Here is a 64,192-nt window from a genome sequence, read left to right on the forward strand (position 1 = left end):
CAAGGACAAGGAGATTGTGAAACTGCATACGCGTCAAGAAGATAAGGAAGTTGGACTGAAAAATGATGAGCTAAGATGTGAAAGCAGGATGTCTACGTGACAAGAGAGCAGCGCGTGGACACTACACCAGGACCAATCATAGATGACTAGAGTACTTGTGGACAAGTAGTTTTAGCCTATCACCTTTGAATAACAACATATGCATGGCACATGTATCTTTTGTTAAGGGTAAAAATTTGCTGTAAGTCTGTTAATAAATTGGCACTAACTTGATCACATTGATCGTACAAGTTGTGTCCGAATGCCTTCTGTGTCAGCAGGGCCCAAGAAACCGAAGTCCTTGATTTAGTATAAACATCACCCAGCAACTACCAAAACCATCAGTGTGCTGTCAACCTTGTTCTCATACCAAATCCAAAACACGGCGCTGCACCAGCTACTAAGAAGAAAATTAACTCTATGCCACCTGAAACCAGGACAACTTGCCAGGTCAAATTTTCCAATACAAACTTGTGTCTTTGTAGAAGCACACCTGGGGCCTCAAGCACAAGGGCCATTTTCATTCCCCAGTATAATAATTGGGTGCTCAGACCCCTCTTACCCACTTCAGTGCAGCCTGAGGTGTTTGAACATCCCATTTCCTGCAGTTATATTTGGGGTCAATAAAGTCAAATGTCCTAGAGGGACACATTGTTGGACTACCAATGGTATATCATAAACCCACTGTTTCATGTACATGCAGGTGCAAGTACATCTTCCCATCTGAACATGCCCAGGAAGTAACCAGAAGGGTTAGATATTCAACAGTGGATCATGCAAATGGGTCATGCCTGGTTTCCCTTTCCCACACAAAATTCAACTTTGTTTTGTGGGTGAGTGTAACTCCACACTTTAACGCAGTTTCTCGATTGGTAATTTTTCAATATCACATGGGATCTCCAGGTTTAAACCCCAACAAGTACACATATACAAATAAATGTTTGCAGCTTTGGGATATACCATGTTTCTGTCGGGTCCCATGATAACAATTCACAACTAATGGTTCACAAACAATTCATTAAGGGAATATTCTCATGGGGTAGGGGATCACCTGTGCATCAACTATCCTATCTGGATTGGACAAAAACTGGTTAAGGACCAAGCACATTTATCATGAGAATGATTATGGTGCGTATAGTCACCCCATTTGTTAGGTATTTGCATACATCAAGCAGGGGAGAATGGGAAGTTCTATTTGAGGTGCAGGGGTTCACCATGAGGTGGGGGGGTCCCACCAATGTACCAGGTTACAGAGGGTCTTTGTGGGTACACCATGCCATGTTCAGTACATGTTGAAAGGCAGTCCACACTTTCTGGGGACACTGTGTCCGATTCTTTCATGTGGCAAGGATCTTACTTGTAGTTCCCAAACAGAGGTGTTGCTTCCAACAGGTAGCATTCCACATGTCTCGCCAGGTCATGTTAGCTGGAAATGAGAAGACCACTGGAGAAGGTACATAACAATTTGTCCCACTATACTCTTGGGATGGGAGTAAGTCAACTCCCCCCCAGCATTTTCCCTTTCTGTGTGTATTATGAATGCAGTTTTGGTTTAGCATTTCTAGCTTCAGATTTAAAATTCATGAGAAATATAACCAAATGATGGCAAACCTAAAGCCCACTGATGTGGACATGGGGAGGTCCACACAAAGATCTTGGTCTGTTTGATTCCAGATTTGGCTAAAAACAATGAACGGTTCCCATGCCAAGCTAGGCTTGTTGTCCAAATTCCCAGTTGACTGAAACAAGATTATACACCCACAAAGTAAAAACATAAACTTCTCCCACACCATGTTTCCCTAGTAAAGTAACAAAACAGGCTTAATAAAATCAGAAAAACAATGCAAATAATGACTCAACAACCAAAAACCTAAGTCCCATGGTGGGCTTTTGACAACCTACAAAATATACACACAATAATGAACAATGATTAGAAGGATGGGACAATCCATCGGGTATGAATTCAGTGATCCTTCCCATATGTGTCAGTGGCCACCCAAGTATAAAGACTGAGCATTTTTTTAAAGTTAGAGGTACTGCTTCCACTGTTGGTGGATCCACCAAAGTAAGTTGTCCCAGAAAATGGATCAGGTTTGCAGGGTCCTTAGCCTCCTTTTTCCTGGGGAGTATGGACAGAAGCTTGGACACAATGTAGTAAGTCATGGGCACCCATTAATTCCCCAGCAGCTATTGACTTTATGACCTGCCTGACACCCTTGTTGGTTTGTGAAGCCCACCCAGGTTTGTGAAGTTTCAGAATGTGCTTCAAGAGCCCATTGGCACGGTCAACAATGCCATTTGCCTGGGGGTGGTATGGGGTGTGAAAGATCCATTGGATTTCTTCACCCTGTGCCCACTCTTGAACCGTCCTGGCAGTAAAGGTGCTTCCATTATCTGATTGGATTGACTGGGGTTTGGGTAAACAGCTAAACCACAGCTTCACAGACCTCACAGTACTGTGTCCTATCACTCATCATACTGCTTCCACTTGGGTTAACCCCAGCACTGCTTCAGCTCCTAGTAGTACAAATTATTTTCCATTAGAGATCCAAAATAGACCAATGTAGTCCACTGCCAATTATCCCACAACCCTTTATTATCTCGTAAGTGCAAAGGTTGGTCCTTAAGAGCGTTGAGTTCTCCTAATTGAGTGCAGCATAGGCCGTGTGCAGAAATAATGGTTTTACACAACTCTGGTTACAGACCATGCTCTGCTAACTGCCTCCCCAACCAGATCTTTAATTCCCGAATGGCCCTGTTTTAAGTGCAACCTTTCCACAAATGTTCCCATTTTCCCCTCCTTACCTTTCATGGCCATTCCTGCTAAGCAGGTCAAAGAATCCACCCGATTATTCAAAAGGTGAACTTGGTGTGTTGCCTAAAACTCCCAAATTTTTGAACTCTGATTTAGTGCTTAACTACACGTGCACAGAGTTTTGGTCAAGCTGACCCTCTAGAGTTGTCAAGAATGACAAATGAAGGGACTTCTAACCAAGGCAGTCAGCTTTGGGAGAGACAAAACAAAGAACATGCTGTCTTCATGATGTAAGTCATGCACACTTAGATTACCTTGTTTATGTTAAACTCTGATTAGTCAGCTCTTATGGTCTTTAGCCTTGCCCTAGAAGTGAACTATCCTCACTATAATACTAAAAATCACACCCCCTAAGGGAAAGACCCAGGCCCACTAAAAGACCCTTCCTCAGAGAGCATGTGTAGCAGTAAGGCAAGTTAGATAATGGATATGCAAATATGTAGCAAATCTCTATATGGACCTGCCCTCTGGGCAGGGAAAATGTGATAAGATTTTGTATATAATGTTTGTAGATTTGTACTGCAGTATGTTAGCTTTGTTTGATAGCATCCAGACTTGCACAACTCTTTAACACGGCAGTATCTCATCTCAGTGTGTAAGATTGGCTTGTTGCACACCAGGAATGGACTTGCATTTTAGAGACAACTGGTGATCCCCTGCCAGGTGTGCAGCAACCCATTCTACTAGAAAGGACTTCTGTTTAGCGACATTTAAGATTTCTTCCAATTTTCTTCATTGCCACACTGTTACCCAATTGACCTTCCATTGGTTTTGTTCCCAAAATGGGAGCCATTCAGTACATCCCTTGAACACAGGGAAAGAATCTGTGTAAATAAACACTGGTTCTTTAGTTTCAGCCTCTCTAATAACCCACCTGAGCATTTCCCTCTCCTCTGTCATGATTGACGCCCCCTGAATCAACATGTAGAGCTACCACTTGGTATTTCCATACCGTTCCCTCTCTTCTAAATGACACATCAGTGAACAGTATGTTTTTTAGGTGTGGTTCAAACAGAGGGCCAGTTTTTATACACGAGGGAGGAAGTCTCTGGTCCAGTTGATTGCTGGGCAGTTCTTCTATTTGGGGTATTTCAGGTGTTCCCTCCTCTATTTGGCTCATGTGGCAGTAATGACCTAATTGCACATACCACTTTCTTACTGTTTCTCGCTGCACAGTCCCCAGAGGGGCTGGGGTTCCAGACAGTACCAGCTTCAGGACCTTAAAAGGTCCTTGTAGAATGGTTGGTTGTTGCCATACAGTTTTTTCACCTTCCTGTAGAGCTAGACTAAACACAAAGAGGCTCTTCTCCTAAACTGAATAATGTTTTTCTGCATCTTTGAAGTTGTGCGAATAAAACCTGATAGGGCAAGTCAGTCAGGTGTGTGTTGCCACATAAGTATGGATAATCCATGCATTGCAAAGCCCCATTGAATACAAAGTGGGTCTGTTGGGTGTATAGGCCCTAAGGCCCAATATACCCCAGCTTCGAAGATTAACAACTTTAAGGCTTCTTCATGGGTAGGGGTCCAGTCCCAGGTGGTCCTTTTTTGTGTTAAATTGTAAAGGGGGCAGGGTATGATGGAGAAATCTGGAATGCCTTTTCTCCAAAATACCAGAAGGCCTAGGGTATGTTGTAGCTCCTTCTTATTTCCAGGCATTCTTGCTTGTTCAAAGGTAGTCATACTGTCAGGGTCAGCAATTAATAGCATCGAGGAAGGTTGTTGAGGGGTTAAAGGCCTATCATGCTTTAATTGAAGATAAGCAAATCTACAGTCAAGGTTTTATAGTTGGGGTCTCGATACATAGTGGGTCCCCTGTTTCCAAAGGGTCCAGACCCTCCGCTCAATAGTCAGCTCACTGAGTTAATGACCACAGCTCTCTTGGGTCACCAGTAGTTAGGAAAAACCCTGATTCCCAGTTCCCCTGGGGCTCGCCTTCCGACAGCAGAACTCAATTGCCACTCGTCAGTGATACCCTCCATACATACTCTGCCTCAGTTTCTTGAGCTAACCTGGCGTATTTTTCCTGGATTTTCAACATTTCAGCCACTGGGTACAGCACTGTCTGGATAGTAACTTGTGGGGCTCCCCTGCCTTGGCCATTATCAGTGGTCTCTGTCTTAATCACTGGCTTCATCACCACCATCTCATATTTCTCAGTCAATTTCTAATGCCTTAGTCAGGTACAAGGGTCTTAGGCTTGGCTTCTTGGCCAGTTGTGCCAAGCTTGTAAATCCTGGCACACTATCCAGAACAGAATTAGTATCTGTCCGATCAAGAGATTCTTGTCCCTTTCCCTCTAATTTGGACTGTTAATTTTTTGGTCCAGCACATCTGACAGAGCCATGTGGAGTCACTGAGAGGTATTACATTCAGAAATTAGTCAAGTCTGCAGGGTTTTTATTTGTTCTTGCAAGGATTTAACCATTTTATTATCAGTTTGTTTAATCAAGTGCCTCTACTTCTGGGCCATTACTAGTGCTGCTCCCAACACAGCACACACTGTGGCTTTTTCTCTACTTGGTCATGCTTCTTGTTCCTTTGTAAGTGTAATTCTAGCTGCTACAACTTTTGGACCGAGCCAACTAATATGGGCCCATGCCATTCCCAGTGGGGAAGGGCACGCCTTATATTCCTTCAGCTTTTCAGTAACAGGAGCCATCAAGCACCAGGTTTCCTGGGCAGCCATGGATTGCCACTGCTCAGATCTCTCCTGCCTTATCACTGACAGGTCACCTCCTGGGTCTCCCCACCCACACTCACCAGGTGGAGCGTTGGTGTCCCTTAGGACCTTCCAACACTGAGGGAATCCTGCCTGTGATGCCGATTTATATGTCACGTCCCACCTACGGGAAGGGGAAAGTGACTCAGATTTGCAGATCCCCTTGGTGTGGATTAAGGTGAGGTAACACTGTGAAGGTCTGTACATAAACATCAGCTTTAATGGAATGAACATTCAGTAAACATTGACCCTTTCACAATTACATTCAACCAAGCTGTGTGGCTTTGTGAGAAGTTGAGGTAGGCCCTGCATTACTTAATAACTTTAAAGAAAAAGAGGAGGGGAGGGGAGAAAGAGGGAGGAGGGAGCTCAACAGTGCTGGATCCAGCCCCAGACCTGCCAACAGGCATGTTCAGTGTGGAGAGCACCCCAGAAACCTGTGCATGCCCCTATTTATTGGCCTGAGTTCCAGGACTTCTGGAACCTTCTCTTGCCCCAGTTCCAGGAGTGGCTGGGACACCAGTCAGTCACAGGAAGCAACACCAGGCCCTGCCTCGTGACTGCCTGTGCTACCTCTGGAACTTTCTCTCGGGGCATTGCCTGGGCTCACAGTACAGTCACTTGGGCCCTGTCCCTTACACCACACGAGCCACCCACTGGGCCGGTGGTATAGACCCACAACAGCGAGGTGACCCTCTTGTTATCAAAACCTCAGGACTCTCTGATTTGGCTGCATCTGTGCAGAAGACAGCCTGCATACAAGCAATGTATGAGAGAAACGTGTTACTGAAATCCCCAGTGCTGGCTCCTATAGGTCCGGCAAGACTAAGTCTTTTTATTCATGGCCTCCCACACAGCTCGAAAGCTTATAGCCAGTGCCCAGGACTATAATCTCACCACCAGTGTTAAGACTGCTGCTGCAGCTGCTGCACAGCCCTCATGGGAGCAAATCCATGTAACCACCTGGAGCGAGTTTGTGCAAGACATAGTGAATTATGCGTGCTGAATGGGCTGGGCTGGCCCAACCACCAGGAAACCACCAGAACCCCCACATGCAACGGGACCTCCAGGTCCACACTACTAAGCCTAAGCCAGAGAACTGATTCAGCAGGGGGAGGTCACCTGGCAGGAAATAAATCAATTCCTGATACACCTGTGCCCTCAGCCCCGCAGCAGAATTTAATTGATTTAATAGATTTTGCAATGCTAAAACCAGTGATTAGAGGAGCCCTGACAATTCTTAAACCCAATCCAATTGCAAAATAGGATGACATTAAAAGAAATACTGAATAAAATAAAATCCAGGGCAATAATGCTCCTAAGCAACTCCCTACATGTGCAGAGTTAATGCATGGCATTGTTACCTGCAGTTGCGAAATGGGCTGGGATGATGCACAGCTGAAAAAAAACCCTGAAGTCCCAGGGAGGAGAACACAAAGACAGACCCTTGAAACAGGGGACAGAAACTAGATCAAAGGTAAACAAATTTAAAAACCCGTGATCAGAATCTCAAGAGCAGAGGAATGAATTACAGAGGGATGTGTTGTCCTAGGCATTCCCAGAGCTGTGATTCAAGGTCTGCCTACTGGCACTACTTTGAGTCTGATTGAAACGTTCCAGAAACAAGATAATAGTGAAAGGAAGGAGCACATTTCAACTTCTTCAGCACCAGTCCCCAGAAAGGAAGACAACCCCTTCCTCCCCCTTAGGGAGGAATAGCAGGACACAAAGTGAAAAAAATGAGTAACATCCAGAAGGCAATTGGGCTTGCCTGTCCAGAAAAGGGGAAGCTTTTCAGTGGGTAAGTGATGATGGCTCGTAATTCCAGTTGATCCTCAGAGACAACCGATGAAGTTTTTAACAGACAGAGGAGCACAAATTTCAACTCCAACAGAAGATACTGAGGAGCTGGGCATGCAATCTGGACAGGACAGAGTTAAGATCAGTGGTGTGCACAGAGCGAGTGTTCTGTATCGAACAATATGGCTCCCAGGCGAGAAGCACATGTTCACTACTCACTTTGCAATTAAATTAATCATGAAAATATTTTAGGGTTTGATGTTTTAAGTGAATGAACCTGGGGCTTGCCTCACGGCAGCATGTAATCCTTCAGCTCAAACATCGATCCCAACCCTGGCAGAAATTTGGAGGCTGCAGTGCATGTGTTGCACACAGCCCCTGCACTCCCTGACCCAGAAATCACTAATGTACCACAATATCTGATTCCTGCTGCGGCATGAAATGCAATTTCTGAAGTCACAGGTGATCTAGAGAAATTCTAAGTATCTCTAAGACCTGCTCCCCATATAACTCACCAACCTGGAGGGTTTGGAAACCAGATGGGAGGTGGTGTTTAACAATTGATTATCGGTGCCTGAATGCTGATACAGCCCCGCTAACAGCTGCGGTACCAAACACTGCAAACTCAACAGCTACTTTGCCAGCTGCTGTACATTCAGGCATTGACAGGGTGGTAACAGACATAGAAAAAGGAGGTATCATCACTCAGGTGCACTCCCCCTATAATTCTCCTGTCTGTCCTAGTTAAAATGCCTCATATTGGAACAGTGGCAATGGTCCTAATAACCCAAAAGTACCTTTACACATGAGAAGTAAAAGATAGTTCTGGAAAACTGCATCAGATCAGTACTAGATGGACAGTACCCACCTTTTACCCTAATGTCTGCTGGTCAAATGATGACTGAGCACCTTTTTTCCTTTTTGTGTCCACAAGTGCTCCAAATGTCATGCAATTGCACCTGAAACCAAGGACTGCTGTTTTTTATTTGTTGGGTATTTCTGTTTCTAACCCTCGTACTTATCTGGAAACCAAAATTTTAGTATGCACATGGCTAACAAACCTGTGATATTGTTTGAGATAGTAAGTTGTAATAACTTGTGTGTATATTTAGGTATTGATTTGATTGCTTCAGAACTTTGGTTGCCATTTAACAATCAGTAGTCCTATTATTATGTGTGAGTAGTTTTAGGAAGATTTGTGTAAGTTTAGTATGTATATGTGTGGTGTGTTTGGTAATTGTATATAAAACAACTGGGTTTGGGTAGGATAACTTCGGATTGTAAACAAAGGTGTAGGCTGTGAGGTGAAGGATGTGATTAGGGTTGGTGAACATGACATTTGTAAGTGGTGCTGGGAAGATAGGCTTTGGGTTAATAAGCTTATGAATAATACTCCACTGGAATAAAAAAGATACCCAGAGTGAAAATAGGCGAATTTTATCTGTCCAGGTCACCCATGGTTTGGATGATGCCTTAGTCCTAAGATAGAGAGATATAGATATAGATATATGTGTGTGTATATATATGTCTGTTGCTTTAATAATTCATCTATTTTTCTATTTTTTCAGCTTTACAAAACTGTTTCAGTGAAAGTCCTTAAACCAGGCTCTGACAGGTAAATGTTGGTTCTCAGTGAAAGTTCTTAAACTGGACTCTGGCAGGCAAATGTTGATTCTTATGAGTGGCTGTACATATAATGATTTAGACTCAAAACCATTGACCATATCTGAGACTAGGATTGAATTCAGCCACACCTACACTCCTTCCTCTCTGAAAAGAAATGTATAAAGCAAGGGGATCCCTTCTGAACTTCGTGACTCAATGGGCTATCTCTGCTACCTCACCCCCCAGACCCTGGCCATTTGTCAGACTTTTAATGCGACACACAGTAATAGTTTTTTTCTTAAGGAACACCAATATTATCTCACTTGAACAGACATTAAAGTAGATAACATCTAGACAGACACATATTTTAGATAAAAGCCTCTGGCAAATTTTGCCACAACAGTGCTTTTTCACATATAACTTATCATACAAACACATACAAACCTCTTGAAAATTAGCTGATGGCCAGTTAAGTATTAAAAGTGTGGGGATAATCTGAGTAATACAATTGGAAATGTTACATTTGAGAATATGGACAATTTTATTATTGAAATCTAGACTTGCCTATATTGTTCCTGTCAAGTGTTGCTCTCTGCCTTTTGTATTTATACCACCTTGAGGGCTAGCAAAATTCACACTTTGCTCACTAGTAAAGAGTAATTTTCCTGGTAGTAAACTGATTTGCTAAAGCTTTTCTTTTGCTGTTATCTTAAGTTTCCAATTTAACGTCTTTGCTTATGCTCTGAATTGAAGACCATTCCTTATATTACCCAATAGATCTTTTTAATGCTTGAGACAGGACTAAACATCTTCCTTTCCAGATGAAACCTAGCCTGAAGATCAAGCAGCTGGCTGCAGCAACAGGACGAGATGCTCTGCTTTGTTAGCTTTAACGCGTCAACCAGGCTGTGTTTCAGGTATTAAGTCACACAGATCTGCATGTGGGCTTTGCATGGCCTTAAATAGTACCTTGAAAAAACCAGAAAATCCTTCTTATCTCAAGGCCTATCAATAAATACTGTCAGATTTCTGCTTCCTTTAAAACAGGTGAGAGAAAAGTGCACAATTCCCGTGTTTTTTCCATGAGTCGTTACTGATAAATGAATACTAACTCACTTGGGATCTCATACTTATAACTTTCAATTCTGCACTTTGATACTGCATCTTCTTTCTGTTTCTCATCCTTCTGTTTCTGTGAATCTCAGCTGGGCCCTTCCCAGAAGGCTTTTATCTGCATTCTGTTCTCTCACACCTCTCCCACAAAACGTTAAATTACTGAGGACAAACAAGGGACTTCCAACAAAAGTGTATTTTGTTTTCTTTCAGAAACAGGGAAAACAGTTTTGTTAAATGCTCCAATCCATGTTGTCCTTTTATTTTTTTTCTCCAAGTCAAGCTCACAATCTGTCTTTGTTAAATCAGGTTAAAATTAAACCCAGGGTCAATCCGATTTCAACTAATGCTTTCACCACTGTCAGTCATATGTGCTATGTTTGCTCCTGCTAATAAGTGGTGGCTTACAGAAAGAACAGGCTGCTTAATAAAACAACACCCTTCACCTTCCACCGGTGATGGAAAATAATTAGCCACACTTCACAACAGCGGATGCATAGTGAGTTGAACATGGAGGTCAGACAGCTGTTGGTACAGGATAAGAGAATAGAGCTTGTTTTCACTCTAGGTGAAACAAAAATATTTTAAAGGAAACTTATCCAGTTGCTATGCCCAAAGTCTTTCTAAAAACAACTGTCCTTTCTTGGGGAGGCTAAATGTAGTTACTGAGTAAATAAACATATTTATTAAAAAGAAGAGAGAAATTGCAGTGGCTGCCAGCTACTGAGAAGTTGTTAAATAGCAGAAAGTGACCTGTGTGTCCTGTGTGCCCTGCCACCCAGATAACAAAATGATCTCTCTGACTGTGTCTGTTCTGCATGTCTTCCTGTACAGGATTTGTTATTCTCCTGCTGAAGCATCCTGATGGCAGTGTGTCCAGGTCAGACTTAAAGAAACCTGAAATGGGGACAACTAGTCCCATCAACAGAACTAGTCCCATCAACACACATCAAGATATTCAGGGAGCTAACGAGTACTCTCATGTGTTGCCTGTTATTGGTAACCTGTTCCATAATTTTTCATCAGCAACCACTGAGACTGTCTCTTCTCAATTAGGGACCTAATTAGAGACCTTTCAGTGTGAGTGATGATGCATGGAGAGAAGTACATTAGAGATTCCTAGAGGACAAGCAAGCAGAGGGGTGTGATCAGTGATGCTGGCTGCTAAGGTCTCTGAATGTTCTTGGCTTCATGATTTCTGTTGCAACTATGTATGGCTGGCTTGTTCTGAGATAGGGAGGCAGGAAGAAAAGCAGAATGAAGGTTGAAGCTACCTCCTTCTTGTACACACTAAGCAAAAGTAGTTTAAGGGAACTGATCAGTTACACACGCAAGCCTTCTTCCTGGAGCTCTTTACTGTTTCCAGGGAATAGAGTGAGGTGGAAGGTGAATGCTTTTCAGACCAGCCCAAAAAAAGATCTCCTTGGTGACAAACAGCAAACAACCCAGCTTGTTGTCTCTTAAATATTGAAAGGCAGTCCCAGAGTAAGGTACTGTGTATGTAACAAAAGCCTAAGTACAATGATAAAGCTGGTGTTATATATGGAGAACAGTGCTCTCTGCTTGATGGCTGACCCACAGGCTGTGAAGCCACAAGGCTGCCAAGTGAGAAATGTGAGCTGAACAGGCCTGTGCCCACAGCACCTGCTGGAGATGGGAAAAGGCAATCAGCAGAAGAAATGTAAAAATGTAATTTTATCCTTTCTGTGGCACTTTAATTTCTCCCTCCTTCCCTACATTATCACTTACGTACAGCATAAAGTGACCTGTATAATCCTGGAGGGTGTCAACAATTCACTGTGTGGTCATTTTGGTTTTGGTGCAGAGGGACATAATGGGCCTTTTGAAGATGTTGATTTACAAATTCAGTTGTGAAACTGGTCAGATCTACATTTTGTGATCCTTCCTCTCTGCCAACCAAACTGCTTTAGGGGCAGTAGCAGGAAAGCAATGGTTGCTTTGTCAGCTGTGAGAGACAGAGAGCAAGCTCTGGCGGGAGAGTGCAGTGTGAGCTGCAGCATTAAGGTGAAAAAACTTGGATAGATTTCATAGAAACATAGAATCATTTAGGTTATAAAAGAACTTCAAGATCATCAGGTCCAGCCATTGACCCAGGAATGCCAAGTCCATCACTAAATCATGTCGTTAAGCACCACATCTATGCATTTTATAAAATACTTCCAGGGATGGTGATTCTACCACCTCCGTGGGCAGCCTGTTCCAATGCTTGATCACCCTTTCAGTAAAGAATTCTTTCCTAATATCCACTCTAAACACACCCTTGTGCACCTTGAGGGTGTTTGCTCTTGTCGGGTCACTTGTTGTCTGGGAGAAGAGACAGACCCCCACCTGCCTACACCCTTCTTTCAGGCAGTTGTAGAGAGCAATAAGGTCTCCCCTGAGCCCCCTTTTTTTTCTCTGGACTAAACAGCCCCAGTTCCCTCAGCTGCTCCTCACAGGACTTGTGCTCCAGACCCTTCACCAGCTTCATTGCCCTTCACTGGACACACTGCAGCACCTTGACGTCTGTCTTGTAGTGAGGGGCCCACAACTAAACACAGGATTTGTGGTGCAGCTTCACCAGTGCTAGGGGACAATCACTTCCCTTGGAAGTTTCTTGTTTAGAGGAGAGGGACCAGTGATCTGTGTCTCAGGAAATTCCCCTGCTTCCATGTAAAGTTATCACACTATGGGCACTATCGTATCCTGGAGCTCTGGCAATTTCTTGGGAGCGTAACTGAAGTCAGGAATGATCAGCAAAGTACTGAAATAAATAACAGCTAAGTGCATGCATTATATTCATAAGTATTTGAAAGCCTCCATTTAGATCTTAGTTTGTAGTGTTAAAGACAACTTTACTAGTATGTTCAATCTATAAATATTGATTACAATAACATTGACCTACTTTTAAAAGATCATGTTTGGACATAGAGTTAAGCAAGAGTAATATTTTGTATTAATACTTAAATTTCAATTTTTGATTTTAAGGATTAATTTTGGTCATCACTGAAGTTGCCATTAAATTTGCAGACCTTATCAATTATCAGGTTGTAAAGATCTGTTTTGTAACACACTTTATTCTAGCTAAGGCAACAATGATTATCTTCTTGAATCAGTCCCTTCAGACAGACCACTGTGACTTTCAGATGAGCTCTAGATGCAGAATTAAATGGTGAACTGAAATTTTTAACTACTGTGTTCTACACCTGCCTCATTTTAAAATCTGTGCAGTACCCCAGAAACCTAAAATGCCCTTGGAAAAATCTAAAATCTACAAGCATAAGCAAAGTTCAACTTTTTCTGATAATCTTAACAAAAGCTTTTTAGATGTTTCCATATCTGCCCTGTGGAAAAAATGGCTGGGTTTTTTTCTTACTGGTCCAATCTTATACCAGTTTGGATAGCTGAATTCTGCCTATCTAAATTCTGCCCTACAATTCCAGCCAGATAGGAGGTTAAATACTTCTTGTCCTAAACCTGCTGTTCACAATGGCCTAATCCTCCAGCAGCAACAGGAGGATTTCGGGCATCCCACTGTGTATAGGTTCCCATTACAACAGAAATACAACATCAGAGCAGTCTGTTCCTCATTTATTATAGCACATAAGGGTAGTTGTAAGAGGAGAAATTTTCCCTGTGACTAATGAGCGGAACCTTATTTGCAGTGGAACTAGGACAACATTTCAATTGCAGCATAAATGATTGAGGTAAAATGAGGATATTCTCCTCAGGTCATCCTGGGCCTTTTGGAATGATCAGATATGTGGATGCCAGTACTTCATAACAACCGTGGGGTTCTTAGTGCGGTTCAATCTATGACAATTCTTTCTGATTTCAAATACAGCCTAACAAGCATATACAGATGCAAAATTTCTAGTAATTTTTTTACCCTTTCTGGAATTGCTAGAGCTTCCCAGACATACAAGTGATGAGGAATTATTTTCCCCATTAAAAATCCCGTATTTGGGATTCTTGTTCTGAATTGGAATGAGAAGCCAAAGTCTCTCCTAATCAAAGCAGTCTGAGACTGACGTAAGATTTTATTATTATAAGGAAATTTTTTTGTTGTTGTTGTTGCAATGGGATGAAAACAATGTTCTTATGATGTCAAAGCCTTGCAATGGAGAGGGGACATCTGGAAGTCCAACAGAGGTGAAGACATCACAGCTCCACACTCCCAGGTCCAATCAGGAGCAAGGCTGAGTATGTAGTCCCAATAGGCACACACACAGACACACATATAAAATACAGATATACATACACACATAGCTGGCCACATTGATGAACACAGGCTCACACAAACACAAGCTGCACCAATGGCCTTGTGCAGTTCCCTTCTCTGGTTCGTCAGGGTTCAGGTGAGCTGGTGGGAAACATACCTATATGTTTAAACAAAATATGGATTGCTCTGGCAGCTGACTGAGACTCTCACTAACTGATCCTGGATCCTCAGTTTCCACAGTTGCTAGCACTTGTGCACACAAGCCTGCAGTGCCTGCAGCCCCACTCAGATATAAGCACAGTATGCATCCCCCAGTAAGCGTCACCTGGATCCTCTTGTCTGCAGTTGCCTCATAGGGATGGACACATGCACATGCATATAGATGCAAACGGAATCTCTCAGCCCCCACGGTCGAGCTTGGACCCCTGTTCCCTCCAGTGGCCAGAACCTTCTGTGGGCTCATTCAGTGCCACATGCACGCCCAGCTCCCATGCCACCCTTCCCTGCCACATAGTCCAGCATGATCTTTGCTAGAACAAGAACACATACTTGTTCACACACAGGCACTCATGACAGTTGCTGGCACCATGGATGGATTGAACCCTGTAGCGTGTGGTCCCATCTCCAGCTGCTGACACTCAGACACCCATACCCGCATGTGAGTGTGGAATAGAGAGTTCCTCACTCAGGAAACTGCTTAGAAACAGATTTTAGTGAGAAGGTAGGACAGACTGTGGTGACCAGGTGCATGACATGGCCATACAAGCATGCTGAGCAGCAATGTGTTTATGTGTCACCACCCTTTTTATCCCCTTATTGTTCTATTTCCCACGCTTGTTCCTCCCCTAAACCACCTTTATCCCTTGCTTTTCCTACCCTTGGTTTCTCCCCTAAACAACCTTCAAGTTGAAGACAACCTAACAACCTTCTCTCCTAAACAACCAACTCCCTTAAACAATCTTCAAGAACCTAAGTGTCAAACAACCTTCAAATGTTCTTTCCAGTGTCCCTGTCACGGTTTAACCCCAGCTGGCACACAGCCACTCACTCACTGCCTTCCCCACCAGTGAGATGGGGGAGAGAATTGGAGAAAAAAGTGAGAAAACTCTTGGGTTGAGATAAAGACAGTTAATAGGTATAACAAAAGCCATACACACAAGCAAAGCAAAACAAGGAATGCATTCACTCCTTCCCATTGGCAGGCAGGTGTTCAGCCGTCTCCAGGAAAGCCGGGCTCCATCACATGTAATGGTTAATTAGGAAGACAAAATTGCTCTGAGTGTCCCCTGCTTTCTCCTTCTTCCCCCAGCTTTATATGCTGAGCATGACATCATACGTTATGGCACATCCCTTTGGCCACTTGGGGTCAGCTGTCCCAGCTGTGCCCCCTCCCAACTCCTTGTGCACCCCCAGCCCACTTGCTGGTGGGGTGAGAAGCAGAAAAGGCCTTGGCTCTGTGTCAGCCCTACTCACCAGTAATGAAGAGATCCCTATGTTACTGACACTATTTTCATCATAAATCCAAAACACAGCTCCATACCAGCTACTAAGAAGAAATTTAGCAACATTTCCTTCTTGCTTTGGATTCTGTTTGGAAGTTATCTGGGTCATACCGTTCACTGAAGTATTTTGCCTGTTTTGTAATGGCTAGTATGAATGAAAAACAAATTGAGAAATATGCAAAAAATAGCATTTCTCAGCAAAAATCACATCTTGCTGAAGAACCACTGCTTTTCTATCTGGATAATATAACTGTTATTTGTACAAAGAGTGTAACATAAAGAATTAAAACAAATATAGCTCCTGGTCCTGCAGGAAGACACAGAGCTACTTAATTACTTAATATTGTCCACTCTGAACAAGTATAATACTGAACACAGGTAGTAAATCTGTACTTGCTACTAGTAATCAAGAAAGAGGTTAATTTTGTTCAGCTTGCTGTGAATATTGACTACAGAACAACTATCCATAAAGATTATCCTTGTTTTAAGGAAGAAAAACTTTAATTCCTTTGTCTGTAGACAAACTGACTTTTAGGGTTCTCGATCACAAATGTTCCAAAGCAGAACAGTTTCTTCCAGATTACTGCTCTCAGCATAAAAATACTCCTTGGCAGGTGGTGAGATCTGCTTTTTCCCAGGTGAGAAGGTTCTGTTCAAAGTTTCCTTAAGAGTTTGTCCTTAAAAAATGAAGACCAAATTAAAGTTATGGGTAGTATAGCATTTTAAGGTATTATAGCATTTGAAGGCAAGGCATGTTCAGAGTCACTTACTCAGCAGTTTGATTTCATTCTATATTTACATTTGCTCATCCTCTTGAACATTTGATTTTGCAAGGTAAAAATCTCAGGCTGCTATTTGGAAATGTCAAAGGGTGTATGTAATTTAAGGATAATGGAACATGAGGATCCATTTGAGACTGAAATTGAAGTTGTCACCTTCAAGCCTGGATCACTGAGCCCACAGCCCCTGCCTGCCTGTGAAGATACTACTGCTTCTCAGCAAACCCCACAGAGCATCCCAGGCTGCAGTATCTCTCCATCTTTGTGCTTGAGACCCACTAAGCTGACTTAGCAAAAGGCTTGCAAGTAACGTGGCTTGTATGTAATATGGTGCCAAAAGCAGTTTCTCTGCAGTATGGGAGAAAGCTCTTAAAAATGGGTGATTCTTGCAAGGCTAAGATGTAGTAGCAACAAAATCATGAGTGGACCTCAGAAAAAGCAAACATCAGCAAACTTATAAAATGGCAAAGAGGAGCTGTTTGGGAGCAATAGTAAGAGGAACAGGCACCGCATATGGAAAGGAGAAATCAAATTGCACACCTAGAACATAGGAACTAATAGGGTAAGCAGCAGTCCTTAGTAAAGGACCTGAGTATTACAGTACATTGCAAACTGAATAAGGGTCAGCAATGGTATTACTGACAGAGAAGCAATTCTGTTTGCAGGACCATAAGGTAATTGAGGTTGGACCTCAGGAGGCCTCTAGTCCAACTTCCTGCTTGGAGCAAGGTGTCCTAGGAGGTCAGACCAGGCTGGTGGGGGCCTTACCCAGTCTCATTGTGGAAACCTCCATGCATGGAGACTGCACAGCCTCTCCAGTCAACCTGTTCCAAAGTTTGACTGTCTTCATCATTTAAAAAGTCTTTCCTCATATCCTGTCAGAATTTCTCATTTCAATTTTCCAGGATGCATTAACAGAAATAATTATGGTAATTCTTTTGGTCTGTTTGTGCTGGTGGAGTCTCAGCTTTAGTCTGTCAGTTTAATATTTTTTCCAGTTTGGTGTACTGTACTTTAAATTATACTGACAAGTTGCAGTGTTGAGAGAACCATAAAGGGTGAAAAGAGGACTGGAAACATAATCCTTGAGGCAAACACAAAAGGATGGGGTGGTTAGTGAAGAAATGAAAAAACAGTGTACAGCACTGCACATAAAAATGTTCTTCTAGGCTGTAAGGGGACTGTGATCAATCATGCTCATGGACACAATGACAAGGGACAAAAAATAATGGACTTATATCAATGTGAAGTTTGGTCAGACATCATCAAAGATTTTTAAAAACTACTAGTCAAATTCTGTGGATTCTTCTTAACTAGAAGTTAAAAGAGCAAGTTTAGACAAGTATCTGCCAGAGTTGTGTCCAGGCTCATTCACCCCTTAGCACAAAGGGATGGACTCAGGGTCCTTCTCATCCTATGTTTCTGAGAGAGGGCCTGCTGCTATTAGATGTAGAAGAAAAAAAAGATGTAAAAAAAATACTACTAGGTTGTCAGGCAGCCTCTCTGTTCCTCTTACACCCCCACAAAAGTCTTAAATGCTTATCTCTGTGACCTTGACACTCCTTGTCCGTTATTAGAGATGCAGTGGATTTCTTCTTGCCCATTGGTGATTTTCTGTCCTTTATGGGGACTTTCCCTTCTGTAGAATGTTGTCACCTAAGTGCTTCCTCTTCAGAGTGCTCCTCGGGGAGATTCCCCACCTTTCCAGACACAACTCCAGAAGCTCTTCCTACCATCACCCAAACAAGTCCCCCTTCTTCCTCACAGAGAACGCTATTTGATAGTGACTGCAGCAAATGAAGACTTGGGATTGGTATTCATTTACCTCAGAAACAAACTGCAGCAGCTGTTCTGCTCACATGGACACTTCCTCTGGAGCAGGAGAACATAGGTGCGGTCACACAGCAGTAAGTGTCAATGCCACCACTGTCCTGTACATCAGTACAGACACCCCCCCCCCCCAGCCACAGAGGAACCAGTCTATGGAAACAACTGGAACATAGGGAGAACTAAAAGAGAATTTTAAAAGCATTTTTTGCTGTGAATTTTGGGTGTAAAAAAGCAGAAAATAGTTTATTTCTGAAAACGTGACTGTCCAATAGGCGAGGTCACTGCTTTTCAAGTGAAAAAAAACCCTGAACAAATAAAGTGCTAACAACCAATTAGACCAATTACCAAATTAATGTTTTGTAGTAATAAACACACAGATATCTGAGGATGAAAGACAGAGTTTGTTGGGTTTTAACTCTTTGACATTAAAAATGTGTTCAAGTAGAGCAATTGTTTTCACTCTTTCCCACGTTGCAGACTTCTGCTTTGTGATGTTCACTTCTATATAGTGAAATTAAGTCTAAAGACTTTAAAAAAGTAAACTTGGGGTTTTTTTTTTATCTTTCAGAAGTCCTTTAAAAGTTCTCACAAACCCACTGGCATCCATATCCAGATTAAAAATCCCGTATTAGACCGGTGAAAAGAAAATTTTTACCTGCAAAAGCATAGTCCAGGCAACATTCCTGTCACACGCACAACAGCCTATCGTTCTTTTGGGTGTGTTGAAGCTAGGAGATGAAATCTTGCCTTCAGGATTACCATTTGCCTGTGGTGATTGACGTGTGGGTTTTTTGGGCCAAAGGCTGTCCTTCTGTTTTCTCCTCTGCCGTAAAATGTTAATCCTGCCATAGACAGGGAATGGTGTTATCTATGACCAGAAGATGGTTCCTGCTCAGACGGTTCACACTCTCGTGGTAAGAAAGAAAACATGAGGTTTTATGGGCTGACAGAAGCAGCACAATGTAACAGGGACACAACAGTGACCAGCCTGATAAGGAGCGGTTCAAGTCCATCAGTGGTCTGCATATCAAGTGTTTACAGTTATCACAGACAAAAGGCATATTAAGAAAGGATTTGAAGGGAGCCACGGAAAGCTGCTTTGGTATTTATTGGAAAAATCTCTAAAATGCAAGGGAAGTGTGTGTATTTCTGCCAGAAGTTAGGGTAAAAGCACAGCAGAAATTAGTTTTGTTTTAAAAAATTGAAAGGGGTAACCCCCATGCAATTACCTTATACTCATCATTGGGTAACAGTACTCTCATGGGTTACTAGATTAGTTAAATGCACACCAAGAATTGCTTCACAGTAACTTATTCTTGTCCCTACACATTGAGATAAGATAAATTGAGCTTGCTTAACTTAACTCTTTCTGCTCTTCACCATGTAAGTAGTATCTTATGAATCTGATTTAAGTTTTTCAGTGCAAATTTAACTGCAATTTTTTTCCATCTGTGTCTTTTCCCTCTTTCTTCCCATATGTGCCCTGCACAGGGCCTCTCTGTCTCCCAAAGACTGCTACTAGTGAATGCCTCGTTGACTGTTGCTGCACAGAGCAGATGGGACTGCTGTGGTATTTCACTTCACACTAGGAAAGCTGTGAGGGGCCATAAGCCTAGGACCAGAAGCAGCAGTAAGTCATAGGGCCAGTAAGAGGACAGGGGCCACGTGGCCAGGTTTCAAATTAACTGCATAATAAGAGCATTGTGCAGGGAAATAGGGGGATAGGAGATATGCATTCTGCAGAGGCCAGACTACTGACCGCAGGCAGTCCTAATAGTGGAAGATGTGAAGGGTGATACAATAATGAAGCAAGCAAATCTGGGCAGTCTTAGAATAGCAAAGCTTTCATGAAGTGTTTTCTCTGGGTTTGCTCTGTGATGGTAGAGCTGTCCTAGAGAACTTCCTATATATGCAATTCCAAGTTGCATCTTCTTCTAACACATTTACAGGTCTCTGCATTACTAATGCCCTTTTGCTGATATAGCAAAATAGCAGAGCTGATGTGGTTAAAGGTCTGCACACTGTTTGCACATTAATATGTCTGCCTGTGTGGCAATCACGCATCTGACTGCAATATCAACATGGTACAAGAGCAGGTCTATGTTGATGGTTTACACTGCAGTTCCACTTGTGTGAGGTCAGAAGATCTCCGTATATATGACATGACTCCTCAAATCAATGTAATCCAGATGTTATTCTCACCTTCCCATTTTTTAACAAGAGAAAGCTTTCTGTCTGGCTCATGTAAAGCGCCTTTGGTTTATTTATAAATGCCCATTCTGTAGTTGGGGAGTAAGAAGGTTTTGTCAAAAAATGGAAAGTGTAAATGAAAGAAGCTTACAAAATACTCCCAAAATGATCCAAAAATCTTCATGTCCTGGTAAAACTTACTATAGCCACACAAAAATGTTCTCATACCAGATGACAGAACATGGAATCCTTGAGAGAGTAGGGGCTAGGCAAAATAAATTCAGAGTGGGAACACAAAAACTTATATGGTACTTGGAGAGAAAAGGGAGATTTCAGGTTATGAAATTGGAAATTGAAAAAGTGGTGCTAATGACGGAACTCTTATTTCTGTTACATGCTGCTGGATAATGAAACTTCTGATGACAGAAAAGTCCTTTCACATGTGGAATAAAATGACAGGAAAGGGAGGTGTTTCTAGCTTTACTACAGAAACGTAAGAGCGAAACCTTGTTATGCAAGTGTGGATGTATCAGGTTTGCATGGCAGGGTTTTGGTAGCAGTGGGGCTGTAGAGGTAGCTTCTGAGAGAAGATGCCAGAAGCTTTTCCCATGTACAACAGGGCCATTTCTACCTTGCTCCAAGACAGACCCACCAATGGCAAAGGCTGAGCTAAACAGCGACAGTAGTAGTGCCTCTGTGAAAACATATTGAAGAAAGGGTAGAAACTGCTGCACAACAGCATGCTGGGAAAGAGGAGTGAGAAGATGTGAGAGGCTATGCAGACACAAAGGTCAGTGAAGAAGGAGGGGGGGGAGGTGCTCCAGGTGCTGGAGCAGAGATTCCCCTGCAGTCCCTGGTGAAGACCTGAGGGTTGCTCTACTGCAGCCCATGGATGTCCATGGAGTGGATATCTATCTACCTGCAGCCCAGGGAGGACCCTCTGCCAAAGCATGCTGGACCATTTTGTGAAGAACTGTAGCCTGTGGGAAGGACCCATGCTGGAGAAGTTCATGGAGGACTGTGTGGTGTGGGTGGAACGCCATGCTGGAGCAGGGTAAGAATGTGAGGAGGAAATAGCAGCAGAGATGATGCATGATGGACTGACTAACTGCATCCCCTGTTCCCCATCCCCCTAAGGAGGAGGAGGTAGACAAGTCAGGAGTGAAGTTGAGCCTTGGGAGGGGTGGGGGGAAGGTGTTTTAAGTTTTGTTCTTATTTCTCATTATCCTACTCTGATTTGTAATTTTTTTAATTTATTATTATTAATTAAGTAATAAATTAAATTAACATCCCTGAGCCAAGTCTGTTTTGCCCATGACTGCAATTGGTGAATGACTCCCTGTCCTTATCTCGACTTGCAAGCCTTTTGTCATATGTTCTCTCCCCTGCCCAGCTGAGGAGGGGAAGTAATAAGAGTGCCTTGGTGTGCTCCAGGCAGTAGTCAAGGTCAGCCCACTACAGCGGAACACACAGACTTTTGCTGGTAAGTCACACGGATGGACCAAATATCTCATCAATAGAGATGACAAGGTAACATCACTTTTACTGGAGTGAACATGGCTCTGCAAAGGATGCTAAATGCTGTGAAAGGGTGGTGGGAGGGGTTAAAGAAAAGAAAGCTGGAGTACCTGGATGTACCTGACACAGCTGCTTCGTGTGGTTTAAAAAAAACCTGTTATTAAAAGGAACTGCAATATGCATGTTTCTTTCTTTACACCTGATTTAATAACACCCCGAAGATTGTCCCTTTCTAGAAGTGAAAGGAAAGAAATACAGTGGGATCATCAGTGGCTGTGATTTTGGATGTTTTATATGCTTGGTTTGTTATGCTTTGGTCTGTTATATAAATCTTGAAAAGAGCAGGTTGTCCTTCTTTCTGGATGGATTAGCCACTCCCCAGTCATTAACAATAAACAACTAATTCCTTCTTGGACATCAAATCTTGCTGGCCCTACCTGTGCACTTCAACAGGTGTGTAGCCACCAGTGCTACCCCAGCAATATGTGCTACCTGGTTCTTTGTCTGTCAAACCCGTGTCTCCCACTGGTAAACCCCAGTATTTTGCCTGTTGAATTAGTGGTAAGCCCCATGATCACTAGCTGTAATGTCTGCTAATGAGTATATTTTGTAACATTTTTCATAATGTGTGTGGTGAAACACTGGGACAGGTAGGCTGCCCAGAGAAGTTGTGGATGCCTGATGTTTGAATGTGTTCAAGGTCAAGCTGGACAGGGCTTTTAGCAACCAGATCTACTGAGAGATGTCCCTGCTCCTGGCAAGAGGCTTGAACGAGATTATCTTCAAAGGTCCCTTCCAACCCAAGCCAATCTATGATTCTGTTTCTAAGTATATTATACATCACTGGAACATATGTTTGAAGTACAAGCTACAGAAGCTGTGCGAATGCGTGGTCAGATGTATACCTTGCAGCTACACAGCATGCTAGTATTTGACATGCCACATAGTGTGCTTGTCATTTAGCATATAATATTCACAATCATGACACTATGAGAACTTGCTACTTGTCCTTTTAGTCTTTCATTATGGGAAAAACCCTTAACACAGAAGTCCACCTAGGCAGGCTGTGGCTATCTCCCTCATTGGAGATTTAAGAAAAATCAGGTTAGACAAACATCTCCCAGCCACAGTCTTGCCTCACACCACAATGGGTGAGGTTCCTTCCAATGTCACATTTCTTGGAAACTACCAGTTGCTCTAAGAGACCACACAGATGATGTGAAAAAAAGGTAAGATGCTAGAACTTCCACTTCTACATTCTCTCTTTAATGCAAAGGTTTTACAGAAGTATTGACTTGTGGGAGGCATCTCCTTTTCCTGTACGCTACCACAGCTATGATAGCATATGGTCTTTGCTGTAAAAATTACCACTGCAATCCAAAATGCTGATGGAGAGCTAAAGGCCCCCTTCTTGTAGTGTGTGGCGGGGGGGGGGTGGGGGGGTGGGGGTAGCAGGGCGGGGAAGTGTGAGTGTGTAAGCGTGTGTGTGTGATCTCTGCATATGTGTTCAGGGGAACATCCCAGTTCTTTGTAATGTAATCTGTAAGATCCTCCACTACATATATTTAATTTTATTGGTGTGAGTAGTCTTATTAGTAAGTTTGCACATACTTTAAAATATTTGCAATGTAAGCACAATATAGGACAGAAGGAATGGATACACAAACTTACAGTGAGATTAATATGATTACTAGAAAAAGAACTACTTATGACCAAGCACCTTTTGTCAAGATTCCTGCAAGACTCACAACCTAAGCTAAAAAGACAGCAGGAAGTGTGTATTTATTTGTGGGTTTTGCATGGAGGTTCTTCCAGACATAAAAGATAATATGAAAGAAGTAGCAACAGTAAAGAAAAAAAAAGAAGAAAATTAAATGCAAATCTATTTCCAAATACTATTGGAGATGACCTATGAAGGTCAAGATTTTATTAGCACATCCATATCCTAAGCAACTAAGAAGGGAAATATTTTTATTAAATTGCATTATGTAAGTTCAAGTCTCCTTATCTCCTTTAAAATAACTAGCAAAAACTGTAACACAAAATGGGATGAAAAATCTTTCACCAAAAAAGGCCCAAAGGTTCTTGGTCCTTCCATGGAACTGTCAGAAAAAAATAAAGGCAGAAACCCACAACCAGCTTCTAGGTTCTTTACTTCATCTGGAAAGCAAAAAATACAGGAGGCAGAGCTACTAATTTTAAGAATTTTCTGGCAGGGTTAAATTCTAATCTTACTCCATTAACATGCTTCGTTAGCGGAACAATTTTCATTAATGCTGTGTAAAAAATATTTGTCTTTCTTTGAAATGCAAGTGCAAAATATAATCAGTATTACTCTAATTAGGAGAAAAAATGTCAAGGTAGCAGAAACCTTGGTTATACCACATAGAGCTCTATAAGTTGATCTTTGAGATCATAAGGCTTCTTCATGGACTAAGTGTTTTAGTATGACCTAAAGTATTGATATTCCCATCTCCATTCCTTTTCCATAGGCAGCAGACATTTGTCAAAGCTTGATCATAAAAGGATTTTTAAGGTAATCACTGAATTTAAAGTTCTGTTTGTGCTGTCTCAACCCCCCTTGTAATCTGATAGTTTCAGCAAAGTTACATCATTTTAGACACACACATAATCATTATTAATACACCGAATCCCTCTTCCTAAGGCCCCTGGAACGACAAACCTATCTTTGGCAGATAGCACTGCGAAGTCCCTGGAATGACTGCTGTCCCCCAAATTGGGCAGTGACCCTATTTCATGCCCAGCCTCCTCTACCCCACCAATGTCACCATAGCTGTGCACCTTGTACTTCCCAAGGAACACATGCTATGGAGCACTGGTATGTTGTGCAGCACGAGTCAAGGGCAAGTGCTGTCCTCTCACAAGAGCCTTGCTTTGATTTTGTTGTTCTTCAGCTCCCTGGCACAAGGTCTTCTCGGGAGCGGCCGCTCGGGTGCCGTGGCCAATGGCGGGCAGGGCTGGCCCTTTTCCTTCGGGAAACACGCTCCTGCCCGTAATTCAGTTCCGTTGGCCCCTCCGTTTGGTGAACAGGAGCGGTGGTAAGGCCTCGGGCTGGCCCTCAGTGCGGGCTGGCTGTTGGAGAGGGGGATGCAGCCCATGCTGGCGTGGGCCATGAGGCCACCTCTGGCAGAGGGGGCGCCTCACTCCGAGACTCATGGCGAGCCGCCCAGCACCGGGAGACTACGCGTGGCCTTGCGCCTTCCTCCGCGGGTACCACCGATCTCCGGGGCGCAGCCCCGGGCTCCCTCTGCGTGCCAGGGCCACAGCGCAGGTGCCACCACCCCCACGCCTGAGCGGTACCCACAGGTACCGCACCGGCTGCCGCGGTGGGGGGCGATGGCGCAGGTTCCCCCGCACCCGCCGCCACGGCAGGAGGCAATGGCGCGGGTACGCCGCTACCCGCATGCCGGGCACGACAGCGAGGGGCGCTGACAGCCGCCATGGCGGGCGGGCTGCGCGGGGCAAGCAGCGGCGACCGCGGGCGTAGCAGCGGGAGTGCGTCAGCGGCAAGGGGCGGGGAGGCCGCCGGGGAGGAGGATATAAAGCGCCGGGCAGCGGCACTGTGCTAAGCGGAGGTGAGTCGGTGGCGCCGCCCACTCGGTCTCCATTCATTGCTGCGCCGCGGGGGCTCCCGGCCGACTGAGGTGAGGCGCGGCGGGTGCGAGGGGCAGCTTGCGGGGGCGTCCCGCAGGTGGGAGGGCCGGGCGGCTGCCGGCAGAGGCCGGGGGAAGGCAGGCCGGCGGGCGCGGGGCGTGCAGCCCGAGTGGGGATGGGCCGGAGCGGCCGCGGCCCCTCGCCCGCCGCAGGCCCCGGCAGTGCCCCCGCCACCCGCGCCCCCACCCTGTGGCAGCGCCCGGCCCCTCCGCGGCCATGGCAGCGCCGGGCAGGCGCCCGCCCATCCCGCCGTGCGGGCCGCCGGGGGCTGGGGGCAGCCCCACCGGGCGAGAGTCGCGCAGGCTCTCCCGCGGCGGGGGGCGGCCCGGCCCGGCCCCTCCGGCCTCGCCTGGCCCCCACGGCGTGCGGGCCGTGGCTAGCGCGGTGCTAAGTTTGGTGCGAGTTTCGGCCCAGGCCACTCCGTGTCGGCTAGGGCCAGCCATCTTCTGTGGGTGCGTCTGTTGTAGCTGTGCAATTCTGCGTATTATAGGCACACTCGTGTGTAACGTCTAATATACGTGCATCTACCTTTCTGCATATATATGAAAATAATTGCAGTGCTACCATAGGTGCCTCCCACAAAAGATGGCTCTGTGTGTGTGTGTATGTGCAGATGCGTGTGGACATGCACAGTGACACACACACATGCTCTTCTGTGTCCCTATGTGTGATGTGTGGGGTTCGGGAATTTAATTTTGAGATGGGGTTGATTCCCTCCCTTAAAACAAGGGGAAGCATCTTGCCTAAGATATCTGTTGATGTAGCGTTGCTATCCTGCTTACGGAGTGTTAAATCCAGCCTGAGAAAGTGGGTTATTCCGTGAGCTGGAGCAGGAGGTTTTATTAGCATTAATGAAAAACCAGATCCACTGATTCACTGATTTTTATTTACGTAATAATGTCCTGTTTAGAGGAAACCGTTGAAGAGTGATCTTCAGGCTGTTCTGGGCTGTGGAGTTTTCAGTGTTAATGATGAGAAATTTGGAAAGCTAGCCTGTGGTGAGGAGGAACTTCCCAGCTGATACTTGAGCTTTTGTGTGTGTGCAGGAGGGAGGTGGGAAGTTGGAGCAGCAGGAGTGCAAGAATTGAGCTGCACCGTTGGTCATAGTCTGGTATATAACCCAGCAGCTTTTAAGGGGAAAAGTATTGTGGCAGGGTGATCAGTGTAAGAAAAGAAGTGCTGCCTTATTGGAGGATCTATAAAAAATTGCTGCAGATCAGAGTGAGCATGGTCTCGCCTTCAAACTCTTCCCCTAGGAACTGAGTGAATCTTCTGTGTCCTTAACCACACCTGCATCTTTCTTGTTTGATTCAGTAGCTTAATTTAGCTACTGAAGAACTTGTCAATTCTTGTCTTAATGGTCACTAGTAAAATATTTTAGTATGTATTTCATAGAGGGGGGGAAAAAACATTAGGGCAGCGTGGTTTTATACTATAAATTCAGGTATTAAAATTCATTGCAATGATCACTGAAGTAATGAATGAAAAGCTGCTGAGGACTGTGATACAGCAGACAGGTGTTAAAGTTGCTCACCCGTTCCCCTTCCCCCAGTCTGATCTTTCTTAGCATCTGCTCTATATGGAAGAAAGTGCCTTTCGTTACTGTTGTCGAGGATGAGTAATTAAAATGGGATTCTGCTGTACTCTTCCAGTATAATCTCTCCAGCAATGTGTGATCAAGACACACAGTACCAAGTTTCTTTGGAGTGTTTCATAACTAGCTCCTTTACAAAGAAACATTACTCTGAGAAATTACTTGAAAAGTACTCTTAATTTCTTCTGCACACATACTAAGGCAGATAATATCTCTACATTTTTAATTATTAAAACCAGGTCTTGTGTGTGTGTGTTTTTTACGTCTGTTAGTATTGTAAAGGTAACTTGTGTTGGGTCTCACTGAGCCCTTGTAGTGCTGTGCTTTGTATTGGTAGCTAGAAAGGTGGTGGTAACACACCAGGGTGTTGCCTACTGAGTGGTGCTCACACAGCATCAAGGCTGTCTTCAACCTTCCCTCCCTCACCAGGACGCTGGGGAAGATCTTGGGAGAGAAGCAGGAGCAGCTGACCCAAACTGACCAAAGGAGTATTCCGTACCATATGAAGTCTGCTCAGATATAGAAGCTAAGGGAAAGGGGGAGGGGAGGAAAAGGCGGGGCATTTGTTATATAAGTTTGTCTTCCAGAGCAGCCGCTACACATAGTGAAGCCCTGCTTCCTGGGAAGTTGCTGAACAGTGCCTGATGATGGGAAGTAGAGAACAACATCTTCTGTTTTCCTTTGCTTCACCCTGTTCGACCTCACTATTGCTTTCATTAGACTGCCTTTGTATTGACCCACAGGTTTTTTTATCTTTCTCCCCTGTCCTGTCCTGCTGAGGAGAGGAGTAATAGAGAGGTTTGGTGGGCACCTGGTGTCCAGCCAAAGTTCAACCCACCGCACTCTCCTTACTTACCCAAACATCCTGGCTGTGCAGGTTGGTTTAAATAGTTGTGATTGTGTATGTATTACTGTGCAGAATCTTCACTGGAGAAAGACTGAGGAAGTTCACTTCAGTGTTAAGTGGATGGTTATTAATGCTTTTGTTTTCATTTTTAAATGTGAAAAATTGAAATCTTTGCTACAAAATCACTAAAAGAAGAACATGGAATTTACTGGTATTAGAGAAATTAATCAGATTAGAAGAGGCCTTTGCTTACGTTCTTATAAGATATTGATACCAAGCTTATTATACATCTTGTACCAATCAATGAATATCAAGTGGTAGTAGTAATCATTGAAAGGTATTACCAATTATGTTTCTAAACTTCAAATACAAGTAGTAATATTAGAGCTGGAGCAATGTGTACTATGCTTATTTTAACATTGCTATTCCTTAGATACTTCTCTAGTCAAGTTACTAGTTTCTCACTTCCTCACAGGTTAAATGGCTTCCTCCAGACTCACGGGGTTGTAACCTAGCCATCAAATTGTATCAGCTATACATTGCAGAAAGCCATAGCTATCCTTTGATCTGTGAAATGGAGTTTGTGGCAGCTATGGTAGAGATGCATACTTTTCTTTGTAACTGCTTTCGTCGGTGAATGTCTCTTGGGTAATCATTTCGTAAACTGTTTAAGAACAAAACCCTTTTTCATACAATAGAAATGGATTTTTTTAAAAAATCAAGCAAGCAAAATTCAATACTCTCAAACTTTTGCTTCCAGCTGTTAGAGTATAAATTAAACAATCCTGAGAGGAAAAGCCTGGCTTGATATGTTTCCTCTACTGCATTGTTTTAAATGACTGAAATGGCATATGCAGTCTTGATAGCTTTTCTCTGATGTTTTTTCCAGTATTGCCTGCTGATTTTTTTTAACAATGGGATGTGACAACATATATTTAATTGTTATAAAGTTAGTTGGTGTTCTCCAGTGAGGCTGAGACTTCAAAGAAGCTTTTAAACATTTCCCTAAAATACGTAAAAGTATCCTGCCCAAGGGGAATGATGAGCTTTCAGATCTTCCCTAAAAATGTCACTAAAATTAGTGAAAACTGTCAGGGCTAACATATCTTTGCCTGTTTTAAAATTTAATTGGAAAACCTGCTGGTGTTTAAAATGATGCATCTGTATGTACTAAATGATTCCTTGATTTGGAAGTCTAGGAAGTTGCATTAGTCTAAATTGTGATCAGAACTGTGTGGTGTACAGCTATTCAAAATAGCATTTTTAGGGTTTTGATTTGCTTTCAAATCTAAGTTGTTCCTCTCTTGGTCCTGTACTTGGTTTTGTAGTAAAATAACATCTTACGATTTTACCATTGCTGTAGTGCGGGGACCTGTGGATTCACAGTACCAGCATCTCTCCCTTCTACTTATGGTTAGAAATTGTTTGGGGGCCATATGAGTTGAATTCACTGCTACTCTTTGTTCTAGGCTTCATCAAAACATGTAAAGTAAGGGTGGTCAAATAGTTTTCCTTAATTCTGTGGATCACTGAAGAGGAGGAATAGTTGGTAAAGGTGTGGCCTCTGTCAATCAGTAGCCCCTGAGGCAGTGCTGGAAGAATACACCCTGTTCAGGAGTTTGAGCATAGCAGTGGTGGGTCTGCTGCTGCACCAGCCTTTCCCAGGCACCGAGTATTGATGAACTTTGAATGGTGTGGAATGTTGTATTAGTCCTAAGTGACTTTATACTTTTAATACAACGGGTGTAATGTGAAGTTTATTTAGGTTGGCAAATATGTTGGTAGAAGACCAATCTTTTATCTAGCTCAGGGGTCCTCAAACTGTTTAACCAGGGGGCCGGCACGTGGATGCAGTGGCAGGCAGTCATCTGCAGCTGCTTGGCTTCCCCTCCCAACCCCCGGCGGGGGGGGTTCTGTAAATACTGGGGGCTGGATTGAGGACCCCAGGGGGCTGTATCCAGCTTGCGGGCCATAGTTTGAGGACCCCTGATCTAGCTCTTCTGCAAATAGAAAGGCTTGAATAGCACTTCTCACAGCTGTTGTAGAATTAGCCAGCAATAATTGGAGAAATTTAATTTGTGAGTTAATAAAATATTTGGGATGTTAACAATAACAATGTAAATGTTATTACAGTGCAGCGCAGACAACAGGGTTTTAAAGTGTTGAAGTATTTCTTTTGCTACTGCAGCATTGAGAGTTTGTTGTCAACCTTTACGCTGAAGCTGCAGAAGGGAGTTTTCTGAAGAAGCAGGAGGTAACTACCTGATTCCTGCCACTGAGGCTTAAAGCAGAACACTGTTTCAGGGTTAATATCATGAACTGGCAGTGGTAGTACTGTTCCAGTTCTTTATGTAGTATGGTGTGGTGATAGGTTCAGAGGTATGATTAACTTGCTTATCTTTGTTCTAACCACCCTCCACCCAAACAAGCAAGTCATGTCTGTATTTCTAGTGAAGATCAGTTATTGTAGTGAAGACATTTTTTTCAAAAATTGGATAGCCTAGGTACTAGGAGTTTAGCTTAGAAGTTTGATTCTTACAAATGTACGTAACAGTGAGAAGCAGAGGAAACAGTGTTACGTTCAAGAAGTGTGTATGTTCTTGGAAGGATGTCAGGAACAGTTGGTGGAGGTAAGGACAGGATGATACCAGGGAGGAGGTTATATACAAGCTCCTTTCCACTGTTTACAGACATTCTTGCTAAAATTGAGAACGTCAGTCCTGCAGTAACATGTTTACCTAGTGAATGCATGCTAACAAATGTTTTATATATAATGCAGCTGTGATAAGCTGAAATAAAACAGCAGTGGCTATACTCAGACAGTTGTGGGGAAAAAAATGAACTATCTGCAAGTATGAGACTACTGAAAGCAAAGGCATACAGAGCCATCAGGAATATTCTCTGTCTGCTAAGGAGTTTGTTAAATATTGGTTCTGATGGCAATAGGTATGGACATGATGGCATAGGTATGAGTAGAAGTGATTCATTTTGGGAAATATAGTGTGCCCTGAGCTGTTGCTCATTTGTGTCATCCCTTTGGAAAGCTTAGAGAAGTGGGATATCAGGTTGTTTGAACAGATTCCTGAGAGTTCTGAGCAGTGAAATACACTCCTCTGTTTTATTGTTCCTTTGTTTTGGATCAGGACTTCTACATAAACAAGAAATACTAGACCTTGCTCCTTATTTTTCCATTCTAGCTGAAACAGCCTACAAGATGCCTGACTCCTTCCTAGCTTAGTAGTCGTATTGTTACTAGGTGTGAATTTTTCTTGAACGCTTATTTATCAGAGGATGGAGTTTACTTCCAGTTTTCTATTTCATATGTGTCTTTTTTCCATCCTTCTGAAGATAGGATGAGGAGGAAAAACATATTCACTGCTGTGCCCAGCTGTGAGCTTGATTGGGGTTGTCTGTCTGTGTGGCCTTTGGTGCTGCTTTGCATGGACGTATGGAAATGATTATACCTACCACTGTATTTGTGAGAATGGTGTCTCTCATCTGGGATGGTAGCTTGAAATATCTCTTTACAAAATGACTGGGCTCAGACTGACACTCAGTAATGACTTCCTCATGTCTGTTGCCCAAGCATGGTATCTGAAAGCACAATTACTTCCTTTGAATGTGCTGGAAGTCTGTGGTATCTTGTCATCCGATTTTCACCCATCTTTCCCTTGAATGGGAAGGTAGTTCCTTCTAGCTATCTCTGTCCCTAGTTTGTCTGGTTTTTTGCTTCCACCGTGTTGTGGCAAGTCCACAAACTGCATTGCCTGTTCATAATTTTGTTGTACACTGTCAAGCCTTTAGCTGTGTGCAGCTGAAAGAATTTGCTACTGTAGAACACTAAGCACAAATAGCAGGTAGAATTCAGAATTTTCTTTTATTAAGCACCATATTTTTAACCATCTGTCATCTTCTGAAGAACACTGTAATAATGGTTGGAGATAGATGCCTATTTCCTTTTAAGAATTGCACTTTTTCCCCCAATCTGCTGTAAGGTTTAAATTCTTACTGCTTCCAAATGTTACACGTGCTGTAGTGCTGATTTCCAGATTCTGATCCTCACACTATTGTAAATGGGCCATAAGGCCCTATAGTCAGACTATGAAACTTCTCAATTCAATGTACTTGCTGGTCTGGAAGAAAGCTTTAGGGTTGACTGATAGGGAGCTATTGTTGCAGTTTTGTTTGTTTGCTTTCCCTGCTTCACTTGTGTGATCAACTCCTGCTGAGAAGATCCCATGTCAACCTCCCTTTCTGCATTTTCAGTTGAATCTCCCACAAGACCAAGGCAATTGCTCCTTTCTTAGTTCTAGGTCTTCAGCTGTAAATTACATTAAAAACAAGACAAAGGTGAGAAGAGCTTGAATTCTCCTTAGCCATTGAATTCCCTATAGCTTCTCTGCTGAAAGCTATGACATACACAGACTTCATGTGGCATAGTTGTAGCTCAGGCAGCTGTTTTAGTAACTCTTTGGGTATGGAGGGTGTGATTGCAAAGCTTAAGGACCTGCTGCTCAGCATTAGTAACCATGATCACCATCACATTTGAATTTGCTTGTGGAATACTCTCAAAGCAGTCATGAAGAGTTGCTGTTTGGCTGGTGAGCAGTAACTCATTAGGCTGTTCTAATGTGTCTGAAGTTGGCTGACTTAATCTGTGCTTTTAAGTCCACCCCAGTTGTGAGGATAGGGGAGAGGACAGCACAACAGTGTTTTAAAAATAGATGCAAATGTACCCATAGGTTATTGCCACACCAGTCTCACTGTGGTGTTAGGTTAGTTACATTAGGCTTGATGGTCCACCAGCTGTCTAGCCACATTCAGCGGGTTTTATCTAAGTATCATCAAGAGAGGAGTTTTCTTACTTCTTAAATCACTAGAGTATTTGAGATGGCCCTTCCAGACTGGAAGGATGTTAGAAGAAGATATGAAGGCTTGAAAACTGAGCAAGTTGCTGAGTAACATGGGTGCCAGGTGGGCATAGGAGATAGTCTTCTGATAGCAAGTGGCAAATACAGCTGCAAAAAATTAGGAGGCATATTTTGTTATCTTGTTGAAGAGGTGCCTGGAGAAGCATGAGGAGGACCTAGCTGTGGAAGACAACCAGGGACAAGAGCAGCATGGCTGGATGTGTTCCAGATGGCTGGCCAGTCACCTGAGGAGAAGGAAGCTGAGGACTTGGACTAATTATCTTAGCATAGTTTTAAAATTATTTTTATATTAGAAAAGGATGAACAACCTTTTTACTTAAATGTTTCCAAGTATTTGGATAGAAGCAAGAAAAAGCATTTAAAAACAGTCCCTCCTGATTTAAAGCATTTGATCTTGAAGAAATAAAAGCAAAGAATGTTCTGTGTTTGTGACAGCTGGTAGTCTAAGCAAAGAAATGTTTATGTAATTTGTCTGTTAATAGAGTTGGTAGAACTTAACAATTTTAGAAGTGACAGATGTGGTATTTTTTTTGTGTGTGTAGTTGAAGCTGAAAGGCTCAAAACACTGCTTTTTAAAAAACTTCTATTTTCCTTCCAACTTCTATGTCTTTTCACAGCTTTCACCAAACCACCAATTGGACATTGCAAGGTGGGAAAGCAACATAACAAAATGGAAATTATGTTCCTGCTGTTCTGGTTGAGGATGTGACTGCTGGTTTGGTGCATCATCAGATCTGGCTCTGGAGTGTGGCTTGGGACTGCTGCAGTGTCCTGGCTTAGTTTTGTCTGAAACATCAGCAGCTAGTCTATAAATGGAGATATCAGTTTAGTATTTCTCTTCTCATTGTGCTACCCCAGTTGTAGCTTGTAGCTAGCCTAGGAGATCATGGTAGGATTATATTTTTAAGATAGACCTTGGTTCAAGTGTGTGATGATGCATAAGAAATGCATGGCAGTCCTTGAGGTTTTCTGTGATCAATACTTCAGCACTCCTTTAAATAGATTAAAGCTTAGGTCAGACACTACTGCAGTTTACTTTTTGTCTGAGTAGGCCAGTACTTCATCGTGGGGCTGGACCTGATGTGTGTCCTACAGACTGGATTAATTTTCCTGTTTTAGCAGAAGAATGCTGCAGGTCATAGCTTGAGCACCCCAGTGTCCTTTCTCTAAACTTCAGATATTAATGGGGGCCCCCATAACCCCCCCAAAAAACCCCAAATAAACAAAACCAACCCCAAACAAAAAACCAAATAGTAATTAAGTTACAATTATTTATTGTTAAACAAGCTTTTAATCTGAAGATTGTTCATGTGCTAAGTAGCATGAAGTTAAATTTTGCACGTATTTTAATATCAGGCAAGATTATCTGTCCCAGTTATTTTTTTGTTGAAAAGTTCTTGGTAAATTATTTGTGATTATTTTTTTAAAGGAAAAGGAGTTGTGCAGTTAAGTTTTGCTGTGTCAGTAATTGTATACTTCCAGTACTTGTCAAGTTTTGATCCAGCTTGTGTTCAAGTATCTCATAATTTTGGTAAAGCATTTCTTATACAGAGAATCATATTGAGTTAATGGTTATTCACATCTTGTAGATGGGAAGTTCAGGAGGATCAAGTAACATGTCTGTGCTGGAGCTGGTAGTTCATCCTGATTCTTCTAAATTCTTGGCTGGCAGCCTAACCACTGAGACTTCAGCTGCCCTGAGACAAAGGCACCCAAAACCAGTTTTAAGCTGTATTTAAGCCCTCTGACAAGCCAAAAGCTCTGTTGTTTCCTACAGCATATCTTGCTGCTATTTCATAGCACTCAGTATTGAAGGTCTGCAAGAGGATGAACAGATCTGTCAATTCCTGCTGAAATGCATGTGTGAGCTGGAAGCTGTATGTATTGTGCATTTCTCCCTCATGCACTTCTAAGATGTAATAGGAGTTGCAGCTATAATTTATAATTAAATTAGCAATGTTGCCCACTTACTATACTTTTTTAACCTTAATACTTATAGTAATAAAGATTTTGTGAATAAGGAGCTGCCTCATTTGCACAGGAACATGTTCACTAATCCTGTTAAATGTGCTTTTTGTTGATGTTCCTTGAATTGATCTCCATTACCCTCTGGTGCTGCAGCTGTTCCTAAAAAAGGACGTGCTGTTTCTCGCATAGTAGCTTGCATAATGTTGACAAAGGGGAAAGTCATGCAATTCCACATTAGAGCAGAAGTTGCTCATGTGAGTTTATAACATACATTCTTTAATGCTATTATTGGAAATGGTATGGTTATGAAGAGTGCAAGATTTGCTCTTTCACTTGAAACATGAAAAGCCTAACTTGCCTCATTTAAGAAACAGACTTTATTCCCCCCTCCTAAACACACACTTCCAATATGCCTTTTGTACAAATGGTCATGATGGTTTTGGTTGTTTAAGGCTACGTTGCATGTGCTTAGTCAACCTGACTGCCAACCAGTTGGAGTGGTACCCGATGATAAGAACATGGGTGTTTTACAGTCATGCAATGCAGAGCCTTAAAGCAACAAAAAGGAGTATGAGGGACTGTGTGGCTGAGACTTACACTGTTCCTGCCACCCCTAGAGAAAAGAAAGTGTACTAATTTTGCAAAGGAAAACTGAAAAGCTATTTTTCTCCTTCCCTTTTCCTCTCTCCTGCTTTACTTGAGAATGGCTGCATGTGGAACCATCTGTATTTTTACTTTGTTGAAAACACGGACAAACCAATTGTGGTTTTGTGAGGGAAATGTATTAATGTATTAGTATTGGAAGCTATCTGGTTTGTCTTTGGTAGGTTATTTTGCCTTTTGAAATGAAGATGCTTGCATTTTGGACTGTTGAATATTTCCTTATGCTCTGCTGTAGAGTGGCATGGGACACTTGCCTTTCATCACCTGTTTAATGCTTTTAATATAACTGAACTTTCTGTGTATAGTGATTTCTTCAAGGATCTGGTGAATTTACCTGTTGTGAAATACTTCTGATGTCATCAGCACTGAGACAAATTACATAACACAAGTGTTTGAAAGCTTGTCACTTTACATGTTGAATCTGCAACACGTACGGTTGGTACAAGTGATAAATGGTTGTTCAGCAGTGGTGCTGAGTAGATGTGCTTCAGTTCAGTGTTGAACATTGCTCTGTATTGGGTTTTTTGCATAACCTGTTCTCTGTAAATGATACAAGATGAAAAGTCAAAAGTGACTAATGTGAGTTGGGAGTGAATGAAACCAAAGTATGCTATATGAAAGTGTTAAGTAACCCAAACAGCTAAACAGAAAGGAGGCCTTTGAATGATTTCTTAGGGCAATTCAATGAATTTATGAATTAGAGGGAAAGAGGTTTTTGTTGTGTTTGCTTATAAGCAAAGATTTGGTGGTTGCTTTTATTTTCATAGTGTTGTAGGGTTTATAACTGATAATCTACTGAATTTCTCATTGCATATTTTGTTTTGATCATCTGTTATTTTATTCTACAAAAATGTCAGGAATTACTACCTAGAGGCTTTCAGTGATAGCTTGTGGCTTCCTTGTCTGTCATGTAATAACAGACAAATTGAGCAGAGCTTTTGTTATTCTCAGTTATCTGAGCACTTTAAGTATTTCTTTAATACTGGAGGGGGGTTTCCCATTTCTGCCAGCATACAGAAAATTAAGTTTTGTGTTTTTCATGTGTCTGTATTTGCTTAAAGCAGAATTTACTGGGCCTGTTGCAGCTAACTGGGTGATATATCCTCTTCCTTTTGTAGAAGCAGTGACATGTAGTCTTGCACTTCACCTCTGTTCCTCTGTAATATACTTATAGCAGGCTAGTCTGTTTGCGTACTGCTGGTGTGTTTCAGAGCTTAATATGGGTGGGCAAACGGCATCTGCTCAAAGTGAGGAGACCCGTGGTGCATGAACTTGTTCTCTGGCAGCAGCTGCTCTGTGCATTGCTGCTGCATTCAGAGGTGTGCATGCCTCACCTTTGGCTGTTCAAGTCCCTTCTCTTGCAAACAGGGAAGGCTGCTGTTGAGTTTCTTCCCTGCTTCTGCCCTGTTAGTAAGGGCAGCACCTGGAAGGTGGGAAGGAACAGGTGGAGAGAGATGCAGCTAAGCATCTGTCTGAAAGGGGCCATGAGTAGTAATAGCTGGAGGGATGTGAGAGGCTGGAAGAGAAGGCAAGAGAAAATCCACACAACAGAAGGGGAAGGAATGAGCTGAATTTGAAAGGAAATGGCTGTGGGAAGTGTGTGTGTGTATAGCTAAACAATAGCATTCATGGAAAAGCAATTTCATCAGCAAAAGTGTTAAAGGTGGCAGTTGTAAATGCCAATGGAATCATGTCCCAAGTTTGTTTTTCAGTTTTGACTGAAAAAGCCTTCTGTAGAAGGAGCACCTCTGTTTATTCAGGTAACTTAATAGTAGTATATTATTGCTGCTAAAAAGTTTTTAAAATGCAGGCTTTTAAATTGCTGCTGGGTGAGTCAAAATAAAATGTTCTTTTGAACTTTATTTTCTTGTATCAAAAGAACATGCTTTTGGAAACAATCAGCTGGTAGGCATGCTAACTGGCCAGTTGAGAGAAGTTCTGAACAATGCTTTGTTTTCTTCAGAGATGGATTTAAATACAAAGTATCTGGAATAAATGAACTTATTTCTTGTTACCTTTTTTGGGCTGTTTACTTTTTGACTGGCCACTTACTGCTTAAATCTGTGGCCTCAAAACCATCAGCTGGGAGGAGGTTACTGAGCCTGCTGCCTCAAGGCAGCATGCGGTGTATTGTAGGTGTGTTGCTAACGGGGAGCTTGTATGGTGGAAGTCTGCCCCTTCTGGGTCTAGGGGGGATCTATGGCCTGAACCCTTCCTTTTCTGCATATCAACACAGATTGGATTAATGTATTGTTTTACAGACTGGGTGTTAATAGGCACCATCCTAATTAAATGCCCGGAGCATTTCTCCTTTCTGACTTGGATATAGAGGTTTCAAGAGAGCAGCGGAGGGTGGGTGTTGAACAGTCTTAATTACATGTTTGATAGAAATATGTGATAAATATGCATCCTATGTTTCAAACTACCTACAATAATAATGTTGCTTATTTCTCAAGAGTATGTCATTCCCTGTGGATATGTTGAACAGCAGCACTCATAAGGACTTGGAGATCTCAGCAGAAGAGTATTTGTCTGACCTTCGGAGACAGAATCCACACTTTCCCAAGTTCCTGTCTCTGCCACGCCATGGCAAAGTAAGAACTCGCAAATATCTTGGTCCCAATTTTCTTGATATACGTGTAGAAAATATCCAGTCCATAACTATTGAATTACATGATTGATTTAGCAAAGCTTTTGTATTTTCCAAATTCCTGTTTGTGTCTTAAGCTCTACTTTTTTTTTATTTGATAACTGGGTTGAAATCTGGGCATCAGTGACTTATTTGCTGCTTTTAGGCAATGGGTCTGTGTGCATAAAGTAATTTAAAAAAGCATAATTTCAACTGAGTCAAACTCTTTCTTAAAAAGCATTACCTCACACACTCTCAAAAATCTGCCCTTACAACTGAGGAGTTCATGACTTACTGAAATCGATTGGCTCTTTTTGTATCTCAGTCCAGTGTTCTTCGTGGTTGGGTTCAATTCTTGATCAGCAAGTTTCACTAATTTAAGAAGTAATTATTTTCTTTTTCTCTGAAGCATTCACTGCTGTTGGTTGGGAGTTGTAGTAGAGGCTGGCTGTAACACTTTGTTTTAAACAAACACTTATCCCTTGCATGATAATTTGGTCAATGTTGGTTCTGTCTAGATGAATACTTCTATTATTAGATAACTAGTACCAGTGAAAGCAATGGTGTATAGCTTTAATGAAGAGTGAGTGAGCTGAGAGGATTCTCTGTGGGAGCAAAAGGTCAGTGCTGCAGATTCCTTGGCAGCATAGTATTAAGCACTTTTCTGCATTTCTGCAGGTGCTTATGCCTAAATTCTTGTTCATATTAACATCCTCATACGTGGCATATTGTAATCTTCTTAAATTGGGTAAGCAAGTCTATTTACCACAGCATTTAATGTCTGTCTAATTTTTATGCATTAATTAAATATTGAAAAGATGTGAATTTAAATATCAAAATGCATTTCCACAAAGGTACTTGACTTCTGAGAGGTGGATTGAGCCTTCTCATGTTGTTCCCGAGGGGAAGCCAAGCAGACCACTCTGGAATTTCTAAAATGTGTGCAATTTAAGGGAAGAAAAGTTTTGAATCCAGCCTTCCCACTGTAGCACACTAGAGCTTATGTTAACAAACAGCAATTTTGCTGTGCCGGTTTGTTTCTGTGCTTAACTGCCTGCATCATTCTTCCATTGGCTTTGACAGCTTGCATAGCTGGAACAGTTGAAGTGAACATACTGCTGGCTCTCTGCACAACTTATTTCAGTTTTGCACATAAATGCAAACTGCTGACAGTAGAGAGCTGTAACAGTATAAATTACTGTAGCTGTATCTGCCAGAGCTTGAGAGTCGGAGCTCTTCATAATGTAGTCTTTACAAAGAAATGCGTGAAGTAAGGGCTGGGGTCTGATGCTTGTCCTTTACTGTTAAGCATTCTGTTTTCAACACTTGTCTTGCTTACCCTGCTAAATGTTCTCTGTATATTTTACTAATGTTGTTTTAGCAAGAGTCTATTGAAGTATTGTACACTCTTGTTTCAGGTTCCTATTGTCTTGTCAGCTGTGGGCTTCGTTCCTCTTTATGGTGAAGAGCAGACACACAAAGTTCTTGCTTTGTTTGCACCAGAGGACTTGCTCACAGGTTTCATTTTAAGATTTTAATCTCTGTGTTGCTGTTTTCCTATGTGACACATACACATAACCAGGCCCTTGCTCATTCCATGCTAGTGTAGCTCATAACTTTGGCACTTCTGCATTTGTTGTTCACTGTGTTCTTCTTCCCATACTTTTGTCTTGTATTCATATACACAAGTGATAGAACTTTGCACAGTAATCAGAGCCAAACTGGACCCATTGAATTTAGGCGATGCATAGCAAAATAACATGGTGCTTGTCTGAATCCTGGTACAGCACATATCTCTTGATCTTTCAATGTATGCCTCATCTCTCCAAAAGGAATTTATTGAGCATTCATAGAATTCATTAATTTGCCCATGAATTTAGATGCTCTTTATTAGCAGTGACTGATCAGTCTCTGGTGTAAATTTGTCTCTAGCTTTAGATCCTAACATAGCTTTGGCTAAGATGACGTCTCACTAGTTTTGGTGGGATTTTTCTCCCTTCCCTTCCACTCTCCCATGTTCCCTTCTCTTTCCATTTAATGCTGTTACATGATTGCCAGTTTTGCTGCAAATGGTCATAGATGACGCTTTTCCTGACTGGTAATCATATGGCCATCAACCTTCTTAATTCATCTGACTCACTAAAACTTGCACAGTTTCAATATCCATTAGCAACCCAAAACTAAAATACATGTATGAATGAGACTTGCCTTGCCAGGCCCAGTTTGTAGTAGGAGGTATCAGAGCACAGTGGTGAAGAATAGTGCTTATGTCCAAAAAAGCTGCTCTCATACTACACAAAATCTGTGTTTTGTTGTATTGTTCTCAGTTTTCAAACAAGTTTTGGACTAGGGAGCATTGCATTTGGGGTGTGTGTATAGCACCACATTTGTTGTGCTAGGGTAGTAGGAGTTGCATTAATACAGTGCTGACTAGAAGATGTTTACTACAGGTGTTACTCCTAATTGTTTAGCAGCTTTAATGAACGTTTCTTTCAGAATGGTGGGAATCACTGACTCTTTACTTCCCCTTGTTTCTTTCAAGCTGTGGCCCTGTACCTTGGTAACCAGTGGTGGTCAGTTGATGATATTGTGAAAACATCTGTCCCTGCCAGAGAGGGCCTTCAACAGGTAAAGCACTCCAATATCCACCTAGCAGTTATCCTTCAAGATAATGGCAAGTAATGACAAGTAGCTAGTGTGTGAGAAGTTACATGTCTTCATTTTATTCAGAAATGAGTTGGCTGTCTCCAGTCAAAAGTAAACTCAGAGGACACAGAAGAATAGGTACTAGGGGAAAGAACTTTGAAGATAGTGTCTAGAGCAAGAGTGCCTATTGTACAGTTATCTTCATATGTAAGCTATTTAGTTCTTAACAATGTTAAGAGTTTTTGTTCACTCTTTAGAACATCTTATGCCTGGTTGTATTGAAAAGTTAGTGATGCACTGTACTGTAGCAGTAGCTGTTGATCTTATCGGGAGACTAGTAAGCTAAAAATACTGTTGGCAACCTGTTTTGGTAGAAATGAGTTGGAGCTGGTGGCTTGCAGTGGCAATACGTGAGGCTTGGGAAAGTTATCTGGTATCTGCTTTATTGCTCCTCATTGACCTCTGTTACCATTATGGACACCTATGTAGTATGGAGTTTGAGGTTTTTTTCCAGAACTAGAAATGCATATTTTTTTCAGAAATGTAATTGGTATCTGATCATGGAATCAGGACACCTTGAATTTTTGTATTTTTTTAGTTTACTCTAGAGAATTTGGCATGTAGTCTTGTTTTCCATGTGCTTCTTAGTAGGATGGCGATTAAATCAGGAGAGCTGAATCTTTTACAGGTAGGGTAGCTGAGACTGGGCATTAGGAAGAGAGCATGGTTCCCACATTCTTCCTTCACAGTGGGTAAGATAGTAGTGAACTTAAAATTTGCGTGTGAAAAGAATCCTGCAGGACAGAAAAGGTTATTGAGTTCCTTGTTTCATGCCACAAACTGTTGCAGTAGGATTTTCCACTGCATCATGTCCTTTTGTCTGCTACTATCAGCAGTGACTGAGTTGTGCCAAGTCTTGCTACCCCATGAGGCTCACTTCTCCTTTGTAGGATTCCCCATTACCTGCTAGCCTAGGAAGTCTGAGGCTGGAGTACTGCTGTGTGGTGAATGTTTCTTAAATCAAAAAATAGCTTTAAGTTAAAAATATTTCCCCCTATCCCACTTGCAGCACTTGTCTCAGCTTTTACACATTGAATTAGTAGCAATGCTAAAGTTGTGAAATATCCTCTATGTATGGTAGTGCTTATACTTAACCTATTGCTATGGCTTCCAAGCATCTCCTTGCCTTCAAACCCCAGAGCTTCATTCTGCTTTAGCACTTTTAAGCTTCTCTTGTCTGTCTGCAGCTGTGTTAGGTGGCAGTTTTGAAAAGTAAGGTCCCTGATGTGTGAGTATTAACTAATCTGACCACTCTTCTAAAACATTCTTCTGTGTTTCTTTAGGTGAAATCTCTTGGAGAGAGGATTGTTCTCTATGTTCTGAATAGAATTATCTATCGGACGCAAGAAATGGGAGCAGCTGAGACACCATTTCTCTGTCATGGTAGCAATGAATATGCAAAGATCATGTGGAAAAATGGAGAGGCCATTGGGTTCTATTCTGTTAAACTTACAGGTAAAACACTTGAGTATTGTGGGATTTGGGAGCATGGGGGGTGAGATGAGAGATTATTTGAAGAATATTGTATTTAGTAGACTTCATAAGCCTTGCAGACGGAGTGAGTTTTCCTGAAATCCTAAGCAGTCAGATTGCAGTTAAAATTTCTAGCTGAAATGATTATGTGCTTTAGCAATCTAAAAGTTCATAGATTTCTTCATATTCTACAAAATATATTTAAAACTGTAAAAATCAGGTATGCCAGAAAGCTTTTTATTTTTTTCTGTAGAAAAATTATTCATGGTTGGATTGGGCTGTGGTTTGGTTTTTGTGGTGTTTTGGGGCGGGGGAGGAGGGTTGACCTAAATCCAGAGTGCAGAGGTTCAGATATTTATTTGAAATCATTGTCAAATTGGATGTCATTATCACTTAAACATTTATAGCATGATAGCATAGAAATCTTGCTCACAGGCATAAGACTTAGCTGTACCTGGTGATAACAAAAAGATTGCCTTTCCCTCTACACATGCATTCCCTCAGAGATTACAATTGAGCTGGCAGGTTTGTTATTAATGTTACAGGCTTGCTGTTTTTCTTAAACATTGTAATTTCCTTTTAGTTATTTTGGAATATATTTTCACTTTTTGCTGAATAAAATTCAGTATTCGAGTAGGCTGTTTAGCACATTGATAGCACTTCATGGGGTATCAGTATTTGGATCAAGGAGAAAGTCTGGCATTCTTGTTTCATCTCTGGAGGGTATTAACTAATTCAGGATTAATGATGGTATTGGAGACATGCTGGAGACTTCCACTATCTAACAGACATGTATGCCTTTACAAACTGCTAAAAGTAAAATAGTAAACTGTCTGGGTCACTGACCCATTCTGGTCTGGCGATCGAGACAGGAAAGCAACTGGCTGTTTTCTCTGGTTCTGTTATCTTGTCGCAATTTTTTTCTTAAAGAAATTATGCACTGCATAACTTGTGTATGTCTCAGTATTTTCAGTGTCAAAATAGCTGTAGTATGGTGGTCACAAAGTAGTAGTTGTGGTTTTGTGGCCTTATACTGCTGGAAATTCAAAGTAGTGGTTCTATTTTTAATCTGGAATGGGGATGCTTCTTTATGTGGCATTGAATTTCTGCTGTACTTGTGCTCACTTGTTGCATTGCTCATGACGCCCTCTTGCTTACTTACCCTGAGTCAGCAAACAGTGAAGGCCAATCTTTCTGGACATTATCAATATTTCATCCATGTCTGATTGTGCTGTGTTCTCCGAAGGAGTAGTCTGTGTGGAGAAAGACAGTTCTGGAAGCAGATGGTTAGGAAAGAGTGGTGGAGCTTGACTGGTACCACAAACCCAAGTAAATTTAACCTCCCTGTCCATGTTTTCTTGCTTGAAAAATGAAAATTACATTAGTCTCAAAAGTACAAGGTTGAAAAGACTATGTTCTATAGACAGCTGTATGCTTCCCTTTGCTCTTGTTAGAGGAAAGGGCAATTTTCAGGCGTAGTTCACACTGACTCACAAAGTGAGGGCCTAAAGCCAGATTGGATAGTTGGTGGGCTGTCTTAATGCCATCATATGGCAGCCCTTTCTCACCACTGAGTCCACAGCTATCCTTTAAATCTCTGATACTGAAGCACCTATATGTTCTTTGTTAACTATGGATAACGTGTTGCTGGTATGAGAATTCCAGTGTAAAGTGTCCTTGAATTTTTTGTGGTTTCATTTAAATTATTTCAGTTTTTAAACAAGGGCTGAATTATAGTCCTCGTATTTGTCCTGAGTGATGTAATCTATGTAAAACTGCAATTTAAGAATTTCGTTGTCTCCTTTTTTCCTCCTCCCTTTTTCAGTTTTGTTTAATATAGTTATCCTATGGAAATGTATAGAGAGGAAAGGCTTACTTTGAAATCTCACTATCTCTGCTATTTTCTGGTACTACAGACTTTTTTCTACCATATTAATCTATTGATATATCTTGGCAACATTGTGAAGCTTGCCCAAAGAGACACTAAATGACTGATAGCAATTATTTTTTATGCATGTTATACATAATTTTAAGTCACTATTTTTAATAGTTTATATATAAATTTTATTTTTGGTAGTATACAGACTTCTGTAATTTTTATAAGTTATACCAAACTATATAATGTATTTGAAAAAGCTAAAATCCATGCTGCAGCATGTCAGTGCTGAAGTACTTACAGGTATTTTTTCCTCTCCTGTTATTTCAGGAAGTGTTTGCCGGTCTTATTATCAGAATTACAAGCTGCCAGTGCTAGACACAATCTTCGTAAGAAAGAAACATCGTGGGAAAGACTCTGGGCTAATCATATTGGAAGACTTCGTGGATTCCTTTAGTGATGATTGTCTTGGCCTACAGTATCCACTGTCGTCATTTGTGTACACAGGCAAGCTCTTTAATGTATTCTTACCATCTTTGTGCTTTCTTTACATGTCCAAATGAGTAATGTCACTAAAGCTTCATGTTTGTGGCTGCATCCTCAGCTGCTGTATTAAATGTTCTACTCTTTGGTGAAGGCTAATAATCCTGATTTAAGATCTAGTTCCTGATTAAAAATCTAGTCTTCTACATGAGATTAGGTTATTGGATCTCCATTGGCTTTGTGCTACCATGAAGTTTACCACTGTGTCCCCACAAAGCATCCAGAACTGGACTGAGGTGTTTGTGTGTGATCTAATGTATTTGTAGCACCTCTTTCTTGCTCACAGCTAAGCCTCACAAGGTCATTTAATTTGTGCTTTCTTAGAATTTCTGGTCAAAACGACATACTAAGCTATGCTTTAACTTGGTTATGAGAAGGCATAGTTGTAGTGTACAAGGAAAACATTTATGGCTCTTCCATTAGCAACCCAAGAGTTAGGTCATCTAGGAAATCATTTGCATTCTGGAAATGATGCTGCTTGGGACTTGTGTTCAGGCAAGAAGCAGACTTGAGAGGGAGGGCAAAGGAAGACTTGTTTACTCCCAGGCCATCTGCCAGGATTTCTTCTGTGAACATTTTCATCTGGCATTGTTAGCCACTGGAAACGTTCTGCTTTTCCAAGTACCAGTGTCTGTTGGATCTGACTAGATCTGGATTGTTTGGCTTGAAACAGCAAACTGTCTTAAGCAAAACTTAATGACTGATCTGCTTCCCTGGTCAAGGAATGATATGGCAGGGGTCTTGTCCACTGATGTTATGCATCAGTAGTGAATAAAGTGAAAAACAGTAGTTTTCCTGGTAGCTACTGTAGAGTAATGTCAAAACATGCCTCTCCACATGCATGTTTCATATATGTATTGGGAGAAAAGAGGTAGAAGAAGAACAGAGGAAAAAATACTCCAGAGTTAACTGTGAGTGGATGATGACTTATGCAATGGTAACATGTTAGCATTCCCAAAGGGTGCTTTTCACTCGCGCCTATAACGACCTGGAGTGACAAAATGACTTTGCTGTATACTCTGCCTAGGAGCCCTTCCATCATGGGTTGGGTCTTATGTTTGGCAGGGACAGAGTAACCAGTAAAGTTTTAAAACTCAAGTAGATGCTTAGAGAAGAAAATCCCATACACCTTTGTTTGCAGTGGAAAGTGTTTTAAACCTGAAGAAAGGATTTGGAGAAGGATGAGTAGTGTAAAGCAATATTATGTTTATTTCAGACTTCACTGTTTTCTTGAACAGGTCTTTCTGTCATGGTTTGTATATGATGGAAGATTGCAAATTAACTTGATTGCAGAAAAACTTCAGAAATGGAGGTTTAACTGAGTATATATGATACAGTGTTTTTTTTCTTATGTTTGTTCAGCTTGTAAGCAATACCTTGAGAAGTACCCTCAGGATTGTAACCTTTTGTGGGAAGTGCAGGGACCAGGACTTTGGTACCAGAGAACTTCTATTACATCTATAAGGGAAAAGGAAAACTTTGAAACTGCAGGTAAGGATGCTTTGTTTAGTTTTCTGACATGTTGTAAGAGTTGAAGAAACACTTTACAACAGTGACTTCTGTGAACAGTGCCCATGGCAACCAGCAGGAAGACTTTTTTTTGGTCACAAGATCTGTGAGGTTGTATTTGGAATGGTTAATTATTATATAAAGGTACTGTAAGTTTCTGTTTCCTCTTTTAAATCTTAAAGCAGAGGCCTCCATGAAACAAAATCAGAGTGTCCAAGCAGAGGAGTATGCCAGGAAGACTGCAACAGTATCTAAAGCAAGTGGACAGAAGACTGAGCTAGAAACACAGTTAAATGTAGGTACACAGTTACTTTGTTTTTTAGTAACAAAGCAATAAAAAGGTATGAGAAATGGTTTCTGTTCATCTCATAATTGAATTGTCAAGTCTACACTATATATAAAGGACAAACGCTTTTGTTGCTTTTTGGGTGGATGTTAGCTTCCTATTGGTGCAACACCAATGACCAAGCTGGGGTTAAAAATACTGGTTGTTTCGTTTGGTTTTTTTTGCAAGGGTGAGGGTGTGACTCCATGAATGTAGAGGATTTGTGCCACAGCTGTCAGTCTGTAATCCGAGCCGAGCCGTTTGCGAGGATCTCAAATGGCTCAGACTCACCTGTCTAGAAAAACTGTTGAACAGTAGAGTCATCATAAGAGCAGAAGGAATGAGGAAAAGTGTTTGTAGAAGTACATATTCAAATCACAGTTCAGTGCAGTGGAAGGTGTTCAGTTCACATTCAAAGCTACACATTGTCCATGTATGACTGCAGCTTTCTTCGTGCATATTTGAAATATCAACCAGATTCCAGCTACACATAGATATGAAGTCATGAATATATTTGTGTCTTTGAATATTACAAAGCAGTTCCCCTCTCATTTGTGTTCTGAGGCCACACAAGAATGCGCTTGAGGAAAAACTTGTAGCTCCAAATACCATGAACATGAATTTGTGTGCTTAAAGATTGTAGTATCAACATGAGCATGGTCTTGTAGAAGCCAATGCTTTAATTAAAAATAGGAAGAAATGGCTCAATTGATACTCTTAGCTATTATATTCTAAATCTGAAGTTTAGATTTAAGTCAAATGTCACTTTTCCTAGTGGAGAAAATGAGCATTTCCCAAAGCAAAACTGACAGCAAAGTAATGATGTTTTTAGTCTCTAAATGATTGGAAGCAACAACTCTTTCATTTCTGAAAAAGCAAATGAAAGAAGCAATTTTCTTTCATTTGTAACAGCGTCTTTACCATCATCACTGAGTTCTAGATTCAGATTCCAGTAATGATCATACCAGCAAAGTTATCTAAATTGCATGTTTTGGTTGTATAGCTGTATGGATATACTTGGAGAAAATACCAGAGGGATAGTAGTTCTTAGGATTTTTCTTGCCATGAGTTAAGAACTCAAGCCATGTCCCTGGCCTTATTCCAGAAGACAAAGACTAGATAGCAGAGTGCTCCAACTTGTCATAGCTTGGTAGAATTGGTAGCAGCTCTCTTCTTAGCACGTGAACTAACTGTAAGCCATTCTGCAATGCTTCAGAGACTGTTGGACCATCAAACAAAATAAAATACCCCACCTTCCCTCAAGCCAGGAAAACACATTCCCCAAGTCTCATTTTCACCTTGTACTTGGTGCTCCCTGTTTTTGTGTGTTTTAATGCTAGAATTTGTCGTGAGTCTGTAAATTCTTAGGTACTCAAAACTCACTTGAAACTACCTCAAGCGTCAGAATGTAGATATGGCCACTTCTTGCTGGCCTTCATGGATAGTAGTGAGGCTGGAAAGGCAACAGAACACCTGGATGCTGGTTATTACCAGAAGCTAAGAAAGAGCAATGTGCATAACTTTATTTTAATGTGTCCAGCTTATACCCACTTCAGAATATAAAGTGCTTGACCACTGAGTCATCAGCTAAATCATGGGGATGGTGGCAAAGAACAAGAGGCAGAAGCTCTAGAGAGGGAACTTTGACATAAGCAGCCTCTTCTGCTGAGTGCATGTAACCTGCATTACTGCTCACTCACTAAGTTCTGGGGTTTGTTACATAGGCTGCCATATTCTGTGGCATGCCACAATTAAAGACTACAAAATAAAATACAAATAGAAAATAAAACTTCCCTGTTAAATTTTATCAGCTACTATAGTATAGTTCTTTGGGCTTATACAGAAAGGGGAAGTAAAAGACTTACAGCATTTAATTATATGGATACCAGTTATAAACAGAATGGTTAGGAAAAGTCTTGGTAGTGTTGTTTATAGTGACAGGTTTCTTTCAGGTCTTATCTTCTGTGTTGAGACCAGAAGTAAAATGCAGAAAATATATTCATCCTTGCAATAAAGGTAACTTAAAAAAAAAATATTAAAAAATCTGAGAAATAAGAGGCAGTTAGGTATCAGATATTAAGAATGGTTTCAGTTGCTTTTTCATAGGATCGTTACTGTGAAGCAGTGCTTTAGAAAGATGCAATCACAGACAGGGAGATGAGGATATTTCCATCAATTCAGAAGTCTTTGGAATAACCTTAGTTTTGCTTTTGCTTCACAGGCAGATTCTCAAAAAGGTGAAGAATCAGTAGATGTCTGTGCAAGCACATCTCGAGGTAAAAATAACCTTTATTATCAGTATTGTGATTACTATGGATGAATAGGTTAGACTCTTTTACACTTTCAATCAGCGTTTTAGTCTTCAAAGTGTATGAAAACATGCCCTGCTCTACAGTGTGCTGAGACTTAACTTTTAGAGGGCTTCAGATAAAATTGAGTGTCTTGGTAACAATATTGTACATGTGTATTTAGGAAAAAAGTACCACAACGAAATTTACTTGCACTCAGTTCCTTTAATGAAATATTGGGAAAATTATATGCAGGTCTTAGACTAATTTGTTCACTGGCACTTATTTTGTTGTTTTGTTTGGGTTTTCCCCCAAGACTCTAACAAAGCTCCTGGTGCCATTTGGCTACAAAGCAGTAGTTTAACACGTCCCAGGATAGCAGGAAGCAGCTGGGAACCTGGAACTTCAACACGAGTTCATGAGAAAGTGCTTCATGTGTCAAAAAGCAGGTAAAGGAGCCCTTATTCTACTGACTTCTTATTCTGTTCAGGCAATCACAAAACTACATCAGTGTCTCAATGTCCTACTGATACTCCTTCTCCTTTCTTCCTACTTTATTGCTTGATTTTAAAAGTGGTAAAAAATAGTCTGATTTAAGGAAAATAGAGACACACCTGGAGGGTGACTACACCAGAAAGTAGTGTCTCTGAAAACTCAGCAGATACTGGAAATAACAGTAAGAAAACAGTGAGGGCTAACAGTGTTCTATTATAACAGAGTCTGCATGAAAGTAAAAACATCTGCATTCATACAGCATAGTTTCATGTGATAGTATAAGTGGACATGTATCCACAATGCCATGTGTGATCTTTGGAGAGGTATCCCTTCCCAACCTCTTGTTATGGTGGCATATTGCAGTAAAAGAAGTATTTAGTTTGGAAGCTGGTTACTGCTTCTCACTTGATAACAAAAGAGTTACAGGGCGCAATCAAGTCTTCAAAGTAAAGTGCTTTGTTCAGACAAATTCTGATTTAAAACAATAATATCCAAAATTACATCCTGGAAAAAAGTTGTCTATTTTAAAGAATATTATCCTTTTGTAATAACTCTCAGGTGGGGATTTGAGGATGTATACCACTTGTGTGCCATAATTTGTACAATGCAAGGCCTGAAGTACTAATTTGCACTGCCTTCCATCCAGAAAACAGAACTTTGGCTATTAAATAAAGAAATTGTTCCTTCTTCCCCTTTTCTGTGTGAGTATGCTCATAGACACACTCCCTGCCTCCCCCCATATATGTCTCTCCCCCTCTTATTCTTTTCCAAAGAAACCCACTGCAACCCCAAAAACATCATCTGAAGAACTGAAGATAACCTGATTTTCCATCAAACTTGTTCCATTAGGTTTCTTTAAAGATAATCAGTTTGGAGGGAAGGTTCCACATGAGGTTGTGGTCTTCAGCTAGAAACAGCTACCTCTTTGTGTTTAAATTGCTCTGTGGAACTAAGCAGAGCTTGGGTGTGCTGGCCCAATGACATGGTTTAACACTGACACAGCAAAGTATTTCTCAACCTGTGGTACTAGTTGGCATGTGAGAGGACTAGCCTGTTACTCAGTGTCAGTATTTTGGGCCTTGCAAGATGAAGTCAATGAGGTGCCACTGCTCCTTTGAAGGTGTGTAACATGGTGGTTGTGAGCAGAGCTAAGAGGAATCCTGACGGCCACAGGTCATGATATTGGCTTGGTTCTGTCCTTCTGTGCACATAGCAAATGCAGCAGGGTCTTCTGTCAGAGACTTTCTCCTATAGAGTGCCTTCATGTCAAGACTGGCACCTGGGATAAAACCCTTCAATACTGCCTTTACTATGAGATTGTGAATCAGCCTACTGCAAATCTATTACATGTACTTTTTTCTCTTCTTGTATGCAATACTTCCAGTTCATCTGTTTTACCTCAAAAATGAGAACTGAATATTTGATGTAGTGTTACACCCTACCTATCAGGTGCATCAGAACTTCATTTTTAGGTATTTGCTCATTTAATCTCTAGCTAATATTATCTTGTTCGGCCATGATGTGTTTATTGCCTTGAATTCCAGCCATGGTCTTTGTAGTATATTGTATATTCATTGAATATACAAACATACTTGCCTTTAACTCTTTGATTTTAGCCTGTTTCTACAGTAGGAGTGTGAGAAGTTGCATCCTTTCTCACTCCTTTGTGGCTTCCAAATATGCAATAGATTACTGCTTTCTAATTTTAAAATAACTTTAAATTTCTAACTTTTATTTCCATAAAACAGAATTGAGATAGATGTCTACACTTTGTAATGGCCAAAGCAATGTTTTCTAATTGATTTTTTTTTTCTTAATGAGGAGGTAGCCATTTTTAGACATTTAATTTTCTGGATTCTGACTGCCTATGGCCAGCATGTGATGCAGTACTTTATAATTGGTCATGAAAGAATTTCCCTGCTGAGATCACCAAAATTACATCCTTTAATCCTTTTGGATTAACATATATCTTAATACTTCCTGCAGGCTGGAATTTCCTGCCTGCACATCTGGAAGGTCTGAAAGCTTGTCAGTGATATTAGAGGATTCTACTATTGTGGAGCATGATGAAATGATTGCTGAAGATGAGGACCTGGCTGTATCAGAAGAGGAGCTACATGTATCACCCCCTGAGAAGCAGAGTGAGAAGGAGGTGAGCTGGATGTGATAGTGATAGCAGATATTTGGAATACAACTACAGTTTCTGTTAAATATGGTCCTTGCTTACTTGATCCATGTGACTATCAACTCTTTGATTTTCATAGTGATGCTTCATTGAAAAGTTATCTGAGAAACTAAGGCCAGTATAGAATTACTTTTAGGGTGTATTTCATTATACTTTCTCTGAATAATAGTTATATGATCTTCAGTAAGGTGAATTTCTAGCTTGTCTACCAACCTAACTTTCTTAATTTGATTTCTTCTACTCATATATTCTGGAGAACTGGAGTAAGGTCAAGATCTGATCCAGTATCTCTTATTAAGTTTTTAAAAAAGAAGCCAATAGCTGGCATACTTTAGTGACTGCTGTGAGCTCTTTTTGGTTCTCTGCTTAAAGCTTACCTGCTTTGATGTTTAAATTCAACTTTTATCTACAACTTGTTAACAGCTTGAATTTAAATCTGAGTACCCTTTGTGCCTAGCCATACCTTCAAGGTGGTGATCTTACTGGTGGGTGAGAAGGTAGATCTCGCGCTATGTCAGGTTCAGGGAACCATTGCAGGATGTATGCTCGAGACACAAAAACAGCTTGGTTTGGCTCCTGGCAGTATATAAGCTACGGTCAGAAGTTTCATGCAGGATAAGTTAGGTGCTCCGCCATCTTACTATGCATTTCTAGGTACCTGAGCTATCTGCTTCTCACATTAAGCTGCAAATGTAGATCACAGATACACCCACTAGTGTTGAGGAGCAATGGCTGGACATAAGGTTGATTTAGAAAAGTGGTATTTAAAAAAAATATATATTTTTTTTAGGAAACTCCATCAGAACCTCATAATGGTGAGGTAACAGAAGAAGGGGGTAAGACCCCACTTATGTCTGAAGAGGAAACAGCAAATGAAGTTCTATGTGGTGAACCAGAATTGCAGCCTGAGGGTCAAGGGGAAGAACCTTTAACACTGTGTGTTCCATTAATCCTTGAGTCTGAGGCAAAACCTTCAGAAGACACTGTATCAGAGAAGGTGAGAGAATTGAAGCAAAATGTGAAGTTATCTTTCCTTCAGAGTGTACATACCTTGCTGGCTTTTCTTTTGTTAACTAACAGATAAAAAGTAGCCCCTACCATCATATGAAATCTTGGGAGAAGCAATTACTAGGCCAGATGATGTAAATAGAATATACTAATGTTTTGTGTCTTAATATGCAGAAGGGGGACATGTATGCATGTGATACGAAAAAAAGATATGTTGTTCCAGTTTGCCCTGGCAGTAATGAAACAGCTCTTTCTCACTAAAATACTAGTTGGATGTGAGTGAAAACCACATTCTTTCTTTGTCTAGTAATTCTACCCTGAAGAAGTATACAAGCAATTAATTGCTGGCAAAATATCCTTCTAGGGCACAGATTTTACTGGGTTTTTTTGTTTATAGTGCAAAAGCAGATTGTTATGAATGCAAAATAACTATGTATGTCTAAAACATAAAACACATCTTTTTTCTTGGGAGTAATTTCAGAATGTTTTTACTGTACCTGAATCATCCTTTCAATAATTTGAAAATAGGAGAGCAACTCTGGGTCAAAAGCAGTTCACAAAATAGTCTCATGCAAAAAGGAGGAAAGAACTGACTTATTGACTGTACATGTAGTATTAAAACCTGCTGAATGCCAAAATACCTTCTGAGGTTGCTAGCTAGGGGCAGTAGTTGTTCAGCCTCTTGTATCTTCAACTGATTGTTCCCTTTGGTTGTTTTGGCACCCTTCCCCTTTACCCTCAGGTTTCAAATGCAACTGATTCAGAAGTGCTGGCAGAAGGAGGTACATTAGTAGAGGAGGAGGGTACTGAAGAGCAGCAAGAATCTGAAAAGATCGCTGTTGAAAATGCAGCTGCTTTGGCATTGAAGGAAGAGCCCTCTGATAATGGCCTGCCCAGCTCTATGGTAACTGAAGCAGTAGATGAATCTGTTTCTGAAAACATGTTGCCCAAAACAACTTCCTCATTGGAAGATCAAAATGAGGAAGCAGGGCACAACTCACAGGAGGCCCCTGTTGGCTTGAGTCAGAGTTCTTTGATAGTGGTTGAACTTGAAGGTGTTTCTTTTCAGCAGCTTCCTGGACAGGAAGGACCGAAGAACCAATTGGAAGAGCACTCAGAAGAGTCTCCTGAGCAGATGGATCAGTACACGCAGACAACAGAGCGGGCTGCTGACAGCAGCTCTGAGGAAGCAGAAATTGAGGTGCCCATTGTTGATCGGAGAACCTTGCGAAGAAAGGCCAAAGGCTACAAAGGTCCACTCAAGAAAAAAGGAAAGCCAGCTTAGAAATGAAATACTGATTGTTAATTTGTTTATTTATAAGAAAGTTATTATTTTGTGTAAAACACTAGGGTGTAACTAAACCATATGGGACATGGACACATGTTTAAAATTCTGGGTTGGACTTCCTCTTGGGATTCATCACCTTTCCTCAAGTGTTTTTGAATTTTTAGCCACTAGATGTTAAGCTTCATCTGAGTGTGAAAGTAAATAGCCAGTCTCCTCCTTTTATAAAGGATACATGCTGAATAAATACAACTGTGCTAGCAAAGGGAACAGTTTGCATATTGAGATTAAGAGAATGTAAGATTCTGTAATTCTAGGTCTCAAAATATGCAAGAAGGTGTAATCCAGCAGATTAAAACAACAGCTTCTCTCTTTGAGAATAACTTGGAACAGCTGAGTCAGTAGAAACATGGTCAGTGCAGTTCTGCCATAGCACTCTAATAATGAAGTTCTTTATGTGAAGATTAAGAGATGCCTACAAAGTAAACAATCTGTAGTTTCCAAAGTGAGCATCTTGGTAAAACTAAGTTTTCCCAGTACATATACAGAAGTGTCTGAACTGCATTCCTAACTACTTGCATGTGTTTGAGTGGTTACTTGGTTAATTGTTATGTTACAGGAAAAGGGTATGACAACTTTTTATCTCGTTTTGGTCTGAATGGAAGCAGTGCTTTGTATTTTCCAAATACTAGGCGGGTGCTGTGGGGTAACTATTAAAATGCTGTCTGCCAGGTGTGACTCCTGTGAGTTGTTTTTCAGATGGTTGTGACATTCATTAGTATGAAACTTCTACACCTTTAGGAGTTACCAGGTGACTGCTTGCAAGTAACTTTGATTCCCACTTTCTCTTCCTATCTTGGGTGCACTTCTGAGATGATAGCTTCCTAGTTCACAGCTTTTCTTAAAAGCAGCAACTAAACTTTGAATGCAAACAAAAATAAAACAGGCTTTTCACATGTTTTCCTTCAGAGGTTCTCCTGAAAATCATATATTTCACTTAATTGTCAAACAGTAAGTTATTCTTAGTTTGCAGTGTGTTTCTTCCAATAAATGAAGCTCCTCTCATAATGGGTTAAAAAATCCAGGAGAAAGAACAATGGTTCTAAGAATGGGAAGTCACACCACTATTTGTCCTGCTATATGCTTTTTCTAATGTGAGTGAACTAGTCTCCCGCAGTGTCTCAAAAATACAGGTGTCTTGAAATTGCTGTTCAGGACTTCTGAGTACAAGGTTCACTTGAATAGTTGCAATGCTGTCTTAACTTTTATCCCTCTTATGAAGTGATGCAAGAATCTGGTTTTGCATTTTGTGCTTATGCAGTTGAATCGTATTTATAATATATTTTAACAGTCTAAGATGTATTTGTACTTCTTTCAGCTGATGAAGTACTATACTTTCTTTTTAAAGCTGTTGAGAACAGTTTATATGAAAACTTTAGATTCATAGTGCACAGGATTACTGAGTGAACTCTTGAGTTTCTTGGAACTATTGCGTGTAGCTGTGTAGCCTTATCAGTGTACATACAGGTACTCCTGAATGCCATGACTGGTAATTGTTCAAGATCTTTTGTGATTGTTTATAAACATTCAAGTGAACCTTCATCTCTAAAACTAATCAAGTACTTTCTATAAGGCACATAAGACAAATCTTCTGTTTACTTCTGTATGGCTTCTCTTCTACTGCTAAGATTTATTGTGTTAAAAAAAATTGCTAGAAAACATCTCTTGCATTGCTAAGAATTTGGGGGTGTTGTGGGCTAGTAGCTTAAAGGGTGGTTGCATACAGTATATTGTGACTTGTCTTCCATTTTTAGAGCAAGATTTACTAAACATTTGTCTGCTGAGTACTTCAATTCATTGTTGCAAAATGAGGGTTATTCACCCAGTGTGCAAAAGCAGATCAACATGCAGAGTTGAGAAATTTATTTCATGTCTGCAGAGATGGGCGCTGAGCGGTAAATCAGCAAAGCTAGCGCACCTTTTCCTGGTTTTAGGAGGTTTACATACAGTTCAACAAACACGAGTTGTACAACATGATCGGCTATAACTTTTTACCTTGCTATGTACAATGCACATGCTCCAGAGGTTCAGGGCGGCTACTTTTTCAAAGTTTCTGCCTCAAGGGGAATACTTTTACTGTTATTATATTATGATGAGGACAGGTTGCTTTTGGGTAGTTTGAGCAATTAGTGGGTCTGCACATGTTTTTCTTATCCTAGTTCCACAGCATTGACTCTTGAGGGTCACTGTCTTCTGTCTGTATTGTTAACCTTATCAGTTCCTTAGATTATTTCACATTCCTCCTTCAGCTGCTTATCAATTCACCTCTTTGAGACTTAGATATATTTTCTGATATATCCTATTAATCTGTCTTCTATTACAATGTCTTTATGTATTCTCTCTAATCCTACCACCATTGTTGTGATTGTTGAGACCAAAGACCGCTTTATTAAATTAGGTCCACTTTATCACATATTTTCCTATATTGTTGTGAGGATTCCTCATAGCACAGGTGATTCAGCAGACTTTGAAGTAGGCAAACAAGTAGTGATCTGGTTTACATTTAGATTTCTTCTAAAGTTGTATAAGCTGTAAAATCAAGTTAGTATTAGTTATTTCAAGTCTAGATAAGAGCAACAATAAGATGTAAAATCCATTCATCTCTAGGTCCCTGCTCTTCACATTCAAAATATATCTTAAATAAGGGCTAATCTTACATGAGTATGAACAGTTTTTCAATTTAAGAATCTGGTTTTTCATTAGTCTTAGTCAGTTTTATTTTTAATGGTCCTATGGGGATTAATGTCCATGATTGAGGGAGCTGCTTTTACCTGTGTAAAGATGATAACACTTAGACAGCAAGTATCCTACATTATTCCTTCTCCCTTGATATGCATCTAGTTGCTCCAATTTTTATATTACTAACTGGGTATGGTTTTCTATAAAATACTTGAAAAGGGCTTCCTTCTTCACTTACTTGGGTGGTAATTCTGACCCTGGCTAAGGCAGTTGTTAAGATGTCTACCTGTTTAAGTTGGGTTTCCTGACAGAACTTTGAAATTTGCCTTTCAAGGGTTTAATTCATCCTTTCTACTTTCCACTAGACTGTGGCCTCCCAGGGGTATGTAGATCCCATTTAAACTGGAGAATTCTTTACATTCACTGGGCTACTTTTGAAATAAAATTGAGGTCCATTGTCAGGGATTAAACTTTCAGGGATTCCAAACCTAGAGATTACTTTTTAAAGATTTTAACCACTGCCACAGCCCAGTTGTTGTGGCAAGTGAAAGCTTCTGGCCATCCAGAAAATGTATCTATTAGGACAAGCAGGTACTTTACATTGTCCACATATTGGTAACTCAGAGAAGTCTCGGCCAGTATTCTCCAGAGCTTATGCCCCTTTTTAATTTGCCTGCTGGTGGCTTCCTGTGGATCTTGGGGTTATTTGTGGAGCAAATCTAGCATCTCCTAACTGTTGTGTCTGTGCTTACCGAACTTTTGGCCCTGTGGCATACCTCTTGGTGCCACCTAACATAGCATCAGCTCCCATGTGAGGTTCTTGATGTTACTTCTTGAGGAAAATTTTCATCATTTTGGCTGTAGTGATGGCTTTTTGGTTCAGAGTTGCCCACCATCCTTCCATATTCTTTGAGCATTTTATGTTTTCTGCCAATTGGTTTTCCTTCTGAGTGCCGGAGAGGTTTCATGTTAATTTTCTGTCTGGTGTTAGGGCTCCAATTACCTATTCATGCAAGGCTGCCCTTCTTGCAGTGAAATCAGTTTTTGTACTTCCCTGAATTAATTCTCCCAGTCCTTTCTAATGGCCTCTGCAGTGGATTATGCCTACTTTTTTGGTTTCAATGTTGCTTGGATAGTTTTAGGATCTGTCCACACTTCATAACATTATCCTTGGAAGTTCATTAGTCCTCATTCTTTCCAAATAGCTATGTGAGCATATAGAACCTTAAAGGCATATTTAGAGCCCATATAAATATTAACTTTGATCTTCCCCAATTTCCAGAGCCCTTAAACAATAACTTCTGTTTTCTGAGCTTGCCTTTTAAAAACTCAGTATCCTGCTAGTCCTCAGTATCCTGTTAGTTCCAAAAAGTTCAATAAGCTTATCGTTGCTTCCATGCAGATTTGTTCAGTGTCAACTCCAATCAAAATGGTGTCCATGTACTGTAAAAGAGTAGCATTGTTACTACCTCTTCACCACTGCTCTTATGCTTCAGCCAACGGCTCACTTAATAAAGTAGGGCTGTCTTTAAATCCTTGAGGAAGTGTTGCTGAAAGACCAGTCACAGAAACTGAGACTTGTTTTGAAGTTTAAAAAGCAGCATTATTTATTATGGCGCTGGGAGCACAGGTAATGGGCTCACCTTATACTCAAATACTTGTTCCTTATATTCTGTATAATCATACATATGCATTAAATTATTCAAAGTCACGTACATACTCAATTATCTTCCCTGGATTCATTTACAGTAATTCTCTCCTTTTGCACATGCATAGTTTCTTCTGAATTGAGTCAAAGGGCTGCTTTTGCAACCCAAATTAATGTCTAAATACTTCATGACCCGGTCATCTTCATCCTTTTATGATGTTGCTTGGCAAAACCTGCTAGGTTTCCGTGAGATTCAGTCGTTTTTTTCTTTCATTCTAGGTGTTCCTTTCAAGTTAGATCATAAATCTTGTCCATTCAATACCACGTCTTCTTGATGACTATCTTAACAATTACAGTAGTACAAGGACTTCTTGATTACAATCTAATAATTATACTAAGGCTGTACATATACTGAGGATATACATATGCTAAGGTTATACATTAACCCTCTGGCATTGCTGGTATCAGAACAGTCCAACATAACTGTGTCTGCCTTCTTGTAGAAAGGTTTCCCTGTTCAAAGGTGAAAACACTCATCCACCGGAATGCAAAAGAAAACATCTTTCAGATCCAGCATAGTAAAATAAGCATTGGTTTCAGGTACCGAGACCAGCAAGGTGTAAGGATTTGGTACAGTGGGATGTGTATCTTTTGTTACTTGGTTTATTACTCTTAGATCCTGTACTAGTCAATATTCTTGAGAGTGAGGTTTCCTTATGGACGGGACTGGTGTATGGAACTCAGACTGACATTCTCTAAGCGGTCTATATAGTACAAAAGTATTTTTCAGAGGCTCAGATCTTTTACATATTTCCAATCTAATAAATTATTACTCTTACCGGTCTTACTCCTGGTTTCAGTTCCATTTTAATTGAGTTAATTTTTTGCTTTACCTGGTATCTTTGAAGCCCATACCCAGAGGAATTGCCATATTCAATACACCATCTGGGATGTTCTCTTCAAGCTCCTCTGAACTTTTATCCGTCAGCAAACAAACTTGAGCTTGCCAAGCCTTATTAGGTGGGATATGGAGCTGTATGGAGTTCTCAGAGAAAATTATTTGAGCATTCAATTTGCATAGTGAGTCTCATCCTATAAAGGGAGGGGGCATTCTGGCATATGTAGAGACTTGTGAATTAGTTTAGTATTTCTAATCATACATTCCATAGGTTGTAAGAACAGCTGTAAAGTCCTTTTTCTTGTTGCCCCCACAATTGGGATCGTAGTTTTACTGAGATGCTCTTTACAACTTGTTGCTACTGAGTGGGTGGCCCCACTGTCTTACTAAAAAAATCTATGGTATCATTCCCCAGCTTTACTGGAACCAGGGGATCAGCTGGGGAGGCCTTAAGTGTTCTTGCCTGGTCTCCATTTGTTATCTGAACCCTCCAACGTGATCAGTGCTTCCTGACTGATTTTGCTTTTGCCTGCCCTGTGGGGACATTAGTTTTTCCGTTGACCTTGCAGATTTCTTCCCAACCCCCTTCTTTCTCTTCCCCTTTTCTTCCTCTACCTGTTCCTCTGTTACCTGTAGCAGTGTCGGTTACAGCTGCTGCCAATATAGATGTCTGCAATTTCATCCTAGTCTGTTCTTGATCTGTTTTCTCCTCTAGGTTTTTACACGCTTCATATGCTCCCTCTATCAACTGCAAGATAGACCATTCCTCCTGTCCTGTCAACCTTCTGCAACTTTTTTTCTTGTGATGGTTGTCCAATGAATAACATGTTAAACGTTTTCTGATTTAGCTTCCTCATCTGGATTTAAATCTATCTACTTTGTGTGTGCTAGCCAAAAACTTTCATAAAAATCTGATGGACTTTCTTTAGGACCCTGTCTCACCTTATATAGGGATTATGCATCAATGTTGTAGTTCCCAAAAGCGAGTACATTCTGTCAGGGTTTTCCTAGTAAGAACTGATAGTTTCCAGCTCAATAAATAAGAGGTCGTAAACGGCATGTACAAAAACTTGTAAGCCCTCCACCCCCACTGCTTATCTCAGAGGTGCTTGACTCATTCATTGGATTTGCCCCCTGGTCCTGCTAGGAACAGGACTAAAATTTTTATCACACATCTGTTTTGTTTTTGAAATAATGGTGATTTTTCTGAATTTGTACCCTGTAGGAGTGGGGCTATGGGCACCAGCAGTTGTACGTCCTCTGGTTCCTCCCCACTACAACATACAGTCCCATTCTTACTGCATATACATGCGTCTCCACATACACTCCTTTTCTGGCCCGCACAGCATCAATGTATCTCCCCCCCAGCTGGCACTTCTTCTGAATATCTAGTTCTCTGTACAAAGTCATAAAGGTATCAGTAAAAGGCACTTTGTCCCGCTTCCCCCCTCAATGAAAAAAAGAGTATGAATTGTAATATGGTGTTAAATTATAAAGACCCATTTTCTGGCCCCCTGTTCATCATCGTCCAATTTATAGTTTGGCCACTAGTCATTACAGTATCTCTTTATCTGTAGTCATCGTATCACCCCCAAACTTACTCCGATGTTTCAAAATACAACCCAAAGGACTACAGGGTGTAATTATGGGTTGGCCTGATCCCATTTCAACCCAGTACTCAGATTTGTTGGGTCTCATTGCCCACCCTCCCCAGGTCGGTAATTCCCTTGTGTGCACTCATCTCTGACTCCCTGGCCAATTAGGGCACTCCTGCCAAGCCTCTACATGTGACCTAATCTTCCACAGAAGCAATCTAATTTATAATTAAATTTTACACTTACTTGTAAGTAATTCACCCCCTTTTGCCCTTATGCAAATATCTCTGTTTGCAAATTACAAATTATCTTTGAGTCACTTGTCACCTTGACTTTAGAGAGCATCTGGAGGAGTCCCCAGTCAGTAGGGTGGCGCATGCTGGAGCTCTGTCCGGTCTGGTCCGCTGTTGGGGATGGGAAGACAATCCAGGCAAGGCCTTATGGCTGTCTCATCTGGATCACCAAAAACGTCGCAAAATGAGGGTTCTTCGGCCAGTATGCAAAAGCTGATTAACACACAGAGCTGAGACATTTGTTTATTTTATGCCTGCACAGAGATGGGTGCTGAGCGGTAAATCAGCAAAGCTAGCACACCTTTTCCTGGTTTTAGGAGGTTTACATACAGTTCAACAAACACGAGTTGTACAACATGATCGGCTATAACTTTTTACCTTATGTACAATGCACATGCTCCAGAGGTTCAGGGCGGCTACTTTTTCAAAGTTTCTGCCTCAAGGGGAATACTTTTACTGTTATGATTATATTATGATGAGGACAGGTTGCTTTTGCCTAGTTTGTCTGAGCAATTAGTGGGTCTGCAAATGTTTTTTTTTATCCTAGTTCCACAGCATTGACTCCTGAGGGTCACTGTGTTCTGCTGGACTCTTCAGGGTCACTGTGTCTGTGTTCTGTTAGCCTTATCAGTTCCTTGGATCATTTCACATTCCTCCTTCAGCTGTTTCTCATCAAATTGATATAAATATATCCACTTCCAAAAAGTTAAGGGTTCTTTTGCTTATGAAAACTAAGTCCCAGTTATTTCAATTACTTCTGGGTGGATTTTTGAGAAGTGTGGTTATCACTTGTGTTCTCTGTGAGGTTGGAAAACTGTGTTTCTGAGAAGGTAATGTCAGTCATCTGGCTTTTACTTTTCATGGTTAAATTGGAACTGATACCATTAGTATCTTTCTTTTAATACATTTGCATACTGAACACGTAAATATTACAACAAGATTATTAGATTGGGACGGTCTTGTTTTCTACTGAGAACAATCAGATTTCTGATCTCATTTCAGTGAGTCAGTTTTAAATACTAAACATCTTTAAATATTCATATCTTTAAGTATGCTCTTAAGTAGATACCTCTGTAGATGTGGGGTACTTGAAATGGTAGCTGATAGCCAGTTTGGTAAAGAATGTGGACAGTTGGGATGCATTTAGCAATTCTGATAACCGGTACACTCTTGAAAACTCGACACTGTTCTAATTGTGATCACAGCAGTACTTTGAACTAAAGGGCATCATTTATTTCTGTAACAACTTCTTTGGCATCAATCGTCTTGCAGTAAAGACTGTAGCAAAATCTTAACAGTGATTTTAAATAATAGTTTTTATTGCTGTACTGACTGTCCCATTGGAACAGCAGTTTAATAGTCTATACCTTCTTTTACATTAATGCAAGGGAACTTACCTGGCAGTTGTATTGACTGAAGTGTTTTACCTTGGGAAAACCAGTGGTTCTTAGGCTTGGGCAATTTTTTTTGGTCTGCTACCTGTCTGTCTTATTACAATGAAATTCTTAAAAGATTTTTAAGATCTTACTGCACCAGCAACCAATGATTAAAACATCAACTTTATACAAATTTGTACCAAATTCTATTACAACATGCTGTAGATCTACATGTGTACAGTGAAAGCAAGCAGTATTATTTTTGAGCTTTATATAGTTTAGGAATAGAGTTTAAAGAACATTCATTTGTAACTTCAGCACTGCACTTCAATGATAAATTGTTTTGTGTTTGAATCCAACATTTGTTCAAATGTGTTTCTTGTACTGCTTGTTAACAGGATTTGATTTGCTTCTCCCCCATTCTTTTTTGGTCTGTTTTCATTTCATGCAGAATTCTTGTTTGCTGTTCTCATGCTTCATAGCACTTTACATGAAAATGTACATGTTTTATTTCAAATGTGCTTTTAACTTACCTGAAATTATGTCTGACCCTTGTTTATTGCTTTTTAAATACCATTTCATTTGTAGATGTCTGTAATCAAATTGATAATTGACAGTGTCATCAGCACTAAGTTAAACATAGCAACAAATAGGCCTAAGTTTCAGCTTCTCTGCTTTACATGACCATTCTAAAATTTTATTTGCAGGATGATACACCTCTAGATTTCTGTTCACAAACGCGTTGTTAGATGTTTTCTAAACTAGTGATACTCTGTTTATTGAAGATGTATTGCTATTCTAGAGTATTGTACTTAAGTCTTGCTACAGTGATAGATTTCCTTTTTTTAGTACTGTCTTGGCTGCTTTTGGAATATTTTGAAGTAGTAATTAAACTTATATTTTGTGATTATTTTTTTCTTGGGTTTTAGTATTTGAGTCCTTTCTGCTGTACAGGAAGAATGTTTTAAAGTGGTTCAGTTCACTAGAACTAGCATAATGTTACAACCTGCTACCAAGGAGCTTTAAAAGGTCAAAGATTATTAATGGAAAAATCTTCTATTAATTAAAATAATTTCCTGTACTTAATTAGCTTATGTGTAAGACTTTTATGAAAAAGGGTGCAGAATAGGCTCTTCTGAATGTTACAGCATGCATTCTGCTGTTTATACGACCTATGCAAGATGATGTAAACTTAGCAGTTACTGGTGTAGTTTGCTGCAGACAAGCCAACTAGAAATGCTGTAACCAGCTCCCTACAGTGTGGTGTATTAAAACATTTTATGTGCAACAATTGTGTTATTCAGCCAACAAGTCATGTATTTTGAGCACAAAATGTAGTGATGTTCTTGAGACAGCTGTAGAAAATTATTCTGTTCATGTTATTTGTTAATGTGCAGTAAAGGGTAAAGCAACAAGAACTTAAAACAGAGGCTTATCTGTTTTGTCTCTGTCAGATAGTGTAAGAGAAGTTTGAAAGCCGGTACAAAAGCAGCTAGCTTGACTTCCTG

The 64,192-nt window shown here is 41.0% G+C and overlaps 1 protein-coding gene across 3 annotated transcripts; it reads left to right on the forward strand.

Moving 5' to 3' along the window:
• The first annotated feature begins 25,704 nt into the window (after positions 1–25,704).
• On the forward strand, positions 25,705–54,866 carry FAM169A (family with sequence similarity 169 member A). Of its 3 annotated transcripts, none has more exons than XM_055699747.1 (13): positions 25,705–25,800; positions 38,270–38,407; positions 39,861–39,960; positions 40,985–41,070; positions 42,432–42,603; positions 44,828–45,004; positions 46,403–46,531; positions 46,732–46,844; positions 49,096–49,150; positions 49,479–49,611; positions 51,644–51,809; positions 52,633–52,839; positions 53,593–54,866. In XM_055699747.1, the coding sequence occupies exons 2-13, from the start codon at positions 38,273–38,275 to the stop codon at positions 54,133–54,135; spliced, it is 2,016 nt and encodes a 671-aa protein (XP_055555722.1). In that variant the 5' UTR covers positions 25,705–25,800; positions 38,270–38,272; the 3' UTR covers positions 54,136–54,866. The 3 variants fall into 3 exon arrangements, with proteins under 3 accessions (XP_055555722.1, XP_027663276.2, XP_027663277.2); XM_027807475.2 differs by lacking the exon at positions 25,705–25,800 and adding an exon at positions 37,722–38,165; XM_027807476.2 differs by lacking the exon at positions 25,705–25,800 and adding an exon at positions 37,724–38,165 and having other exon boundaries at positions 51,674–51,809.
• The last annotated feature ends 9,326 nt before the right edge of the window (positions 54,867–64,192 follow it).

The sequence above is a fragment of the Falco cherrug genome, chromosome Z (genome assembly GCF_023634085.1).
Source record: "Falco cherrug isolate bFalChe1 chromosome Z, bFalChe1.pri, whole genome shotgun sequence".
In the NCBI taxonomy this organism is placed as follows: Eukaryota; Metazoa; Chordata; class Aves; order Falconiformes; family Falconidae; genus Falco; species Falco cherrug.

Coding starts and splice junctions, on each gene's coding strand:
- FAM169A (XM_027807475.2), top strand. CDS start 38,106: ATGCCCGGAGCATTTCTCCTTTCTGACTTGGATATAGAGGTTTCAAGA. Junction 38,408..39,860: donor CTCTGCCACGCCATGGCAAA/GTAAGAACTCGC, acceptor CTCTTGTTTCAG/GTTCCTATTGTCTTGTCAGC. Junction 41,071..42,431: donor CCAGAGAGGGCCTTCAACAG/GTAAAGCACTCC, acceptor GTGTTTCTTTAG/GTGAAATCTCTTGGAGAGAG.